At 45.9% G+C, this 56,594-nt stretch overlaps 1 protein-coding gene across 3 annotated transcripts; it reads right to left on the reverse strand.

Moving 5' to 3' along the window:
• Positions 1 to 441: 441 nt before the first annotated feature.
• ZC3H18 (zinc finger CCCH-type containing 18) lies at positions 442 to 54,370 on the reverse strand. Of its 3 annotated transcripts, none has more exons than XM_036274949.1 (18): positions 53,751 to 54,347; positions 44,096 to 44,180; positions 43,231 to 43,302; positions 34,524 to 34,672; positions 33,976 to 34,068; positions 32,867 to 33,024; positions 27,778 to 27,895; positions 26,131 to 26,399; positions 9,997 to 10,188; positions 8,891 to 9,016; positions 6,382 to 6,486; positions 5,533 to 5,676; positions 5,013 to 5,072; positions 3,780 to 3,940; positions 3,345 to 3,544; positions 2,644 to 2,740; positions 1,891 to 1,987; positions 443 to 1,315 (listed from the first exon to the last, which is right to left on the reverse strand). In XM_036274949.1, the coding sequence occupies exons 1-18, from the start codon at positions 54,330 to 54,332 to the stop codon at positions 1,108 to 1,110; spliced, it is 2,916 nt and encodes a 971-aa protein (XP_036130842.1). In that variant the 5' UTR covers positions 54,333 to 54,347; the 3' UTR covers positions 443 to 1,107. The 3 variants fall into 3 exon arrangements, with proteins under 3 accessions (XP_036130840.1, XP_036130842.1, XP_036130841.1); XM_036274948.1 differs by having other exon boundaries at positions 3,345 to 3,547; XM_036274947.1 differs by lacking the exon at positions 43,231 to 43,302 and having other exon boundaries at positions 442 to 1,315; positions 53,751 to 54,370.
• Between the last annotated feature and the right edge of the window lie 2,224 nt (positions 54,371 to 56,594).

Consider the following 56,594-nt stretch of genomic DNA (forward strand, 5'->3'; position numbering starts at 1 on the left):
ACCAGGACTACTTAAGCTTTGACGTGTGCACCACTGTGTGGGGACTGGAGGCACATCTAGGGCTCTGAGTGGGGAACTGGCTTTGGGGATGGCGGTTGGCCTGGCCTGAGCAGCATCCTTCCTGACCTCTCCAGCCCAGGACCCTCTGCTGGCATAGGTCCAGCCCTGCCAGGGACAGTTCCAACACACAGAAACTGAGGCACAGCACTCACTGGGGGCCAGGGCCCAAGGGCAGAGTGCAATTCCTTTCTGGGTTGGAGGGAACTGCACGAGGCCTGGGGGGGCGCTCCATGTCCTAGCCTCCACCATCTGGGGTCTCTAAATAGCAGGTGGGCCCAGCGGATGTCGAGAGGTGGCCGGGCCCGTGCTGTGGGGAGGGTGCAGGATGTGGGCCCAGGTACGTAGAAACAGCACCACCAGGGAAAGACAGCTGCTTATCAAAATATTTTATTTTAGGAGACCCCTCAAAAAAAGACCCTCCACATTAGACAGACGCCCAACAATACCCTTGGCCTTTTTTTTTTTGGTCTTTTCTTTTTTTTCATTTTCAAATCAACTAAAACAATTTGATGCTTAAAATAAAAGACAGGAAATATTTCCCAGTCAGACTTTAGTCAAGAATATATATATTTTGATCCTGGGGACGGGCAGGGCGGGGAGTTCTCAGTAGCACTGGTGTCCTGTCCGCAGCAGGAGCCGAGCGAGGCCCGGCACGCAGCAGGGTGCGAACTCGCCTGCTAGCAGAGGGAGGAAAAGACGACGGGGGAACGTAAGGGCCGGCTGATCCGGGCGTCTGGGACTTAAAATTTACATAAAACTGTGCCATGTCCTCGCTCGGTGCTATCTGCCTGCCTGCCTGCCTGTCTGTCTCTGCTCTGGGAAGGACTGGTCAGTGTGGTCGGGAGAAGGCTGAGGTTCAGCATCATCTTCATTACGTGTGTGTGGCTTCTTTTCCAGCTGAGAAACTTTTTTTTTCTTTTTTAATTTTTAAAAAGAATCACAGCCAAAATAAGACATTAACTGCAAAATCCAAAATGGCTGCGCTTACCCTATTTATAAAAACACAAGAGTCTTTGCCTCCGGTAGGAGCCGAGCCCGCGGGGCCCATTACACTTTCCCGGGAATCTTGGCCCGCTTGCGAGCAATGGCGTCCTCCACCGCCTTGAGCTGTTTTAGAAGCTCCTCCCGCCGCGACAGCGTGCTGGCCTTCCCTGATTTGGTGCCCACGGAGGCGGCGGTGCCAGCGTCTGAGGCTTTACCAGGCACACTTGTGACCTTGCTGGAGCTCTTGGACTGGGGTGACAGTTGACGCTTCCTGTGAGGAGGAAGGGGTGGTTAGAGGGGTCTAAGTGCTTCTCCCCTCCCCAGTGAATGGGGGCCCCCCACAGTGGATGAGCATCCAGGGCCCAGCCTGGCACCTGCTAACCTGTCACTCCCACTTCTGGTCCTGGTGCCCGGACTCTCTGTGGCAAGGTGAAACCCTGCACTGCTAACTCAGGAGGAGCCCTGAGGCCCCAGGGCCCCGGCGTGTGTGGGACTTTCCCATACCCCGCCTGACTCCACACTGCACAGTGCAGGTGCACAGGGACTCAGCCAATTTCCTGGGAAAAGGAAATTACTTTCTGTGCTTGAAATAGAAGGTATAAAAGAGCTGTGACCTCTTCCCACCCCACCCCCCAGCTCAGGCCGTGAGCTGAGTGAGCTGCGGGCCATGGCCATTCCTCATTCCAGGGCCCAGCGTGGGCAGAGTGGGACGTGTGGGCTGCCCTCTTGCCCACAGACCTAAGCCCGGCTCTAAGACACTCCCCAACTGCCTCCGAGCCTGCTGGCCCTCCCCGAGGCAAAGGAGCCGTGTGGTGTGGTGTGGCTGGGGCCCGGGCGGGCACTCACCTGTCTGGCAAGGCTACAGGAGCCTTGGAATTCTGGCCTCTCTGCCGCTCTGGCTTTGGGGAGCTGAGTCTCCCGCCTGACTTCCGGTCCCGAGAACCTGGGACAACGTAAGACCAGGGTCCAGTTACACATGTGGCTGGCAGCAAAGAGAGCACAGGCTATGGATGCTAGTGACCCTGCTCCGGAGAGCTGTGACAGCTCCGCACAGCTTCCTCATTTTTACAGGAAGAGGCAGAAGGGCAGAGCCGCGGAGAAAGGGGAAGGGGGGGCACTGATTATGTCAGGGAACAAGGGCCCAGGAAAACCCCGAAAATGAGCTCCAGTTTGGGCTCCAGGTTTCCCAAGCCAGCATCCAGACCACTGAGCCGTCAGACTGTGCTCCCCGAACACCAGGACCGGCCCTCCCTGCGTGCGCCCGTCCCCACGGCCTGGGCGGAGCTCCCAGCCGCATGCTCCTCGCGCGATCGCAGATGAGACCAGCATTCCATCAGCCAGCTTGTGACAAAACCCCCAAAACAAAAAGTCCAATGCCACGCCTGCTAACTGTTGCTTTGGGAAATAGTTATTTTTCATAAAAAACATTTGTGTTAAAATATAGTAGCATATCACTGTTATCTAAAAAGAAATATTGAACATTTTTCTAGTATTAACTTCCAATGCTATAAATATCGATAATTCAAAAGATCAGAGGAGTTCCTTGGGGTCCTCAATATTTTAAAATAATGGACAAGGCCCTGGCCCCTCCGCACTCACCTCGGTCTGGGGATAAGTTGGCCCGCTTGGCTGGAGGAGGGCTCGGCCTGTCCTTGTCGGAGGGCTCGTATCGCTTCCTGCTCCCTTTGTCAGTGGCCTGAAATAACGGGGGGAGCACAGTGAGGGCGCAGGGCCTGAGGTACTGGCCACTGGGTGGAACGTCCTCACAGCCAGACCTGCTCTCTGCTCCCCTCTTCTGGGCTCCCTCTTCACCATGTGGCCTGAGTGAAGCAGGGCCCGCGGCTTGGGGCCTTATTCTGTGTAGCGAAGGTGCCAGCAGAGATGCTGTGCTCCTTGTGGGGGCCATGAGCTGGGACAAGACTTCAGCAGACTCAGCCTCTCACCCTTCCAGCCCCATGGGGCCTTGGGCACATCAACTCACAGAAGCCAGGTTTGCTTTGCTGTCTGTCCCAGTGCTGCCCTATGGGAAGTGGCCGGCACAGGCACAGGGAGGAGGGCCAAGGGTGCAGGTTCTCACGGACAGGGAGCATCCACCCCAGGGATGCTGATGTCCCAGGACACACTATAGGAACCCACCTACCCTGTGCCCACAGGCCCTCCATTTCCCACAGGGCTGTCCATCAGGGCAGGTGGGGGAGCAAGGGTGCTATCCGGCAACCAAGTTCAAAAGGCCATTTGCTGCCCCGACCTGGTCTCAGTCCCAGGATGACCCTGAGGTGTGTGGTTCCCTGTGGCCTCACCTTGTTCAGCAGTGTCAACTTGATCTCCTTGTGTGCCACAAATGTGCCCTGCTGGGGCTGCCCAGGGGGCGCCTGCTGGGGGGTTGCGGGCTGTTGGGAGGATTTACTGCCTGTGGAAGATTTCGAGGATTTGGGTGGCTGTGTGGATGAATCCCTTTTCCGCTTATCCTCTTTAACACCATCTTCTTTTTTAGATTTTCCTGCTGACAAGAAAGGCTCAGTCACGGTCCCTGACACCTCAGTGGTTTCCCAGGGGCCACTCGGTGGAGCGGTGCAGCATCGAGCAGGCGATGTGTGTGCAGGGACGGCACCGGGAGGGCTCTGTGTTGTCTGACCAGCGGTGCGAGTGCTCAGCAAGGCGACGTGCACCCTCCCTTCCATGACCGCCTGCCTCTCCTCTGGAGACAGCACCCAGGACACAAGGAGCCCCCCTACCTTTCTCCTTCTTGGTCTGGGCTGGGGTGGGGGACCGTGAGCTGGCTGAGGACACAGGGCTGGCTAGGTCAGCGTACATGTCGTCCGAGTCCACGCTGTGCACTGAGCTGCTGCTCGACGTGGCGCTGGACACTGAGGAGACGCTGCTCACGCTCAGGGACCTAGACACATACACCCCTTTTGTGCCGCACGTCCCCGACCGGAAGACGGTTGATGAGGGGTTTCTAGGTCTACTTTCCCCATTTCCCGATTTTAAGGAATGTGTACCCACCAAACCTGAAATTTCAGAGGGAACTCTGGGTAGTTTAAGGTGCCACATAGCACAGAGATGTTCACACTGTTTGCTGGGCAAGGACATATGACTTAGTGTGACCCAAGAGTCAGTGATGACAGAATTGAGTGTCAGTTACTGAGGTACAACAAAGGGAGAGCCTCAACCTGCAGTGACAACAGACTAGATGGAAGACTGCTCCGACCCACGGCATGTCTCAGGAAAGCACGACCGTGACGCCAGTCTCACAGGTCCTTGTTGTCGGCGCTCACTACCAAGGACGGGAAATGCACGCAGCTACGTCGTCTCTGCTGAGTGCCATCTCCTTAGCCCCCAGAAAGCACCAGCCAGTTTCCTAAGGTTGTCAGATGCTGGCATGGGGATGGGGAAAGACAGCCCAAGATTTTTAAAAGTTAGGTCTTTACACTTCTTTAGAAAGACCTGGGCAAATGTATATAAACCACGCTGCCTAGAAATAAGAGAGAAAGTTGGACTAAAAAAAATCCAAGGACTGATCCAATACTGTCTTCTTTTTAAACACCTAAATAGAATTTTTTTTTCTACTATTTTTCTCAGATTTTAAAAAATTGGCTGTCCCCGGCTGCCCAGGCACAGCAGGCCGGGCAGGACCCACCCTCCATACAAACACAGGCAAGACGCCTGGGTGCCAGCCTCCCTGTCACACTGAACTGGAAGCGCCCTGGCTTCCCCCACATGCTTGGAGCCACTGGGCCAGGCTCCTACTACGTGAGCACCAGCCCACTCTCTTCCCTCGTCCAGGCGGGGAAGCCAGCCACCTGCTCCCCAACAGCACTGGTACGGCTGCCAGCTGTTAACCTCAGGCTGCCTGAGGGAGAAGGAACGCCCGAACTTGAGGTGACCGCTCCCAAGTTCCTGGACCCTGGCTGGAGGCCGGGGCAGAAGTTGATGGGGATGGGAGCCAGAGAGGTGTTGACAATGACCTGGATCTGGAACTTGAGCCGCTGTAGCTGCTGCCGCTGCCGCTGCCACTGATGGTTCGCCTGCAACACAACCAAAAGTCCCGCCACTCACACCTCTGCAGACCCACAGAGGGCACCGCCTCTCCTCGAAACACATGTTTGACCAGTAACTTGCCACAGACTTGGAAGTGGACAGGGCTCTATTTTCTTTCACATGTACGTTTTTCTCAAAAAAAAAACCCAACAAAACACACAGAAAACTTCTCTTTAGCATCCCCCTCCCCACCACTGCCTCTTTCCAGGGAAGATTCTGGGTGTTAAGGGAATGCCTTCCCTCCTCAGGTGGAGCAGTGAGAGGGGCTCATGCCTCCCACTCTCCTCATGGGGAAACAGGCTCAGTGAGGTGACATGACTCCACCAAAACCTCACAGGTCAGGGCAGGATGGGTCCCTGTCCTGGGCTGCTTTGCCCAGAGTGCCCCCTCTCCCAGCCCTGGCACCAAAGGAAGTCCCCACGAGTCTCCTGGAAGTTGTGTGCTCACCTCCTGGGGGGAGTCCTGGCTTGGCGCTCCCTCCTCCTGGCTTCCCGAGGGTCTCCTGGTTTGGCAGGCTCGGGGGCGGGGGCAGTGGTCTTGGGGGCCTGTGCTGGGGCTGGAGGTGGGGCTGGCTTCTTCACGGCCTTCTCTCTGTGTCATGAGATGGAAGGAGGTCAGCCCTGGTGGAGGGGCCCAGCCAACGACCGCAGAGGGTGTCACCGAGAAGCCAGGTAGGCTGTTGATCCTCTATCACATCAGGTTCCTGGAGTGTTTCTGAAGCTATAAAGCACCAGCCCTACTTCCCCTCACAGGTAGGAGCCGGAGGTTCATCGGCAGCAAGATGGCTCATCAGAGCTCTCGAGAATAGCTGACATTTGGCACTGAGCTTCCCGAGACCTCCTGCCCTGCGTGTGGGGGTGGCCCCTCAAGGGTGTTGGGGCATGCTCACATGCGATTGGTTGCCTCCCACAGGACCCTGACTGTGGTCGGGATGGAACCTGCAACCCAGGCACATACCCTTGACTGAGAATTGAACCCGTGACCCTTCGGTCTGTGGACCAACGCTCTAACCTCTGAGCCAAACCAGCCAGAGCCCAAAGTTTTTTTTACTGTCAGTGTGGAAAAACACTGCCAATTGTTTTAGTGATGCTAAGCACTCCTGACTCGGAGCACAGAGCATGTGCCTATCAGACACCTTGTCAACACAGTGACCTCAGCAGGAACCAAAGCAAGTGGGTCCACATGCCCACCTCTAGGGGTCCTGTCTAAAGTTCCCATGGAGCTTCTCCACATAAGCAACATGAGGGAGGGAAAAGGCTGGATGCTGCCAGCCTGGCCTGACCACTGGGCACTTACCCTGCTTTCCCAGGAGGCAGAGCTGGCTCCCCCTTGGTTCTGACAGAAGGTCTGTGCGGGGAAGGAGTTGGAGATGGGGACGGGGATGAGGAAAAGGACCGGGACCTAGGGAGGAAACAGGTGTGAGAAGGGAGCACCACAGTGCCCTTGTCCGAGTCTGAGCTTGCTGGGAATGCCACCTTACATTCACAGAGAAGGCCACCATGAGTTTCTCCTTATTGGCCTCAGACTTAAAAATGGGTTTCAGACAGTTCTTGGTCATTTCATAAAATACATCTCCAGAGGGGAAAGGAGAGTGCTGGGGGACAGCTGGTAACACCACCAGTGAGTCCTCCTGAGGCCGAGCCATGGGGCATGGGGCTGTGTGGGCAAGACGGGAGGGCACGTGTGTGAGCCTATGCAGTCCCAACTAGGAGACACACAGCTGACCAGGCCATGGCAGCAAGGAAGAAACGGAAGGTCAAGTGGGGCACCTGAGACCCAGGTGGCTGACAGGTGAGGGTGCTGAGGGTGGCCCCGAGAGTGGCCAGCAACACAGGCTCACGAACAGACGTGACATTGCTACGAGGCAGAGACTGGCCTGGCCCAGGGAGTGTTCCAGCTAAAAGAAATCGCGATGAATTCATTTGGACACAAGCTGCAGGGGTCGGAAGGATGGACAAAGCGCTGGGCTGGGTGGAGGTATGGAAGGCATGGCCTGGCCGGGCTGCTGGCGCCACCACTGCAGGATTCACACATCAAAGGAGGAAACCCTTTGAAAGGCTTATGGGTTTGCCCCCCCCCACTTAGAAAATCATGGAAGATTTTCTACCTTTTCAGGAAAGCAACACCAACAGCTAAGCTAAAAGCAAACTTTCGCAGTCACACATGCTGCAATGTACGAGGACAGAGCCGTTCAGGAAAAATGCTCATTTCTCCTCCCTCCTACTCGCTCCCTTGGCCAGGCAGCCTGCCATGAGACAGGAAGGAATGCCAGGCTCACTTCCAAGAAGCTCCTGTAACACTGTGTAGCCCCGAATCTGCAGCTGGGGTGGGGGTCGGCGCCGCAGAGAACTCCCTCCCTGCCCATTCCTCAGAAGGTGCTACGGAGCCAACGCCCTCACGGGTGCCGCAGGTGGCGCTCTGCTCTCGTTCTCGGGGGCCACGGGAACCAGGGAGTCTGCCGAGTGATGGACTCTGGAACGGGGTCCCAGCCAGATATCAGTGAGTACAAACACAAGCCAAAGGGAAGGTCAAGCAGCAAAGAAAGTACACCTAGTTTTGTGGAAATGGCTAAGAAGTCTATGTCTAAATCGAAAATATCCTGAAACTGGTTCAGAACACAGGGCTTTGTCCTGAGTGGAGTTTCTTCAGAACTGAGTGATGAGGAAGCCGAGCATCCTCCTTGGGGTCCACCTCCTGGAAGGGCAGCCAGGCTCCCACCACTCTCTCCGCTCGCTGCTGAGCCCTCCCCCGTGCTAACTCAGTGAGGAGCCTAGCAAGCCGGCCAGCTGCCGATTCTCTCTCCTGCTGTCTGCCGCCTCAGGCTTTGTCGCAGCTGTCCCAGCCCTGCCCCTGATCTGCCCCTGACCTTAGAGACTCAACATCATGGGCCTTCTTCCCCATCTCTCTGCGTCCACTGCATACATACAGGAAAACTGTAGGTAACTCCCACACACTGTGATTTCCAAAATTTCTAAATTTCCCAGCTTGGCCTCAGGTTTCTTCCCACAGCTCACCAGCTTGTTTCTTAAATGGAGCCACACAAAGTTTCTCCTCCGATCAGTGTCTTTTCTGTCTTCCCTCATCTCCGAGGGACAGCATTCCGACTGTCCCACGACCGGCAGCTGCTCTACAGCCCTGGGCACTGCTTCGACGTCCAGCAGGGAACCCGTGAGGCCCAGGGCTCAGAGCTGACGCTCTAGACACCCTTAGAAAAAGGTTTGCTTTTCTTTTTCAAGGCTGTTACTATGCACAAGATTCCACATTCATGAAAAACAGGCCCACACGTTATCTATCGTTTGTTCTACAGCCCACTTAAGATGTTACCTTGACCACCAGATTCAATAGCTCCAATGAGATAATGCTGTTCTGATCCTCTACACAACTGTCCTAGAGTAAGACTTGCTGCCCGGAAGGAGTGCCACTGTGGGACAGACCACCTCAAGACAAACTGGTCCCTGCATCTGGAGATATACTTCCCAAAGAAGTGCGTGTGTGCGTGTATGTGGGTGGAGCCTGATTTCTGGTATTAGCACACCTCCAAAACAGGCCCACATAGGTGCCGTTTCTGAACTGTCCCCTGACATGCACTGTGTGTTAAGATCTCCCAGTGCCTGCAGTTAGTTGGCACCTCACTGTGTATTCTGCAGAATTTACCACGATATACCTAACTTGGTGAGACAGTTCTGAAAACAAGAGTACCTGGAAGAACACTGTCAAGATAGAGACCTGCCAGCATATAGGCAACTTGGGCCACACCCAGAGGTATATCCAAGTTCAGGGCTCCCATTGAGCCCCAGGGACTTACCTGGACCGGCTGCCTGAGAAGGAGCTGTGTCTGGAAGACCGGCTAGAGTAGGAACTGTAGGATGAGGACCGGGACCGAGACCGGGACGAACCAGAGCCAGAGTAGGATGAGGACCGTGAAGATGACCTAGAGTATCCAAGGGGGACAAAGGAGAGGCCAGGTCTTCCTCCACCCCTGCCCTGCCCACAGGTGCCAGGACTGCTGTCCTTGAATGCAGGCCCGGACACATAACTATACTCACACCCAGATACACGCCCCCCACACCCATCCAGATACACCTCCCTCACATAGATACACCCACCCAGATACACACCCCTCAAGACACACCCACATAGAGCCCTCCCATACAGACACATCCAACCAGATGCACTCCCCACTCACACAGACACACACACACCTGTCCTTCGGACACACTGCAGTCCCATCCCTCTTCTGGGGGGAACAGTGTTTAGAGACCAGGACCTACCTGGATGCTGGGCATCTCCCTGTTGCTGTGAAACAGTTCCCAGGCCTTCAGTGCACAGAGCCAGGACACGTGTGCCTGTGTGTGCAGGGTCTGACTGTGCAGACCCATGTGTGTATTTCTCTAGCTGTCCATCTGGGCATGCAGTGAGCCCTGACTCCACACCGGTATCTTCAGTCCCTGCCTAGCACTACGGCTCCCCTGGACTCCCCCTTTCCGATCTGCAATGCCCACACTTCCTCACTTGTGTGCAAAGAGCTCGTGTCCACACAGATTTCAGAGCTGCTAACCCAACTCCCAGGAGAAACAGAGGACTGACGAGGGGACGGACCCAGGCTGTTCCGCTGGTTTCCCCTCAGGGTCTCCGGGAGTGACCCAGCAGGCGCTCTCCCCTCACACACACCCGGACCCCTGCCCCGCTCACTGGCCAGCTCCGAGCTGCCTGCATCCTGGCTGACCTCAGCATGTGAAGCTGTAACAAGGTTCTCAGTGCCAGTCTAGTTTGCTGCTGACGCTCCAGCACCCAGCTACTCAGGAAGTTGAGAACTATAGCCCGGTTAGTCCCACTGACTCTCCCAGGCCAGCCAGGTTTCACCCCTCCGGCGTTTATGAACTAGCTGTTCGCACCAGCCTGCCTCCTCACCTGGAGGAGTTAGAGGCAGAGGCTGATGAGGCTGATGTTTTTCGACGCCTTTGTGCACGGCTCGGGGAGACTGATACCCCAAGTTTCTTCTTGGGGGACTTGGACCGGCGCCAAGGGTCTTTCCACTCATCGGCTCGCTTCACCTGTGGCCCGGTGGAGGCTGCCTCCTTCTTTGGTGGCTCAGCTTGACGGCTGCAAACACAGAGGGGTCGGCAATTCTCAGGCCACCTCCCACTGGACAGGGCTGCTACTGTGTGAAAGAAACTGAGAAGTGAGAGTAGGACCTCATTGGCTTATTTGAGAAATGCCTGAAAAACAAAGGGTCATCCACAAGATGTAGTAGATGCTCCATCACAACAACACTTACCTCGGGCGAGACGAGCACAGCACACTCCGCACGTGGCTTCTGCTCACGCGTGCCTTGTTCAGGGCAGCACCCATCTTTCTCCTCCACCATACTCACCACGCCGGTGTTTCCTTTTTTGAGTATAATTACTTATTGAATTCCTATCTTCCCCACTATGCTGTAAGCTCTGGGAAGGACAGGGATGGAGTCACAGCCTTATCTAACACATATTTTCTAGAGCTGGTACACGGTGGGTACACAATAAATACTTCTAAAATTAAAGGGTAATAAAGTATTTTTTGTTTTCAAGTGCATTAGAAATTTTGTGAGTTATCAAACCCAACTCTTTTTTTTTTTTTTTTTTGATATTTTGTTCAGATAGAGTGAGAGGGATCAAACCCAACTCTTAAAAAAAGATTGGTTTGCCCTGGCTGGTTTGGCTCAGCGGTTAGAGCGTTGGCCTGCGGTCCTGAGAGACACGGGTTCGGTTCCCGCTAAGGGCATGTACCTTGGTTGCAGTTTGTCCCCAGCCCTGGTTGGTTGTGCGGGTGGCAGCCACTAGATGTGTCCCTTTCACATCGATGTTTCTCTCTCTCTCTCTCTCTCTCTCTTCCTCTCTCTCCCTCCCACTCTGTCTGTACAAAAATAGGAAAATTGTCCTCGGATGAGGATAAAATAAAAAATAAAAATAAGAAAAAGATTGGTTTAATCCACTCCTGATTAAAACCCAAGAGAGAGAGAAGAGATGGGAAAGCAGCCAGAGGAAGTCACAAGTGCTCCTATACAACAGCTATGAACTACAACTGTCCAGACTGAGGTCTGGTGGGTTAGCAAGAGGAGAATCTGCTGGGCTCAGTGGCAACTCTTCCCAATTCCTGGCCAAACTAAGTAAATACTGATTACAGGTGGAAACGAATCAAGGCCTCAACATGAAAGCCACACTCTGCACGGAGAACCTGGGAGTGGTGAGAGGCAGCAGTCACCGGTCCTGACTGTGGGAGCCCACCCACCGCTGTCCAGGAGCTCAGGGGAGAGAAAATGGGAGCGGAAGGCTCAGCAGCCCTTGGGAAGAAGCTCAGCACCCAACCAGAAACACCCACAAATCTAAACATCCTCACTTAAATACAAGTTGACGTGGAGTCCCAGAACCACTAACAGTGGTTTAATATGAAAGTATCTGCTGGCCCTGTGATTTTAATTAATGAAAAAATTATGAGTTCATTTAAAATTTAGAAAATACAGAAAGTACAGACAAGAAAATAAAAATCCTGTTATATCACTCCACCGGATAGCCAACATTCGGCATCTTGACATTTCCTTTCCACCTCTCTCTCATTTTCCAAGATGCACACTCACACGTGTGCCCACACTCACTCTAAACCAGCTGGGACCTGCCTGTGACTGCCTGGTCAGCAGCAGGACCATCTCTTCCCATGTCATCCACCTGTGGAGACAAGGTCTTCTTGACTGTGTGGTAATTCACTATCAGGTGTTATATAATCTGAACATTTCTACACTGTTAGCTGTTCTTTAACTTTAAAAAACACAAATAACATTAAAATTACCCTTTATATATAAATCTTACGAACATCTTGTTTTCTAAGGGCAAATTCCTAAGAAGTGAAACCAGTGGGGCAAAGGAAATGAGAATTATACAGGTTTGTGGTAAATTGTCAAACATTTCCCCCTAAAGTGAAACTGACTTGTAATAACCCCACCATCATGAGGTGCCCATTTTACCCGACTCTCAACAATGCGGGGTTCCAGTGAAATACCATAAGCACCACCAAATAAAAATAAACCCCAATCCTGACAACTGTGGGGTCTCAAGGTCTGGGTGGTGCATACTAAATGCTATTCTTGCTAAATGTTAAAATGTGTTTTGCATATGCAGCTGTAACCTGATGAGCCTAACTGGAACCCGACAATTGCTCACACAGAAATGGGCTCTCATCTGATCCCAGGGGCACCTCCAGGCTGGAGAGCTCTGTCTTCTGTGCTTTCTGGCACCTGTGAATTACAGTCGCCTGCCTTGTTCTTGGCCAATGTTCTAGTAAGCGCTTCATTTATGAGGAACTGAACACTTTCCCAGGCTATTTGCTTTTTATTGTGTTTGGTGGTAGTGTTTGACATATAACATTTTCACTGTCAAAGCATTCCTTTTCCTTTTCTTGGATGGCTTCTTTTAGGCTTACAGAGTCTTTCTCCATTCCAGGTCACATTCAATTGCATTTTTCTTCTAGTTGATCTAGAGTTTCTTCCTTTCAACTATTCCTGAAGCACTGGCTAACCAGCTTTTCTCCATTTGTGACATGATGCCATCTTTGATGTATAAATTCTTATTCTGAGGGGGGAGTGCTCATGGGCTGAGCTCTCCCTTTATCTATTCTCATTCTGGAATCATATCTGCAGACACGTCCACAATATACAGATGGTTCCCAACTTAAAATGGTTCAACTATGATTTTTCAACTTCACAGTGATGTAAAATACACACTCAATAGAAACTACACTTCACATTTTAATCTTTTCCCAGGCTAGTGATATTTGGTATGATAGTTTCAAGTAATGCTGGGCAGCAGCAGGTCCTAGTCAGCCACAAAATTGTCAACAACCAGTACTCTACAGTGCAGGCATAATTTTATTACATGATTTTGCCCAACTGCAGGCTTATGTGAGTGTTCTGAGCACATTTAAGGCAGGATAAGCTAAGCTATGATGTTTGGTAGGTTAGGTGTATTAAATTCAATTTTGACTTATGATATGTTCAATTTACTATTGGGTTTATTGGGATGTAACCCCATTGTAAGTTGAGGAGCATCTGTAGTTAAAATTCCCAATACTCTTACTTTTCAAAGATTTCTTGGTATGTCCTACCTATGTTTATCTACAGATCTTTAGCATCACAGCCAGACCCTGCTCCCCCAGTCCCACTGGGCTTTAGATTAGAATGTTATTAAATTTATTAATAGTATCTTGCCATTATTCATGTCTTCTTTTATGGGTATCAGCAAATGATAATAAGTTTTCTTTATAAAGGGTCCTGCCTTTTTAGAGTAGATTTTGTTATTATTATGAATTCTCCACCACCAGGATCTCAGCATCTTGGATTATACTTGGCCTTGCTATGACCATCATCCAGTTATCATAACACATAAAACTATTACCTGCTGATATTTTCAGAACTGTTTATTAAACCAATCCATCAATCCACCAACTCGCAAGTTCCATGCCTACTATTTGCAAAGAGTTCCACACCAGGAGAAACACCCAGCATTTAAAAATTGCCCTAAGGACACACTAAATTGAGGTATAAAATCTCTGTTACCTTGGTCCAAACCCTGAGAGCTATTATCACATAAGCTCATAAGCATGTCCTCCTGGAAAAGTGATCCAGGAAGGAAGCGAAACCTGTCTGGTGATTCCAGCCTGTCACAGGCCATCTGGGAGCTGCTTTCACCTTTATAGTTCCTGTGTTATTCTCACTCTAAAAATGCAACAGGAAATGGAGCACCGTGGTCACTAGGTTTTTCTGTAGCTACCGAAGTGGCCCAGATCTGTCAACTTGCAATCCTAACACAGGGAGAGAGGAACAGATGGAAAGCAAGGGATGATTCATGATGCAACCAGGCAGTACTGAAAGTTCTTGCTGTAGTGATGGGGAAGAAGGAATGCTAAACCCTGCCCCATCACAGCATGGAAAAGAAAATCTCTGAGGCCACAGAGAGGTGGCCACACAGGACCTCAGAACCGTTTAGAGGCAGCATTTCCTCGCCAGGAAGAATCTTTCATTCACTCTAGAAATAAGACTATGAGTTTCAAGCCAAGCTGGCTCCTTTAGTAGTGCTAGAACAAGGCCTGGAGGTGTCCCAAAGTCTCTCATTTTCTAGGCGGGTGCCATGGATAGGCCTGAACACTCATATCACCCCAGAGCAACCCTACACAGATCGAGCAAACAGCTGGTGCCACCTTCCCCGAAAACATTTTAATAATATAGGTGGTACTTGGATATCGAAAATCACGATTTGGCACAAAATGAAGTTCAGGGATCACTGTGTTTCTGAGTCACTCTTTAGACCATCAAAGTCAAATATTAATGAGCTGAGCCCCATTTGATTTCTCTTCCCACACTTGGGGGACACAAACTAAGGAAGTAATATTTTCAGACTTGGATGCAAAACTTAAATCATCTATTTTAATGGTAGATGTTTAAAAAAGAATGACTGAATTAACAATCGAAATGGTCATTAAAAATTCCATTTTGGGAAAATGTTCACATTATATTGAGGAAGGGCGGAGGGAAGAGGTGCATCAGGTACGCTCCCAAACTCTGAAACCGTCACTGTGGGGATGTGCCCAGGCTGCAACAGCTGCAGTCATTTCCAGGCCATCTTTCTCCTTTTTCTCCTTGTTCTTTATAAAGTTTTTCAAACTTTCTTATATCATCATGGTTTACATTTATTACAGAAAACTCCTCAAATGTTATTTAAATTTTTTTTTCCATATCTGCAAAGAAAATCTTTTTTGTTGTTGTTAATCCTCACCTGAGGATATTTTTACCACTGATTTTTAGACAGTGGAAGGGAAGGAGGGGGAGAGGGGAAAAGAAGGGGAGAGAGAAAAGGAGAGGTGAGAGGTGCATCAATTGGTTGCGTCCCTCATGTGCCCTGACGCAGCCCTGGATCAAACCTGCGACCCTACAATATGAGGGCAAATGCTCTAACCACTGGGCAACACTGGCTCTTTTAATATGGTTGACAAGTACATACTCTCAGGGATTTTACTAGTAATTGGTTTCAGTGATGTGTTCTCATCTCTTACAGGAACCTCAGAGGAGAAAGAAAGTGCACTGCCCATGGACCTAAGGCACTGCAGGGTAAAGTAGCTCATACAGAGCACAAGGCTCTGTCCTCAGCCATCTCTAAATGAAACACGATCAGGACCAGCAGAAGTCATCCTGCACAGAGCAGCAAATTAAACCACCTCGTCAGTAAGGGAACAATGACTAGAGAACAGGGCTCAGGCTGATATGCCCTGGAAATCCTGCTGAGGCTGGTACCTCTGACCACGGAGCCCACAGCCTGGGTCCCCAGGTGGCCAAACAGGTTTGCTCAGGCTGTGGGGTCTCTCTGGTGCCTCGAGCCAATGGCAGAGAAGTAGGGCTGCTTCTACTTCTGGAGAGAGTTCAAGATACCCAAAGTGGTAACCCTTCTCTCACTGAATGACAACACCCCAGAGGAGAGCCTGGAAAATTAGAGAGACAAACTACACCCACATGGAAAACAGCAGGCTTGCCACCATTTCCACATGTGTCACCCACCAAAGCTGAAGATGTGAACAGGAAGAAAACCCAGCTGAATGGAAACAGTTGACAAGGTAGGACCTCAGTCAGGAATACTGCATCAGGAGCTGGCAGAATAGACTTGGAATTTGCATAAACATCTCTAAACAGAGAGGGGGGAAAAACCCCTCCAGCAGTCTCTGATGGAGGAAGTGGCCTTACCCAGGCACAGCTACGACACAACCTTATCTCCTGGGCACCTGATCCTTTGTTCAAGGCCATGAAGAGAGACTCCAAGGAGCAGAGGTCAGCTGTTCTATGACTGTCAAACAAAATGTCACAACAAGACACAACAAAAGGGCCTTGAGTCACATCTTACATCAGTGACAGAGGTGTTGGTGCCAATGATGCAAGGTCACCATAGTGAGTGTGTCTGGAAACTCCGACCTGGGAAGCTGCCAGGTTTGGGGTCAAAGGTAAAAACAGATTAAAAGGATGAAAGTTCTCTTCTAAAATCAAAAGGGATAAACATCTAATAAAGATAGAGGAAATGGGAATTCAAAGCATGTGGATTTTCTCTTGACTGAACTCTCTCACACCCATGTTTAGAGAAGCTCAGATACTTTTCATAGTAGCTCCTCTCCTGCTATTGCATCCGGGAACCTTTGTGGAGCATTACATTGCTCAACTCCCTTAACACTGAGTGGAACTGCCCACAGGGGTTCCCAATGTGCTTGGGGCTGCCACGCCTCTTCCCTGGACTACCCTGGTGGCCTCTCCTGCCTGGCCTCCAGTAAGTACACACTGCCTCGGAATCCCTTCCTGCCCCATGTCACACAAAGCAGGAGGCTCCCATTCCCAAATCACCTGGGTGGATACCTGTCAGCAGAAGAAACTCAGAGCCCCAATCCCTCCCTCCCTCTGGAATGCCCACCTCATGTGAAGTCCCCGTGCAATCCCCACCCAGGACTATCATTACTTTTTATGATCCACCCAGCTGGTTGTAACCCTCTCTCACCTCCACCATGCGGTATGGCCCTCTCTTTGGGACCTACACACAAGTAAGAATGTGATCTAACTTGTATTTCCCATTCACATTTCTCAACCCTGCGTCCCTCACCGGACTGAGCAGAAGGCCTGCAGCACATGCCAATACATGCTGAACCAACGAGGCCCAGTGCAAATCCCTAAAACCTGGCTTGGTGGCCCTGATGGAGTAGGGCTTTCCAAGGTGACAGTGCTTCCAAGGGAGGCTTGAGAAGGTGGGGGCAGGACAGATAGGCTTTTCCCCATCGAGGGGGGCACCTGGGGATGAAAGACCTATCACTTTAAGCCTCAGATTTTGAAAACATATTTAAACTTAATCACAATTAGGTAAACCTGAGAGAATTGTAACTACTAACAACTTACATTTTAATTTTTGGGTGAACAGAAAAAAAAATTTGTACTGTTTCAAGTGGTAGGCAGGTGTCATTAATACTTCCTGTTCCCAGGGTGAGGACTTGCTATTTGAATACATTTTCTGAATTTCCAAGAGTATGAACATTAGCTTAGATTCTTTTTATCATTTTTCCAATTCCCACCCTTGGTCCCCACAGTGAATACACAGCTGTGACTATAAACAGAGTAAGGCTCACACAGGTTTAACAATGCTTCTTTCTAATTCAGGACTGTATTTTTATCCATCTGTACTTATCTAATTCCTACCCATATCAGATGTCTATACTTAAGTCTTTTTTTTTTTTTTTTATCCTCACCCGAGGATATTTTTCCATTTTTTTGTACAGATAGAGTGGGAGGGAGAGACAGACAGAAACATCGATGTGAAGGGACACATCGAGTGGCTGCCACCCGCACGACCAACCAGGGCCGGGGACAAACTGCAACTGAAGTACGTGCCCTTAGCGGGAACCGAACCCGGGTCTCTCCAGACCGCAGGCCGACGCTCTAACCGCTGAGCCAAACTGGCCAGGGCTATACTTAAGTCTTGAATGCACGAGACAACTATTTATCTTTTCATCTTTACAAACAGCCAGACAAGTTCTGGATAATTCAGTGTGTAAGGAGTCAAGAAATTAAACAGGATACACTTAAAAAAAAAAAAAAAAATGTCCTGGGCATAAGAACTTTCTCCAAGCCAAGCCCAGAACAGATGAGAATGAGAGATTAGAAAGGTAAACAGCCAGTATGGAAAACAACATGATGTTTCCTCAAAAAATTAAAAATGAAATTGCCATTTAACCCAGTGATCCCACTTCTAGGAATATATCCTAAGAAGCCTGAAACACCAATCAGAAAGAATATATGTACCCCTATGCTCATAGTAGCACCATTTATAATAGCTAAGATCTGGAAACAGCCCTAGAGTCCATCAGTAGATGAGTGGATAAAAAGCTGTGATACATATATACAATGGAATACTATGTAGCTGTAAAAAAAAGAAAGGTCTCTTGCCCTTTATGACAGAATGAATGGACCTGGAAGGTATTATGCTAAGTGAAATAAGCTAGTCAGAGAAAGACAAGTATCACAGGATCTCACTTATTTGTAGAATCTAATGAATAAAATAAGCTGACGAACAAAATAGATCCAGAGACATGGAAGTAGGGAACAGACTGACAAACCTCAGAGGGAAGGGAGATGGGGAGGGGAGTGGGAAGAAATAAACCAAAGAACTTATCTGCATATATGCATAACTAATGGACAGAGACAACAGTGTGGTGAAGGGGAGGTGGGTAGAAGGGTGTCAATAGAGGAAAAAAGGAGGGACATCTGTAATACCTTCAACAGTAAAGATAAATAAATAAAGGCAAAACAGGTTTATTAAATTCTCAGGGGGGTGTCTTTTGTGTTAACAGAACATCAGTTACTATTTATTTTTTTAATCCTTACCCGAGGATATTTTTCCATCTATCTTCAGAGAGAGTGAGAGGGAGGGAGGGAGAAAGAAACACTGATGTGAGAGGGACACATCAAGTGGTTGCCTCCTGCACGACCCCCCCAACCAGGGCTGGGAACGAACTGCAACCAAGGTATGTGCCCCTTACTGGAATCAAACCCATGACTCACTGGTCTACAGGCCGACACTCTAACCACTGAGCCAAACCAGCCAGGGCAGATCAGTGACTAAAGCTGAGCCTAAGTGCTGGGGAATCTAACTCTGAGCAGTCTGACCGCCTGGCTCATCAGACAGCAGTTAAGTATAATGAGAGATTGGGAGTGGAGTGGGAGGCCGGGTGACCTGCCCATCACAGGGCCTTAGGATAGTGCCATCCTGCTTCCTTGGGTTACGTACATCCTGTGTGGTTGCTGAAGGCAGTCCAGGTGTGGTCATCCGACACACTCAGGATCAGCAAATGCATGCAACGCCACCATGGGGGCCAAGGTACTATCAACCCCAACTCCTAATGTTCAAATTCAGGAAATCAATGAATTTCACATATAAGATATGCATATCAATGGGATGGCACTGAAAGGTGGTCATAACTGTCCAATGCTGGAGACAAAACAGAGAGGAAACAGAGAGGAAACTGAGAGGACCAGCCCCATGCTGGGCATGGCCAGAGGAGAGGCTGTCAAGCCTAAGAAAACAGGGAGGGAAAAGTTACCATTAGCTGAGGGAAACCCAACATATATTTTTTTTCTCCAAAAAAGACAGCAAAGTCTCACAGACCAAGTCAGAGCAGACTTGAGTGACCATCACCCTTCTCTCTAGAGCAGCAGAAGGCCACACAATCTCAGCCATAGCCATAAGGGCGATTCGGAGCTAGACAGAAACACACAAGGTAGTGATCCACACTTAACTGTTATTACCCTCTCTAACCTCAGCTATTCCCTGCTCTGCACGGTGACCCTAGAACTGTGGTTCTGAGCCTTTGTGGGGAAGTTACAAATTCCTTTGTAGAAGGATGTACATGTTCCCCAACCCACCCTGAGACCCCTGGTGTGCCTCAAACTGGAGACCTGCAGGTTAGCATGCTAATACCAGGGCAACTGTGAGAGTGAACTGACTGACGGTCCACCAAACATCTCACTGACAGGCCGTGCACAGGACACTGGCAGTCCGAGATGACCAGAAACTCATCTGGGAAATAACCAGGCTTCAGTGAGTGTGAAAAAATGAGTGGGAATGGGTGCTCCCTTATGAGGACTAAGCAAATCCCCTAGGAAATGAGAAACCTACCATTTCAACCCCAAGGGGCACCAAACTTCAAACACACATCGGAATGTTTAGTATAATCAGCTTTAAAGATGACAGGCAGTCTGAGAAATTCCTCCAGGAAAGTCACAGTTACTTTTTCTATCTAGAATAAAATTAATCTGACTGCCAAAGAACATCTTAGTTTCCTCCCTCGGAAGGAAACCAAAGGATCGCGGGTTCGATTCCTGGTCAAGGGCATGTACCTGGGTTGCAGGTTCGATCCCTGGCCCCAGATGGGGTCATGTGGGAGGCAACCAATAGATACGTCTTTCTCACATCGATGTTTCTCTCTCTCTCTCTCTCTCTCTCTCTCTCTCTCTCTCTCCCTCCCTCCCTCCCTCCCTCCCTCCCCTTTCACTCTATCTAAAAAAATATCAACGGAGCCCTGGCCAGTTTGGCTCAGTGGTTAGAGCGCCGGCCTGCGGACCAGACAGTCCTGGGTTCAGTTCCCGCAAAGGACAGTCCTGGGTTCAGTTCCCGCTAAGGACACGTACCTCAGCTGCAGTTTGTCCCCGGCCCCGGTTGAGGTGGTGTGGGTGGCAACCACTCAAGTGTCTCTCTCACATGGATGTCTCACTCTCTCTCTCTCTCTTGCCCACCTCTCCCTCCCGTTCTATCTGAAGATAAATGCAAAAATGTCCTCAGGTGAGGATTAAAAAAAAAAAAAAAATCAATGGAAAAATATCCTCAGGTGAAGATTAACAACAACAGAAAAAGTCAAAACTGGCACTAATCACAACTAAGTGTCCTGCTGCAGCCATAACTCTAAAATGAAAGACTACAGTCCTGACATTTCCTTTCAGAAACACAACTTTACCCAGGAGACTGTCTAATGAAAAGGTCAAGAAGAAGGGATGACAGCTGGTTTCATCCACCAAAAAGCTGTTAGAATAAACGAATTCAGTACAGCTGCAGGATACAAAATCAACATACAAAAATCAGCTGCATGTCTATACACTAACAACAAACTATCTGAAAATGAAACAACCCCATTTACAAGTGCACCCCAAAATGAAAAAATACTCAGAAATAAATTTAACCAAGGAGATGAAAGATCTGTACACTAAAACTTACCAGACATTGATGAAAGACACAAATAATTAGAAAGATATCCCACGCTCATGTAATGGAAGAATATTGTTAAAATGTTCATACTGCCCAAAGTGATCTACAGATTCAATGCAATTCCTATAAAAATTTCAATGGCATTTTTCATAGAAATAGAAAAAAATCCTAAAATTTGTATGGAAATAAAAGAACCCAAATAGCCAAGCAATCCTGAGAAAGCGGAACAGTTGGAGGAATCACACTTCCCTACAGAGCTTTAGTAAGCAAAACAGTATGGTATTGACATAAAAACAGACACAAAGGTCAGCCCTGGCGGGTATTCCTCAGTTGGTCAGAGCATCACCCTGTATACTAAAAGGCTGTGGATTTGATTTCTGGTCAGGGCATATACCTAGGGGCGGGTTCAATCCCTGGTTGGGACATGGGAAGGCAATCAATCAATGTTCTCTCTCACACTGATGTTTTTGTTCTTCTTTTTCTCTCTCTCTCTCTTCCCCTCTAAAAACAATAAGCATATCCTCAAGTGAAGATAAAAAATCAAATGAATTAAAAAAAAAAGGAACACAGATCTATGAAACAGAATCAAGAGCCCAGAAATAAATTTTTTTTTTTTCTTTATTGACTTTTTTAGAGAGAGAGAGAGGGAGAGAGAGACACACACACACATGGATGAGAGAGAATATTGACTGGTCGCCTCCGGCATGCCCCCCACTAGGGATTGGGCTCACAACCTGGGCATGTGCCCTGACCAGGAATTGAACCGACGACCTCTTGGTACATGGATCGATGCTCAACCACAGCGACACTGGCCGGGCCAGAAATAAATTCTTAAAAAAAAAAAAAAGATTTGTTTTTCTTTATTGAATTTTAGAGATAGAGGAAGGGAGAGGGAGAGATAGAAACACTGATGAAGGAGAACATTGACTGGCCTCCTTCTGCATGCCCCCCACTGGGGATCAGGCCCACAACCTGGGCATGTGCCCTGACCGAGAATCAAACTGGTGACCACTTGGTGCATGGGTCAATGCTCAACCACTGAGCCACATCAGTTGGGCCAGAAATAAATTCATGCATATAGGGCCAACTTATATTATACAAGGGAGCCATGAATACTCAATAAGTAAAGAACAGTCGTCAATAAATGGTGCTGGAAAACTAAATATTCATGTGCAAAAAAATAAAATTGGATACCTATCTTACACTACTCATAAGAATTAACTTGAAATGAATTAAGAACTTAAATGTAAGACCTGAAACTATAAACTCCTGTAATAAAACAAAGGGAAACTGCTTCTTGACCATAGGTCTTGGCAATTTTTATGACACCTAAAGTACAAGCAACAAAAGCAAAAATAAACAAGCATGACTACATCAAACTAAAAAGCTTCTGCACAGCAAAAGAAACAATCAACAAAATGAAAAGACAACCTATAGAATGGAAGAAAATAGTTATAAACCTTGTATACGATAAAGGTTTAATATAAAAAAATATAAGAAACTCCTACAACTCAATAGGAAAATACCAAATAATCTGATTAAAAAGTGGGCAAATTGCCCTGGACGGTTGCTTAGTTGTTAGAGCACTGGTCTGTGGACCAAAGGATCTCAGGTTTAATTCTCCGTCAAGGGCACATACCTGAGTTGCAGGTTCCATCCCTGGCCCCAGCTGGGGTTATGTGGGAGGCAACCAAATGATGTCTCTCTCTCTCATATCGATGTTTCTCTCTCTCTCTCCACCCCCCCCTCCTCCATCCCTTCCATTCTATCTAAAAATCAATGGAAAAATATCCTCAGGTGATTAACCAAAACAAAAACAAAAAACAAAACCCCAAGAAATAAGGGTTTGTGAGAATGTAGAAAATGGGAAACTCTGCATTGCTGGTGGGAATGTACATTGGTGCAGCCACTATGCAAAACAGTATGCAGATTCCTCAAGAAATTAAAAATAAAATTACCACATGATCCAGCATTCCAATTCCATTTCTGCGTATATATCCAAAGGAAATAAAATCACTCTTGAGATACTGAAATATCTGTACTCCCATGTTCACTATAGCATTATTCACAATAACCAAGACATGGAAACAACCTGAGTGTCCATCAACAGATGAATGGATAAAATAAAATATGTGGTATATATATTCAATGGAAATATTCTTCAGCCATGAAAAAGGACAACCTACCATTTGTGACAACATAGATGGAACTTGAGGGCATTATGCTAAGTGAAATAAGCCAGACAAAACACTCTGTTCTCACTGTATGTTATCATATTGGACTCTAAAAAAGCCAAACTCATTTTTTTTTTTATCCTCACCCGAGGACATTTTTCCATTTTTGGTTCAGGTAGAGTGGGAGGGAGAGAGAGAAACATCGATGTGAAAGGAACACATCGAGTGGCTGCCACCCGCACAACCGACCAGGGCCGGGGACAAACTGCAACCGAGGTACGTGCCCTTAGCGGAAACCGAACCCAGGTCTCTCAGGACCGCAGATAAAAAAGCCAAACTCACTCTGGCTGGTTTGGCTCAGTGGTTGAAGCATTGGCCTGCAGACCAGAGAGTCTTGGGTTTGGTTCCCGCTAGGGGCACATACCAAAAATAAATAAATAAATAAAATAAAAAAGCCAAACTCACAAAAACAAGAGTAGAATGGTGGTTGCCATGTGCTAGGGGGTGGTGAAGGAAATGGAGAGATGTTGGTCAAATAACAAAAATTTTCAGTTATAAAGTTAAGTTCTGGGATCTAATGTATAGCATGGTGACTAGGGTTAACAACACTCTATTGTATATGTAAGTTGCTAAGAGAGTAGACCTTAAATCTTATCACCACACACACAAGAAAGGTAATTATGAAGGCGATGCTGGTGTTAACTAACCTTAGTGTAGTTACTATTCACAACATAAATGTATCAAATTATCACATTATACACCTTAAAATTACACAATGTTATATGTCAACTGTATCTAAACAAAGCTGGAAAAAAATCAGAGGCCTCTCCTTTATAAAAAAAGAAAAAGAACATCATCATGAAATGACAACCCACAGAATGGGAGAATATATTTGCAAACTAGGTATCTGATAAGAGACTTGTACCTAGAATCTATAAAGAACTATTATTTACAACTCAATGATAAAGACTACCAAATTTAAAAATGGGCAAAGGATCTGAATAGGTATTTTCCTAAAGGAGATACATATATGGCCAACAAGCACATGAAAAGATGCTCAATATCCTTAGTTATCAGACCAAAGCAAATTAAATTGTAATGAGATAGCACTTCATAGCCACTAGATGCCTATAATAAAAAAGACAAATAACAAGTGTTGGCAAGGATGCGGAAGAAATTGGAACCCTCAGGCATTTCCGGTGGAAATGTAAAATGTTGTAGCTACTTTGGAAAAGTCTAGAGTTCCTCAAAGGTTAAACACAGTTAATACATGACCCAGCAATTTCACTCCTAGGTTTTCACCCAAGAGAAATGAAAACTATGTTCACACATAAACTTGTATGTGAATGTTCATATTCATGATAGCCAAAAGGGAGAAACAACCCAAATGTCCATCAGTGGACAGTTAAACAAAAGACCATATATTATGATTCCATTCATATGAAGTGTCCAAAATACGTAAATCCAAAGACAGAAAGTGGATTACTGACTGCCAGGAGCCAGACAGGTGTTTGGGAGAAATGGGGAGTGACTGCTAACGGGCTGCTTTTTGGGGGACAAAGGTGCTTTAAAAGCGTGGTGATGGCACCACAAGTCTATGAATACTCTATAACCAATAAATGTGTGCATTTTAAATGGGTGAATTGGCCTGCTGGTGTTGCTCAGTGGTTGAGCATCGACCCCTGTACCAAGAAGTCACTGGTTCGATTCCCGGTCAAGTCACATGCCCAGGTTGTGGGCCTGATCCCCAATGGGGGGCATGCAGGAGGGGGCCAATCCATGTTCTCTCTCATCGATGTTTCCATCTCTCTCTCCTCCCTTTCTTTCTCTCTCAAATCAATAAAGGAAAAATAAATAAATAAATGGGTGTATTGTACTGTCTATGAATATTTTAATAAAGCTGTAAAAAGCACACAAAAGTTCATCAAATTCTATGATTTTCTAAAGAGGACGACCTGTCCTGCTCCAGTATTTTATTTTATTTTTTTAAAGCAGTTTTGCAGCCCGGCCGTTGATCCCAGCTCTGTGGAATTGTTTTTTTTAATTTATTTTTTGTCCTCACCCGAGGACATTTTTGCATTCATCTTTAGATAGAGCAGAAGGGAGAGAGGGAGAAGAGAGAGAGAAACATTGATGTGAGAGAGACACATCGACTGGCTGCCACCCATACGACCCCAACTGGAGCTGGGGACAAACTGCAACTGAGGTATGTGCCCTTAGCGGGAACTGAACCCGGATCTCTCTGGACCGCGAGCCAACGCTTTAACTGCTGACCAAACTGGCCAGGGCTAAATGTGTTTAAAAAGAAAAAAAGAGCTGTACAAAGTCCCAGGGACTGCCACACCTTTTGGGGCTTTGCTGTGGGGCATGTCCTCACTGCCCACCAACTGGCAGCTCTCAGGGAGCAGCATGGAACCTGCCACACAGAGAACAAGCAAAGTGGAGAGACCAGCAGTCCACCTGGAGACTCAAGGTCCTGCATTCTAGCTGCTAGAGCACCACACTGTGGCCAGCAACATGCACATCCCGCAATTCTTTTCTTTTTAATCCTCAGCCGAGGACATTTTTCCATATTTTCTTCAGATAGCGTGGGAGGGAGAGAGAGAGAGAAACATCGACGTGAAAGGGACACATCGAGTGGCTGCCAACCGCACGACCCAACCAGGGCCGGGGACAAACTGCAACCGAAGCACGTACCCTTAGCGGGAACCGAACCTGGGTCTCTCTGGACCGCAGGCGGACGCTCTAACCGCTGAGCCAAACCGGCCAGGGCACATCCTGCAATTCTTAATTCCCTCCTCCAATCCCCAGGTAATCTGGGAATCCAGGACTTCCCTGACCCAGGGTGGTGCACACAGTGCATGTTTCACAACACACGTTACATGATGGAGCAGCAACTACTAATCAGAACACATTAACGTTTCTTCAGCAATTGATTTTGGGACTGTGGGCACAGGACTGTGGGAAGCAGGCAGGGCTAAGACAGTGGAGCTGCAGACCCTTTCTCTTGGGGACCCACAACCTGGCCTGGCAGACCCAAGCAGGGAGCCCAGTGGTGGGTGACCTACCTTGGTGGCTGGGGGGAGCGGGGTTTTGGCTTCTCCTTTTCCTTCTCCCGCTCTTTCTCTCTGTCTCGGTCTCTGTGCTGTCTGTCCTTCTCATCCCGCTTGGCTCGCTCTCGCTCCCACTCCTCTTTCCTCCGCTGCCGCTCCTTGTCCCGCTCGCGCTCGCGCTCACGCTCGCGTTCCCGCTGCCGGCGCTCCCGTTCTCGGTCTCGCTCCCGCTCGCGCTCGCGCTCTCGCTGTCTGTTCTCTCGCTCTCTCTCCCTTTCCCGTTCCTATGTTGAAAAGCCAAACACATACACACACACACATCAGTTGTGATTTAAACACTTCTAATAAAAAGTACAGAGAAAGCGCAAAAGAGTATGCGAAGGAAAATTAGGGAACAATCTCTGGTGGTAAATGTTTCAGATTCTCCTTAAACACAATGTTAAAGAATGGATTAGATGCTTAATTAGAGTGAAATACAACCTAAGAGTAAACTCTTCCAACCACTACTTCTAGACTAATTAGCATTCAAAGGCCGGTATGAGTTCTGGCTGCTAGCATATGAGCAGTGGCCTCCCTGGCTTCAGACCTTCACGTGCAGAATGGAAAGACAACCGAGACTTCGCAAAGGCTCAGGCCCAGGCACCTAAAACACTCTGCTTAGTAGTGTCTAAAGCAGAGCAGGCACCCCAAAATCGTGTCTCTTGTTTTTTTAAGCACACTCCTTGAACACCTTTTTAAACTATTTCTCTGTTCTCATTCATTCGTTTGCACTAATATTCAAAGTTAAAAGTGAACAAAGTGTAGATCACAGCACACTGGCAGGTTTAGAGCTTTAGGTGGCTTACAAGGCATTGTTGGTAAAGGCCTAAAAGAATGCATTTAATTGGTTAAGCAGGAGAATTATGATGCTACTAAGGAGCCTGAAAAGTAATACAGTTAAGAGGGTGGGACACACTCCCCTGCAAACTTGTATCAATAACCCAATCAGCCCTGGCCGGTTTGGCTCAGCGGTTAGAGTGTTGGCCCACGGACTGAAGGGTCTCAGGTTTGATCCCCAGCCCCGGTCTGGGTCATGCTGGAGGCAACCAAATAATGTGTCTCTCTCACATCGATGTTTCTCTCTCTCTTTTTATCCTCACCCGAGGGCATTTTTGCATCTATCTTCAGACACAGGAGGAGGGAGAGAGAGAAACATCGACGTGAGAGAGACACATCGACTGGTTGCCACCCACACGACCCCAACTGGGGCTGGAGACAAATTGCAACTGAGGCATGTGCCCTTGGCGGGAACCAAACCCGGGACTCTGGTCCGCAGGTTGACACTCTAACCGCTGAGCAGAACTGGCCAGGGCTCTCTCTCTTTCTACCTTTCCCTCCCTCCCACTCATCTCATCTAGAAAAGTCAGTGGAAAAAAAAAAATCCTCAGGTGAAGATTAACAAAAATAAAAGGCATAGTTAAGAACACAGATAAACCCAAGGATGTCTCTGTTCAAATCATCACAAATTTAATTTGTGGATCTGAATTACTTCTTCAATGAGCTAGAGTTAGTACACTGTGCCAACATAATTAAGTTCACATAAAGATCTATAAATAAAACACAGGGGTGATTTTAATGAATCAATCAGTCAAGCTCAGATCTGCAAATCTAAGCCCTACTTACCCGGTAATTGTGGTATGGTTCTGTTTCTGTATATTGCACCCTGAAATTCTCATATTGCCCTCCACGCCAGAACCGTTCTACTTCATAGTCATAATATGGATCTGCATAAGGCTCAAGTCTGAAAACAAAAACAAATAAAATCTTTTCACTTAAAAACAATATTGCAAACATACTACATAAAAATATTAGCAAACAGAATCCAAGACCACATTAAAAAAATAATATAGCATGACTAAGTGGAATTCATTCTAGGAGTGCAAGGTTGAGTCAATATCAGGAAATTTATGAATATACCTCATATGATAATAGACCTAAAGAGAAAAATTATAGAATTCCATCTAAAGAAAATGCCTGTGACAAAAATTCAATACCCTTTCCTGATTAAAATACTCAAGAAAATAGAAAATAATGCCTTCTCAATGTGATAAAACATACGTTCACACTTGAGAATGAAGCCAGCATCTCACTTCAGGGGAACAGGGGAGGCGTCTCCGTAAGACTGGGATGCGGCAGAGAGGCCTGCTGCCTCCCCAATGACCCACTGTTGTGCTGGAAGCACTGCCAGTGCTATCAGACTACAGGTGTCCAAGAAGCATAATGGGAAAAGGAGTGAAATGATTTCTATTTGCAAGTTGAATGATGTTATGCCTGAAAAGTCGAGACTCAATGATAAAACCAATTCAAACAGCCAGAAAAACCTCATAAGGCAGATGGAGAAAAATTAACATATAGAAACCAACATTTTCATATACACAAATAATAATCAGTTAGAGACAGAAGGTAGAGAAAAGTTCATTTCAGCAAGAAATAAGAAAAATACTTAGGAACAAAATACATTTAACCAGAAATATGCAGAACCTATTTAAGAAAAACTTGAAAATACTCTTGAAAGACAAAATGTCACCGCCATCTCCAGTCATCTTCATGGCTTTCTGGTGGCTGCTTTCTAGGAAATCTGTTCTCTGGTGTTTTCAGTGCCCCTGGCAGAGATAACCCAAGGCTGGCTCTGCCAAACGACACAGCTCTTTTTCATCCCAAACAGCCAGACATCTCTCTAACAATCTAACTCAGGAACCACTCAGATACTGATGACATGTGCAAGAAGCCTGCAGCGCTGCAACTGCTACACAGAAAAGGAAGAATACAGTCCCTGGGGCACAGCCTTTCCTGTGACCTTAAAAATACAAACCCAACACAATATATAGCCAATGAAGACCTCAGAAAAACACTTTCCCAAAAGGGTGTATGTGCTCTCTCAAAGGAGGGAGTGCGGCAAATTTGTTTTGGGGAAACTGAGTAAGCAAAATGAAAATGGCCTCTCTCCTGCAGCATTTCTCAGCCTCAGGATATAGTGGACTGAGAAGGGGCATGCAGCACTCCCTCAGCCCACTTCCTCAGAACCACGCCTGGGATGCCCACCAGCTCATAGGGCCTGGGTCTGCAGGAGTCCATAAAATGCTGTCATGAACTCAACCTGGCAATGACTGTCTCCTCAGACACAACCTTGAGGATGAAAGCTGGCAAGAGTGCATTCCTAGGCCCTGGGCGTGTGGCCCGACAGTCTGGCCCTCGTTTACTAAGAAGCACTATTCCACACAAAGACATTGCCGATGACCTTAGTCCTTGAAGCTGACACCCTGTGCATCTTGGGGACCCCTTTTATCTTCTGAATCACAGGCTCCTTCGGGACTCAGGGAGTATTCTCAGTACAGTGCCCCACAACCCCATGCAGAGATGACTTTTTTTTTTTATCCTCACCTGAGGACATTTTTCCATTTTTTGTTCATAGAGTGGGAGGGAGAGAGAGGAAGAGAGAGAGGGAGAGAGAGAGAAACATCAATGTGAAAGGGACACATTGAGTGGCCGCCACCCGCACAACCCAACCAGGGCCGGGGACAAACTGCAACAGAGGTATGCACCCTTAGTGGGAACCGAACTCAGGTCTGTCTGGACCACAGGCCGAGCCAAATTGACCAGGGCAGATAACATTTCTTAATGACTCCTACGCATGAGGTCTTACAAGTCAGGTGGTGCCTGAATACAGTGCCTGAGATGGTGGAAATGGAACTTCTTAAAAAGCTAATTGGGTTGTGTCTATATAGAAAAACATTATTTTTACTAAGTGATCCTGCCAGGTAAATTCTGTTTAATTCCAAATAAAAGTATAAAGGAAAAACCAATAATTTCCCATCCTCTATACCATCTCAGAACACCTCCTCAGGAGTTCTTGAATAGGCAACTTTCCCTTGGGTTCTACAACCAAGTACCTAGCTCCACACAGCCAGACCTAACCACATTAAGGAGGTTCTATGTGACAACTATTCAGAGTTTTTCTACCCCTAGAACTCAGCATCGGGCCTGATGGCCTATGCCTGTGGAACTGAAATCAGTGGTTTCATGCTTTGGTAGGCATCAGAATCACCTGGGGTGGGGGGGGGGGTTGTTAAAAACAGCCAGCAGGGCCCCACCCTCTCTAGAACTTCCGCTAGGCAGCTCTGGGAGAATGCATGCCTAAGCTCCCAGGTGATGCTGCTGCTGGTCCAGAGACCACTCCCGGAGAGCCACAGCTTTCAGTCCTTTTACTACCTATCCCCACTTGGGCTGTAATCTGATTACGACCTTGTGTGTCACTGGGTTAAGGAGCATCTGGGCACAAAGCAGTCACAAAGCAGGGTCCCAGTAAATAAGAACTGTTAAGGTTTGGTCTTTTCAGCCTGTTGTAAAATTCCAACTTAGTTTCTCAGTCACCCTTCCACGTACTCTGCAGAAGGCATCCTGCTTTGCCAGCTGTTACATATGAGGGCTGGCCGACTCGAGTGCTGAAGGGAGCTGGCCTTGTTTGGGTGGAGAAAGGGCCTGCTCTGCCCTGGTGCCCTTCTGCAGCCAACAGGGGCAATTTCTGCCCACTTCCCCAGGCCCAGCCTCATCACCCGCCTTGAAGATGCCAGTACAGCTGGCCCACAGCCCTCCTCAGAGGTCTGAGTTCTAAGCCCCTTCTCACAGTTTTTCAGTTTCAACAGTCCCCCCCACCCCCACCATGGCAGCTACTCCTGCAGTTGCTACCTCTTTCTGCTTCTGAAGCCACCTAGAAGGCATGTATTTATGTTAAATGCTCTCTATTAAAATAGCTGGCTGGTTTCTCCTGGCCAACACAGCCCTTGCACTGATTGCCATCAGAAAACAGCTGGGGCACCTTCCCACCTGACACACGCCAGGACCCTGTTCCCAGAGGTCTGGACCAGGTCTGGGTGGGGCCTGGCATGTGCATGTCACAAAAGCCTTGGTTAATTCTGATGCACAGCAGATGTTGAAAAAAAACAAATAAAACACAAGTAAAAACCTGGCTCCAAGGCCTGTTCTCAGAAGCTTCAGTGTCTGAGAGTCCTGCAGCCTCTATCCTCCCGTTAGAGAAGGCAGCAGACACAGGGCAGGGCGGCAGCACAGCTGTTTGTGCAGCTAAGGCCACCACAGAACCAGCCTCGCCAGACTGCTCCTCATCAGGCACACTTTCTGGGTCCATGCTCCAGCCAGGACAGGAAACTGTGTTAAGGATGGACCCTGGCCACTTTTCTCACCACTCACAAGAACCACACTCAGAGCAGGTTCTGTATAAACTAGCTCCTATGACTCACAAACACCCCCCTAGACAAGAACTGTGTCATCACCTTCACTTACACTACAAAGAGGTGAGGTCTCAAGACCGGTGGCGATATGCCCTCGGCAGCAGACCCAGTTCTCATTCAGACACTGTCTGTGATCTAACACTTTCCCCACCCACAGAAGTAAAAACAAAAGTTTTAACTACTCTTTAAATCTCTACCCCTTCGACCTCTGAGCTGTTAGCTACCGCAACAAGGTGTGGACACTAGAGCATCCTCCCTGCTCCTCTGCAAGCAGAAAGCCCAGGGAGTGTAACCTGCAAACAGAGGGCCTTGAGACAGCCTAATTAATGCAGCAGTTCTCAACCTGTGGATCGCAACCCCTTTGGGGGTTGAACGACCCTTTCACAGGGATCGCCTAAGACATAACAGTAGCAAAATTAGTTATGAAGTAGCAATGAAAATAATTTTATGGTTGGGGGTCACCACAACATGAGGAACTGTATTAAAGGGTTGTGGCATTAGGAAGGCTGAGAACCACTGGCCTAGTGGGTCCAAGTCAACATGACTGAATCCTGCAACACAAGCATTGTATGTATTCCTTTTTTCTGCACCTTTTACAGTCATTTCAGCCAGTGTCAGCAATGATAACTTTACAGTAGCCAATGTTAATGAATAAAAGCATTGTTATAAGACTAAGATGGTGCTAAAGCCAGTTTCAGATCTTTGGGGTGTGGGATCCGGTCATGTTGTCCCGTGACCTGAGCCCACACCACACTGGCTACTCAGGAGAAATATGACCTGTTTCTATTCCCTTAGAAGCAAGCACAACAAACCTGGGCTTTCCCCTGGGAGCAGAAGCACTGGGAGATAAGTGCTGTACTTATTACACAATTTCTAAAGACCTGATTTACATTTTTCAACCACATGCACTTCCGTTGTAATTACCTATATAAGACCAGTAATAAAATATCTGGCAGAAGAAACAATGACAGCATTTACAATGGGAAATCACACCTCCCATGCTCCTGGATTTTAGTCACAAATTTCATAGGTTTTCCTGGTTCCTGGGTAACTTGGGGAGAGGTGAGGAGAAGACTTATGGGGCTTCAAGAACATCTGTTAAAAACTCAGAACTCGCCCTGGCCAGTTTGGCTCAGCGGTTAAAGCATCAGCCTGCAAACCAGAGAAAAACTCTCAGAGCTCAAAGGATCCCAAATGGGCCGGATCCTTCCCCCCAGTCACATGGACCTGACACAAAACTAAAACATTGTCATCATGGAAGCAGAACACTGAGGAAAGTCAATTGCAAAATGTCTGAAATTATCTCAGGGATATCATTTTCAGTCCAGAGAGAGTGGGCCAGCATCTGCCCCCCATATGCCAGGGGGAACCCTATGTGCTGTTGCTCTCCAGGACCCAAGCCCCACATAGCTGGGGACAACTTAATTCTCTTTCAAAAGGGAATGAAGAGTCAAACCATTCCTTACGTTGTATCTCTGACATCTCTTGTGATCCGATAATTCCAATCTCGAAAAACTTCATTTTCTTTGTCAAACTCCCGCTCATCTTCACCAATAGTCACAGTAAACCTTTTCTCTTCAAAATCAGGCTCCTGTTCTTTTCGAATGGTTGCTTTTTTTAAAACCTACCATTGTGAGAAGAAGCCAACACCAGTTACTGTTAGGAAAACCAAAGGGAAGCCTGTCTTGAGTTGACCCACGGAGGCTGGCCAGTGTGGCTTGAGTGGCGTGGCTGAGTGCTCAGTGGGCGAGGCTACCTGAGCTCTATGCCCTGGTGGACACAGGGTGCCATGTGCCTTTGGTGGGAATGGAGAGCCCTACCCCTGTACACAGCTGCACCTGGCAGTCAGGTCAGGCCCATGAAGCAGCACCATGGAGCTCACTCACACTCCGGGAAGGGTGGCGAAGGTGGCTGCTTCCTAACAGCCCTGGCATTGAAACGGGGAGTCCCAGACATTCATTCAGCGTGAGGGCCAAGTGTGGAGAGGAAGGTAAGTCTGCTCATGGCAGAAAAGGCACCACTCAAGTCTCAGAGGAAAGAAAGCGTGAATTATGTACCATGGGAAGGAGAATTTTGTTTTAGTCATTTCACTGAAGAGAAACCAATGCAGGAGGCTCAGAAAATAGCCTGAACATCCAGGGCCAAAATGTGGACTGGAGTAAAGGAGGAGAAAGAGGGAAGGCCCATGTTCACATCGAGGCTCTCCAGAAGACTGGCCACTCAGGGGTAGCAGGGTGTGCTGACTCTGGGGAGTGGCTCTAAGTGACCGGGGGCTCTAGCATCAGCTGGGTGTGGTCCAATGATGCTAAGCCACGTGAAGACAGGAGCCCACATTCTAGGCTGGGAATCTCTAGCCTTCTGGGCTTGGTCATGACCTAGTATGCCTCAGACAGAAATCATTTTCCGTTTTCTAGCTCTTAAAAACAAAATAAAACAAACAAACAAGAAACCACACATAGAAATACAGCCCTCACTTCAGAGGCTTTACTCAGATTCTGATCACTGTCTTTGGATCAAGAAAATGCTGGTTTTGCGCAAGGATAACCACTAATAGTTTTCTGCAGAGTTCTGTTACCTCCTTTGCCTGCCGAAGTCCTCTTTCCCAGGCACTCTCTGTGGGGGGTTCTGGAGGGGGTGGAGGCAAAATTTCATCAACTACTGGTCCACCCTATTAAAAAATGAGCAGGGAAAGTTGAGAAAGCAAGCAAAACTTTATTATTTATTAAAAAAAATTTTTTTTCTTTATTAACTTTAGAGAGAGAGGGAGAGGGATAGAAACATCGATGAGAGAGAACATCAATTGGCCACCTCCTGCATGCCCCTCAATGGGGATTTGGCCCACAACCTGGTCATGTGCCCTTACCAGGAATCAAACCGGCGACCTCTTGGTGCATGGGTCAATGCTCAATCACTGAGCAACACCAGCTGGGTGGCAAGCAAAACTTTATAATCTATAAAGAAACTAGCAAAAATACCTGGAAGCATCTGGAAGGCAGCTCTGTGACTGACATCACAGAAATGCCTTTTATACAAGGCATATTAATGTACTTTAAGCTAGAGAGTCACAAACAGCTTAGATGTCTGATTTGCTAACAATTAAAAAAAAAAGAGGTATTCACGCACCCAAGGGTTGGCAGGCATCAGAGGGTGAGGTCCAAGAGGTGGGGCACCATTAGGCGGGAAAGGTTCAGCTTTGGTGATTAGGGAGTAGTTGCCCTTGTCGTTGACTCCAGGGTGTATAAACCTACAATTCATTCCCCAGGTACAGTTACCTAAGGAAACAAAAGTTAGGTCAGAATGTGTCTGCGAGAGCCTAAGTGCATGAGGCCAGCTTTCTGCCTGCTTTGCTTGGGCTTTCCTGAGAGCCTACGACATGTCAGACAGTGTACTAAGCACACTCACAGGTTATTGGTGTCACCCTCCACCCTGCAAGGTGCGTGAGCCTGAGTATGGACAGGCCAAAGCCAATCAGTTGCAGTGTAAATGTGTGTGGGCTCGCTCCTCACACCTGAGCCTCCCATCTCCACTTGCACACACAACCAGGTCCTTGGCAGGCAGGCTTGAACAGTCACAGGCCAGACCCTCAGCCTGGGAGTAAGCAATATTTCCTAAAGGGCTTCTGAAGGGGGCTGGATATGTGTTAGAGGAAATACAGCTTCTGTTCCAAGATCACCATATGAATAGTTAATTTTCCCTTCAAAACAGAAAAATCCAAGAGCTTCCCAGACAGTTAGAGGCGGACCCTGCTCTGTGGGTTTAATGCTCAGAGACACTATGCCCCCAGTGAGAGCCACAGGTGCACATACAGGAGCATGAGTCTGACTCAAAACCCACTCATACTGAAATAGAAATCGAGAAGCATAAAAATGAACAGAATTCTGCAAGCTTGTCCCATGGTGGTCTTTACCAGCTCTGTAAATGTGCATTTCTCCTATCAAAAGCCTCAGAAACCACTTCAGTATATTTCTGGTACTTAAAACACATTAACAATGATAATATATTAGGTGTTTATACTTTACAAAAAGAAACATCATCTTTTAGTATTATTCAATAATGAGAATGTCAGGGTTATTCAAGGAAACTACTTACCTTTCAGCACAGAAGGGAAGAAGTTAAAGTTTTAAATCTAATCAGTGAGTAAACCATTTCTAAAAAACTTAATTTTTAGAGTAATACGTACACAGGCTCAAAAATAAATATGGCACACAATATCTTAGTTTTAAAAATATTTTTCAATAGATTAACATGTAGTTAAATTTTAAACTATTTAGAAATAATATATCCATTTCTAAACATGACATTCCACTTGAACATTTCTGTCAACAAAACCATTTTCCTAGTGCAATGTAAATAAAGAAATAACCATTTGGTATCTGGGAAAAAGCTACATTTTACCTTTTAAACATTATGAATACATACACTTGTATTAAAACCAACTTAATATATTGATCTAAATTAAATATGAAATAAAGCATATTTATTTTATTTTTTTATCCTCATCCAAGGACATTTTTGTATGTATCTTCAGATAGAGCAGGAGGAAGTGAGGGAGGAAGAGAGAAAGAGAAACATCAATGTGAGAGAGACACACTGGTTGCCACCCACATGACCACAACCAGGGCTGGGACAGACTGCAACTGAGGTACGAGCCCTTAGCGGGAACTGAACCCAGGCCGACATTCTAACTGCTGAGCCAAAATGGCCAGGGCAAAATAAAGCATATTTAAAATTGCTTCTCTGGAAATGCAAAAATGAAAAACTAACTTTTAAATTCCTAGAAGTCTTTGAGTAATCACATATAAGCCAAAGGGAAATTATTGTACTAGAAGGGGTACAAAAATCCCAGTCTCAGGAGGTTTGAAGAAAAAGACTAGGCAGTCACATTTAAATAAAAAATTTCAAGGGGGTGGGAGGAATGGGAAGAGATAAACTAAAGAACTTACATGCATATATGCACAACCAGTGGATACAGACATTAGGTTGGGGAAAGTAGCATGGGGGTGGCAGCAGGGAGGAGGGGGGTCAAAGGGGGACATCTGCAATACTTTCAACAATAAAAAATAATTAAAAAAAAATTTCAATACACTATCAATTTCACCATTTCACTCTTACAAAACACATAATTGCCTTCCATGTTGCTTTTGTAGTTAAAAAAGTAAAAGCTGCCTGACCGTTGTGGCTCAGTGAATTATTGAATGTTGGCCCACGGACTGAGAGGTCTGGGTTCAATTCCAGGCCAGGGCACATGACCGGATTGTGGACTTGATTCCCCAGTAGGGGGCGTGCAGGAGGCAGTGATTGATGTCTCTCACATCGATGTTTCTATCTCTTTCTCTTGGTCTCTTTAAAAAAAAATAAAAACACATTTTTAAAAAAAGGTAAAAGCTTGCCCTGTCCAGTTTGGCTCAGCGGTTAGAGCATCAGCCTGTGGTCCAGAGAGACATGGGTTCGGTTCCCGCTAAAGGCATGTACCTCGGTTGCAGTTTGTCCCTGGCCCTGGTTGGGTCATGTGGGTGGCAGCTACTCGATGTGTCCCTCTCACGTCGATGTTTCTCTCTCTCTCTCTTCCTCTCTCTCCCTCCCACTCTATCTGAACAAAAAATGGAAAAATGTCCTTGGGTGAGGATTAAAAAAAAAAAAGGTAAAAGCTCATTGTAGATTTCTATCTCTTTCCCTTCCTCTCTAAAAAAAAATCAATAAAAACATATTTAAAAAGGTAAAAGCTTATTGTAGAAAATTTGCAAGTACAGGAAAATATTAACATTATAAACCACAACTTTCCTATAATTTTTTTTAACCTAATATATACTTGGATGGTAGATACACATGAGGAAAGTGGGGGCAAGAGCAGGGCATGTGCCCCTCTGAGACACTGGTGAGTGACAGAAGCCTGACCCCTTAGAGCCTCCTGCTCCTGGGTATGCGAAGATCCTTGCTGAGTGTATGCCTGGACCCCTGGCCACCAAAGAGGATAGATGTCCAGCAAATATAGCCAGAAATAGAGCAGTTGGAACAGTACAACCCCATTAGCCTTTTGAAAGTAAATTTTTATCTGAGTTAAAGAAAAAAAAGTCTAGAAGGATACACCCTGAACTGCTGGGGTTGTGGAAGGAGAAAGACTTTTTTATCTTTTATTGTCTTGACTCCTATTAGCACATATTACTTTCATAATTTAAAAAAGCAATTTAGCCCTGACCAGTTTGGCTCAGCGGTTAGAGCATCAGCCTGAGGACTGAAGAGTCTGGGCTTTGATTCACAGTCAAGGGCACATACCTGGGCTGCAGGTTCAATCACTGGCCCCAGTCTGGGCAATGCAGGAGGCAACCAATCAATGTCTTTCACATTGAAGTTTCTTTCTCTCTCTCTCTCCCTTCCTCCCTTTCACTCTGTCTAAAAATCAATGGAAAAATATCCTTGGGTGAAGATTAACAACAACAACAACAAAAGAAATTTATTTGGAAAAAAAATTATTTGGGAAATAGACCTTTCGGTTTTAAAATTGTATGGTGGTCTGCTTCTGAATAAAACTTCTCAAACACAAAAGTTATGTGGATCGTGCCTCTGACTGGATGAACAAATAGGCTCACAATTATATAAGGACATGGATATCAGCCAGAAGAGAACTGAAGAAATGGAAACAGCTGTGACAGGCGGTTCAGTGGGACAAGTTTCTTCATCTTGGCACACACAGGGCTTCAAAGGCAATGATACTGTTCTATTTCTTAACTTGGATGGTGGGCACATCAGTAATTGTTTTACTCATTTATTATTCTTTATGCTTGTGTAAACATTATATTTTATATATTAAATACTTCATAATGAAACTAAATAAAAGGAATACATGTAAACAAAGAATATCCAAATTTCTCTAAAAGGTATTCAGCACACTCTCTATGCCTCCAGGGCCCTCCACAGAGGTAGTTATCAATTTATGGAGGATTCAGTCAGTGTACCCATCCCTACTTTTCCCTGGTTTTATTATACACACTGTGCTGAATCTTGCTTTTCTTCACTGTATATATCTACAAAAAAGGAACCTGCAGGCTCAACAGCAAAAAACCCAAACTCTTATCAGTGAAACAGACAATATATGCAGGAAACCTAATGGGCCCCAGTAGAAATCAAGGAAACTAGACATAGAGACGACAGGAAATAAAATCCACATCCCCCACGCCAGCAACCCACTGGTCACAACTCACATACTACACTAGCCCAAAGACTCCATCTCTCCCATGGTGTGAAATGTCAGAAGAAGAAAGCACACTGTGGGCATATGTTTTGAGCATGAACACCAGGTTTTAACATTGCTGATTGTTGGTTCCACTGGTGATGAGCACAGTGCAGTGCTGATTATTGTGTTTTGGCTGTGCTGTCCGTGTCTGCAATGCATCTTACTAGAACAGCTGAAATAATTTACAGTATCTGTTTTCCATACAAAGTACTTGCTTCACACTAACATTTTAACTAAAGACTTCCTTATTTCTAAATAAGACATAGTGATCTTATTTAAATATATTATAATTTACTCCCATTTCTTGTTAGTCTAAATAACTCAGAATAGATCATAATCAGATTGTAAATATAAAATGTTTAAAGTACTTCATGACAGGAAGCCATAATATTCAAATCTAATAATTAAATACTAAGAACACACCTAAGCTCTACAAATGCATATTCTCACAGGCATAAGTCCAATGAACCATCACATACAAACTTGTAATGGCACTAACACCAAGAACTCACATGTCCTTCCATTTCCCATGCCACAGAGAACGGAGACAAACATGGTAGATAGCTACAGTCACATCCAGCAGTATTCTGGGATATTTTAACTTCTTTAAGGAATAAATTCATTATGTTAGCTGAAAAAAATTAAAATAATTTCTGGACTGCTTCTTTATAAGTAATGTAAACTTGAAACCACCAGTCAGTCCTCTAACTTTTCAGTCTCAGGACCCCAAAGAGCCTTTGTATGAATGGGTTAACCTGATATTTACTGTACAAATTAAAACTGAGAAAATTTAAAGACCTCATATATAGCATAATTTGTTAATGTTAGCATAAATGTTTTACGAAGAATAGCTATATTAAGAAAATACTTAGTGATATGAGTAGTATTGTTTTCTTTTTTGCAAATCTTTTTAATGCTGACACAGAATAGAAGATAGCTGGGTTCTCACGTCTGCTTCTGCATTCAATTTGCTGTGCCGGGTTTTTTAATTGAAAATCCAGCCGCAGGTAGAGATGAAGCTGGACAAGGAAGGGACATTTTAATAGCTTTTTCAGATACTCTTGGATGTTCTTTGATGTTACACCAAACTGGACAAGTGAAGTCTTCTTCAGTTAGCCACAACACAGGATCTGTAACTCTATCACTGAACTTTTCTGACTCTGCTCTACTAGTCTATCTTAAACTCTGAATAAATCTTCAACCCAGGAATAATTTTGTAACATCACCCAGTGGTCATTTGAAAAAGTTCAATGAACACTAAAAAGCTGTCAAGGAATTTTGGCTCTCCAAAATTCTAATTTTCACTTGAGAGCTCAAATTTCATTATTCACAATAGATATTATCAGATGTTCTTGAAGTGGAAGGCTTGCTTGATGAGTCTTTGAGATGACTTGGTTCTGCACCACCTTGGTGTGTCATGGTCCTTCCTACAAGTGAACGTGCGCCCCATGGGAAGAGCGGCTGGCTCAGCTCGCAGTGAAAACCTCGAACATGCCCTCCCTGGAGATGACCTTTGCACTTCAGTGTGCAGCAGAGGGGCTCCATGCGTATTTCCAATTTCATCATACTGAATATAAAAAAAAAAGATATATACTAAGGGCTCTTACTGGGGTGATGAAAATATTCTACAACTGGATTGTGTTGATGGCTACACAACTTGAGAGTCGCAGGTTCGATTCCGGTCAAGGCTGAGTACTTTGGTTGCGGTTCAGTCCCTGGCCCTTGTTGGGGTCGTGTGGGAGGCAACCAATTGATGTGTCTCTCTCACATCGATGTTTCTCTCTTCCTCCCTCCCACTCTATCTGAATGGAAAAATATCCTCGGGTGAGGATTGAAAAAAAATCACTAAATTGTATACTTAAAATAGGCAAATTTTATGGAATATAAATTATACCTCAATAAAGTTTTTTTTTTGTTTTTTTTTTAAAGACCGATACTCGCCCAGCCAGTGTGGCTTGATGGTTGAGCACTGACCCCCTGCACCAACAGGTTGACGGTTCAATTCCTGGTCAGGGTACATGCCCAGGTTGTGGGCCCTATCCCTTGTGGGGGGCAAGCAGGAGGCAGCCAATGGATGTTCTCTCTCATCAATGTTTCTGTCTCTCTCCCCCTTCCTCTTTCTTTAAAAAAAATCAATAAAAACAGAAAAAATAAAATGTTTCAATCTGTATTCCTAAGTACATTGTGCTGTCAGTGGTCACAAATATTAATGTCATTTAGGCAATTAAATGATTCAAATGATGATCACAACTTGTAATAGAAACATACTTAATGAACTTATAATTATTTTTCAAATTAAGATATAACTCATATACCACAAAATATCACCATTTAAAAGTATATAATTCAGCCCTGGCCGGTTTGGCTCAACAGTTAGAGTGTCGGCCTGCAGACCAAAGAGTCACGGGATTGATTCTGGACAAAGGCACGTACCTCAATTGTGGCTGGTCCCCGAAGTTGGTTGGGGTTGTGCGGGAGGCGGCCAGCCGATGTGTCTCTCTCACATTGATTCTCTCTCTCTCTCTCTGTCTCTCCCCCTCTCCCTTCTATCTGAAGATAAATGGAAAAATATCCTCGGGTGAGGATTAAAAAAAAAAAAAAGATGAGAAAAAAAAGTATATAATTCAAAGTTTGTAACTTTGAGTATATTCAAAGTTGCGCAATCACCACCACTAATTCCAGAACATTTCATCACCCCAAGAGGAAACCCTGTACTCATTAGACATCATCCCCTTGCTGTTCCCACTCCCTGGTCTATACAACTAATCTACTTCCAGCCTCTATGGATCTGCTCATTCTGGACAGTTCACTTAAATGAAAATGTACAGTATACGGCCATTTATGTCGTTTCTTTCTTTCACTTAGCACAGTGTCCTCAATGTTCATCCATGTTGTAGTATATCAGCACTTCATTCCTCATTATAGCTGAATAATACTCCATTGTATGAGTAAACCAAATTTCATTTATCCACCATCAGTTGATGGACATTTGGGTTGTTTCCACTTTTTGGATATTGCGAATAATGCTGTTATGTTCAGGTACAATTTCTGTGTGGATGTTTTCATTTCTTCTAGATGGATACTAAGAAATGGAACTGCTGGGTCATACGGTAGCTCTATCCTTCACTTTCTGAGTTGATACATCATTTTACATTCCCACCAGCAGTGTATGAGAGTTCCACTTCTCTGCTTCCTCACAAAACACAACAAACTTCCATTTTTAAAGTGACTTCTACCATCAGAGGAAACTTAAATGTATCTGTCTCAATTTAATACCAAGCTTAAATATTGCAGGTAAGCAAAAACATTTATATCCCAAAACTTTCTCACAACTAAGAAAAAGCAGGAATTATGTTCTAGAACACTGAAAAAACCCAACCATTTCCTTTTGTACTATGTCACAATTCTCTGTAGAATAAACAAGCAGTATAGGAGGAAAGTTAAATATATTTTTTAAATATTCCTGAAACAAGTTACTGATCATGCCCAATTAAGCTGCAAAATGGCCGCTTGCCACTAGCTTCAGATTCTTCTACTGTAGAAAGCCTTACCTACTTGTTTCACTCCCTGAAATCCAAACTTAGCACTTAGTTTGACCCTGGAGGCACCTCACTCCTATTGTGAGGTGACCCCATGACGTCCATGGAGATAGTGTTCTGTTCTTGTCCACTGGGAATCTCCTGATGATGCTGATCTGCAGTTCCAGCAACAACTTCACTTCATTTGCATACCTGCTTCTCTCACTAAATTCTAGACACTACATTCCAGCGATGTGGCTGCAGCACCTGGACCAGAGCCTGCGCTGCCCCCTGCCGTGGGAGCCTCTGGCTAGTTCTAACCAGCTGGCCAGGCTTCTGATCCCCCAGTTTGTGAAGAGTGCTAACTGGAAATGACTGCAAGTATATTTATGTTATATGTACATAATTGCTCCATTGCTTTAATCTAGAAATTTCAGAGATATATTAACATTCATTCTCAAATCATTATGGAAAGGTCTTCTGCTTTAGTTTTCTGAAATACCGATACTTCAAATACTTTCTAAAATGTATTGCCTGCTTATCTTAGGGTGGCTCTGCTACTCACAATGTAACATCCACTCTACAGCACACGACTATGCCAGCTGTCCTCCCTTGGGCACAGAAGAGCCCATGGCATGTAGTCGAATCAAACCGTTTTTGGCTCGGTAGAAACAATAAGCACGTCAACAGCACAGGCCAAGGGCACATGCCCTGAGGAGCAAGCTGACCTGGGTCCTGAGTGCACTGGTCCCTCAGGTCCCATGAACTCTTATCATCAGGTCATCCCTTGGTACAAGGAATAGGGTCATTCAAGGGCCACTCAAAGTACAGAGCTACCTCTCTGTGAGATGAGACTCTACTGTGCCCCTCAACCCTGCCCTCCCCATGCGGTCAGCACACAGCTCCCTAGAGCCTCATCAAGTGCCTCTAAGTACTCAGGCTCACACAACTCTCTGCCCCTCCAAGCCTCCCCTGCTTTCTGGCTTCAGAGTAGTACTTTGGGTCCAGGAGAAAGAATTCTGGCTTCTGGAGAAGGGGGACTTTGAGGGACTAAAGAGAGTGAATATTGTATATTTTGTACCTTTAACCTGGTCTCTGAATGGTATGGAATTTGATATTGGTGGAAGAAGAGTGGACAATGGTGTCACAACATCTGGAAAAGAAGTACAGGAAGGTCTTGTGAACTTTAGACGGTACACGCAGGCTGGGTCAGTGAGCAAAGTCATCAAGAGTCAGAGTAAAATTAAAAGAAAAGCATCTTCCTACCTATCCAAGGAAAATGCTGAATTACAAGACATACACCCAAACTACTGCTGCACATCAGAGAAACCTTAAGATTGGAAATTCTCATTTCTATTTCCAAATCTCCCAAGACTTTAGTCCGGATTTTTCAACAAGATTGTATCATACTGCCACCTGTTACTGCTTCTTGGCTCACACCATTAGTTATCAGGAGAGAGGAAGCCTTGATGCTTTCAGAGGCTGTCCCTTTGCTATTTAGAAATCCATTTCAAATGAAGGATATATTTCTAATACATCTTGCAGAAGAGTGGTAATTTTCCTTACAGACGTGGAAAAAGGTCAAAACTGGTGCCTGGGCATTTGGCCTTATTAAAAAAAACACAACACTTAGAAATATGATTGACACTGTCTATATTAAAGTCATGGGTCTGTTCTAGACAACTGGACCTGGAACCACAAGTGTAAAAATAACCAGGCTGGTCCACTCTGAGTTAGTCATTCAAGTGATAAATGGACCAATAAAAGAATCTACTGTTTCACATCACCACACCGCCATTGCCACCACAAACTGTCATACTCTGGCCTGAAAAATAGCCTAACACAGGCTCCAGGGCACTCGACAAGGCTGAATCACCACCACAGTCCCAGGAAAAGCCAAGGCCACACAAATGTGCCGTGCAGAGGCCCGTCACTCAGACAATTACCTTTCATGAAGAATCGGCAGGTGGGACGAGGCCTCACCTTCCTGTCACTGGGGTCCTTTACTTCGCCCTCTTCCAGATCATCATCCTGAAACAGAGGACAATGTGACTTGCAGAGGGAATCGTCTTAACAAGAGGGAAGAGGCAGGAGGGGGCATCTACCAGCGGACATGGTTTTCACCAAACCAGAAAGGATATGGTCATAAGACCCATGTCTGGGCCACTTGCCATTTTCCAAACCTCAGATTCCTCATTCGCATAACGGGGAATTCAAAGCTTACCTATAAAACTGAGAATTCCATGAAAGAACACTGAGTAAAAATACTGTGAAGCATGTAATGCATGGGACAAACCTGAGTTTCATTATATTTCCCTTCATTATCAATTCTGGGCAGAATATGGTTACATTTCAGGTTTTTAATATTTTGTACATTTAGAACAAATTATATTATGTCCTTCAAATTCAACACTAACTTCCTCTAATTTAAAAGTCTGGGTATGGGCCCTGGCCAGTGTTGCTCAGTGGTTAAGAGTGTTGGCCTTTGCACCAAAGGGTCATTGGTTCAATTCCCTGTCAAAGGCATGCACCTGGGTTGCAGGTTTGAACCCCGGCCCCAGTCAGAGCACATGTGGGAGGCAACCAATTAATGTGTCTTACACATTGATGTTTCTCTCTCTCTCCCCCCCCCTCCCTCCCTCCTTCCCTCCCACTCTTTCTAAAAATCAATGGAAAAAATATCCTTGGGTGAGAATTATAAACAAGGTCTGGGGGTGGGGAGGAGAGAATTTAGGTAACAAGTCAGCAATGCCACCTGGTCAGTTTTGTGGACCCACCTTTCGTTTCAGATCTAGGTCCTTCTCTTTCTTTCTTAGTCCAAAGTTCTTAATCTCCGTTTTAAAACTTTAGAATAACGTCGAAGCTTGAAAAAGACTGAAGCCCAGGATTCTAAAGAGCAGCCACAACCTGGACCACGGCCCAGTGCCCTCCCCAGCTCCCACTGCCCCAGGGCCTCAGTCCCCACCAATCTGTGCCCCTTGTTAACACTGACCTGCACACTCCCTCTCACCTGTGCCTCTCAGATGAGACCACCCCTACCCCTAGCCCAAGCAGGTATCCAGCTGCCCTGCTGACATCTCTGCTGGGTCTGTCCAGGATTACACTCCTCATTGCCCCACATCCCAAGAGTACCCTAGTGCAATCAATCCAAGGGGCCCCATAGGGAAGAGTTCTAAAAGTCAATGGACCCCTCTCAGCCTATCACCTGCAGCACCACCATCTTCCAGACCATGGCCCAGTCCCACCTGGTTAGGGGAAACACTCCCTCATCAGTGTGGCCCCCAATCTCTCCTGGGATCTCCCACAATACACAGTGATCTTTTCAAACCCCAGCCACACAATATTCTTCCCTCCTCCCTTAATACATTTTCAGATTGCATCTTGAGTCTCCCTTCACGATGGGTCCCCACAGCCCCCTCCCTTGTAGCACTGGTCACTGCCATCATGGCCTGCGCAATGGAGCTGGAGGCTCTACCAGTCAGGATTGTGTGTTGCTGGTCTAAGCGTAGTGCTGGGCTTGTAGCAAGTGGAAAGTATTTGTTGAATGCAGAAATGCTGAAGTCAAACCCTGGATTTATGAGGACTTATTTTTAAAGCTAAAATAATAGTTGTATAATTCCTGTCTTGAAAATCTGAATTATTAAAATGTATCTTGTAACAAAAAGAACAGATGCTTGAGTGATATCCCATAAGAGAGCCAACAGAATGACTTTTTAAAAATGTTAAAAAATTTATTCAAGTTCACTTTTTTAAGGTCCCTAGTATTCATCTCAGAACTGAAAGTTCATACCCTTTGAACAATATCTCCCAATGTTCTCCAATCCCAGAATGATTTCTTTAAGTCTTAGAGAAAATGTGCTTATTTGATGCTAAGTGACAGAACACCCCTCTCCCCTGGTCTTTTAGCCTGTATTTACTTTTTAGTACTTTTCTCATAGTAATAATTACTACACTAAAGCCTTAAAGTAGTATTTTACATGAGCTCAAATTTAAGTTTAGAGCAGATTCTCTCTGTTCTCATTAAAAAAACAAAACTCTTTTGAAAGGTTAGAATCCATTGAAATCTTCATGCTTCAGTTAGAAATTAATGCACAGAGTGAAATAATGAGTATAGAACAATAGTTTTTCAGAAGTCAGGATTCAGCATAGTGCACTTGCTCAGATTTATTTATTTATTTAATCCTCACCCGAGGACATTTTTTGCATTTATCTTCAGATAGAGCAGGATGGAGAGAGGGAGAAAGAGAGATAGAGAAACATCAATGAAAGAGAGACACATTGAGTGGCTGCCACCCACACGACCCCAACCGTACCCGGGAACAAACTCAACCAAGGTGCATGCCCTTAGCAGGAACCAAACCCGGGACTCTCTGGTCTGTGGGCCGATGCTCTAACCACTGAGCAAAACCAGCCAGGGCGACTTGATCAGATTTAAAGAGATACGTGTTTCTGCACAGGCGTTACTTTCAATATTCACGAGAACAAAAAGAAGAACCACCTACTCATCTTAAGATTGGTAAGCAGTCATGTGAACCATACAAAGGAGTATATGCAGTTCTAAAAACAATCAGTAAATAGACTTAGAAATACACAGTGAAGCACACAATATAATGTCAAATCAACAGAGAACACTGTCATCTAATCCCCACACCTGCCAGGATAGAGACAAAGGGCTGCACACACCTGTGTGCTGGGTCTATGGTCTCTCCTTTAATTAAAAAACAAACAACAATCAATAAATTACTTAGCAACAAAATTGCTTGAATTTTCAACCAAAATTGCTTGAATTCTCAGTTGTTTGAGGGCTGTTATACTGAGCAATGTATGGAAATTCTTTCAGGCCTCCTGATCATGTGACCTAGAGCAGAGACAGCGATATCAGAGGACAAGGAGAGCCCCTAGTGGTCTGGCCAGAAGCAAACTGGTGGGGCTATGAGAAGGGCAGTGCATGTGAAGCTCTCTGCAAACATTACCCCAAATGGTTAAAACAGCAGACACATAACTTGGGGAAGGTGTGCAAGGCCCTCTAGTTTACAAATCTAAGGGACAGCCATAGCTCATTGGCATACCTCTATCACCACTTCCTACAGGTCAATATGCATAAGGCACATTCAACTTTAATGCTTTTACAAAATACATATGGATGAAAGACCTGAGTTCAAATGCTGATGGTGTGACTGTGGGCACAACCCTCCACATTGAGCTGTGGTTTCCTCTAGAACAGGGCTGCATTCAGAGCGCTCACAAGCCTTGTATAAAATATGAACAGTACGCACTTAATGAGCGATCACTATTTTAATAGAAAAATACAACAGAGGCAATATGCCAAAATACAATTATCTCTAAGCAAAGGCAGCATAAGTGATTTTCTACTTTCTTCTTTGAGGTTATTTTCCTTTAAAAAAAGAAAAAAGCGCCTATTTATTACTCATATAGGTTGTTTCCAGTACAGCAGCTCCCATAGCAATGGCTGGTAAGGAGATGGTCACCACATGGTACTGCAGTATGGGGAAGAAGACGCGGCAATATGAACACGTGCACCAGAGCAGAGGCCTAGGCGTCACCTTGACATTGCCACCTGAGTCAACCACAACCTCCTTACACCCTGGATCCTGCATCTATAAAATGGGATAACGATACAGGTCTATAATCCCATACCCTAAAACCTGACAGCCAGATGTTCTGGGAACTCAGAAATGTGTTGGTTTTAGAAAGGTGATATAGCAGGGTCTGAAGCACACCCTGTAATGGTCACAGTAATCTTTCTGTGGGGAGATGTGTCACAAAGGGGTAAATACAAACTGACATCAGCTGTGAGGAAACCTTTCCACTATCAAAGCTTCTGGGCTCTCCTGGCCCAGAGGAAGGACTATGGCCTGTGCTTACTCAAGTGGCTGTGCTGACCAGTCCTTCGGCTGGCAGACACCGCATGGGCTCTTCTCAAATGTGGTACAGGCTTCTTAAGCTTTGGCCAGGGGACTGATGATACCCCTTACCTAAGTGATTTGGAGGAGAGTGACACAGGGAACGCACCACCTAACAGGAGTGAGCCTTGCAGACAATAAACCCTCAGCCATGAGGGTAAGCTGAAGAGGACCTTTTGAAAAGACAGTAATATGCAGATAAAAAAAAAAAAGGAACAGCTATAACTGAACAGGAGAAAATAAAAGATACCACCTGCAAAGAAAATGCTTCAAAGTATTTTTGTATGCTGGTGGGCTGAGAGCTACCACTTCTGACCAAGGAATCACATGGACTGCCCACTCAGGAAATGTCCTGCTGTCTCTAAGAGGCCACCCTACCAGTGTGAGAATCATGGATAAAAAAAATAGATTAAAACATATACCCCAAGGGGATGGTATACTCCAGGTGGTCAAAGTTCTGTTAACTGAAGGACAAATAAGATAAAAATAGAATCAAGTAAACCAGCCAAGTAGAGGATGAACAGAACAAAGACTGGGAGGACTCAAGTCTGTAAAGGTGATTCAAAGACCCAGGAAGGTCATTCGATCTGCTCATCAAACCCAAAAAGAAGGAATGGTTTTGGTGAGAGAATAACCAGAGGTGTAGAAGGAAAGGAAGACCTTTGCACAGTGAGAGCTGATTACGGTGTCTCAATTCACTTTTCTGAGAGAAGCACAGGTAGAAACAAAACCACAGATGTGTTTTATTTTTTAAAGTGTGGCTTCCTGAATATCTAAGAGACTGATGATTAAAAATAAGGCTCATACCAGGTTCAGCTGTTGGGAACCCTTGGCCCCCGCTCCACATAACCAGGGTGCTAGAAACAGCTGGCCCACAAATCCCACCCCTACCACCAGCAGGGAAGTGGCACTTCCAGAAAAGCATTTGTATCTGAAGGGTGTTCTGGCAGCATACCAAAAACATATAAAGGTACTTCAAGACCTTAGTTACAAATTGTGTGGTTTAGACTAAAGAATTTTAAGGGCTTATTGTACAAATTCACATCACTATCAAGGAAGCATCCAAGAGAATGGAAAAGTTGGAAAGGGTAGAGATGACTCCCCCCAAATCAGTTCACCTGTCTCAGTGACCCAAAATGTAAAGGGAGAAAAGCAGGACGATGCACCTGAGAAGGGAAGAGCTCCTCAGTTACAGAAGCGTATGTTGCACGGTGTTCCAGACTCTTCAAACCTAGCTGTTCCCAGTAATGCAGGGCCAGACACTGAGGGAAGAAACAGAGCAGCCGTGTGTGCAGGTGGGGCCCTCTGAACTGCGAGCCTCTTGATTCAGCCAGGCTGGCAGGACCCCTTGCTGTGCACAGAACCACCCAGGGGCCTCATTTCCTTCCCATAATAATATCCAGGTGGTTCACCCTGATATCAGAGCTGTGCTTGAAAGCCAGAGGAAAAGCCCTCTGTGTTGTGTAGTTTCCATTAGGACCAGAAGCTACTTTGCAGGGATTTAAACTAAAGGTGACCAGACCAAAAGTCTGCCGAAGTAGGCTGTTCACGGACCCAAGTACACACCTCTGGTTCCTACTCTACCAGAGAAATGTGGCTGGGGAGAGGGCATCTTGGGAAAGAAAGAAATAGGAGAGTGTACTTGGTGGGGACATAGGGCGCACACTCTAACAGAGCTCTGACAGGAAACAAACGGTTAGAATTGGCACAGAGAGAACAGGAAAAATAAACCAGCAGTAGTCACTCATATACAAGCTGATAGGGGTCTAACACTGGGTTCTTCCCATGGTGGTTAGGTTAGGGCTGGTGCTGGTTACTCACAACCAATGCTTAAACTACCCTCTCTATGGGAATGGCTCTTCCACCCACTGCCACCCCAAATCTCAATGGCACTCAAATTAAATGTGCCCCAAAGCAATGAGTTTCTCTATTTGCTCAGAGGCAGTTACTGATTGCCTACAATATGCCAGGTCCTGAATAAACTGAGGGAGCCAGCCTAGTAGGTCACAGAAGCAGGAAACTTGTGTTACTGGAGGTGGGAAGAGGGAAGCTAGAAGCGACAGGAAGTAGAACCTAAGTAAAGGAGGTGACTTTTATTCTAACACTTAAAGAATGGGGAGGAGCCCAGAAAGAAACTGAGCAACCAGAGGAGCTCCTGCAGGGCAGGTGTGCTGATGTGAGGGCCCAAGGCACCATTTACAGTGCCTCCCCCCATGGTGAGGTCTGCTTGTCCTTCAGGTGGGGATAGATTCTGCTCTATCCTGTCACATCCTCAGCAAATTGCAATGAGCCTGGCACACTGTAGGGTCCACTGATGCTGTGTCCAAGAAAACAGACCTGCAGGGGTGATTTGAGTAGGAGGCACAGTCTGGGCTGTGGGAAAGAAAATGCCTCCCTCAACTGAAAGAAATAGCAGCAGGCTGTTTCCAACTGTGGGGCTCCTTATAAGAGGGTGCCATGCAGGGCTAAACAAACCAAACCAGCCCACCAACCATGGCATCTGAGTGGGTAAGAAATCAAACTGAGTTTTTATTTCATATACTGTTTCCAGGGGAAACTCAAGCAAATCTCCAGAGGATGGGTGTTTTTCAGGGACAGCTCAATTCAACTCAATGTACCACATCTAAGCGCAGTGGAAAAGGCCATCGGTGCAATGATGCCAAGGTCCTCTGGGACTGGCAGAGAGACACCTGACCCCATATGATCATATAAAGGCAGAAGAGTAGATGAATTACTTCTTAAGACTTATTCAACAAATGAAGCAAGGAGAGTTCGCAACTGGTCCTCTCTTAATGAGAAATGAACTGTCCAGAACGTAGGCCACAATCAGAAGCCCCTTAACATTCCCTGATGGCTAAAAGAAAACCAAATTCACAAGCAATCTCAACCAATGACCATTTCTGGTAAAAATTTCATCCAAATTGATTAACTTGAGTGTCATGGTACCATGTTCCCCTTTGCCACCACTGTGGCAGAACTGAACTTTCCCAAAGTGGAAGGGAAGCATAGTTGGCAAAACCTAAAGGAACTTGCATGATAATGTTCTAACAACATCCTTTCATTTTTTAAAAAATTATTTATTTATTTTGATCCTCACCCGAGGACATTTTTGCATTTATCTTCAGATAGAGCGGGAGAGAGAGAGGGAGGAAGAGAGGGAAACATCGACATGAGAGAGACACATCGAGTGGATGCCACCCACACGACCCCAACCAGGGCTGGGGACAAACCGCAACCAAGGTACATGCCCTAAGCGGAAACCGAACCCAGGACTCTCTGGTCTGTGGGCCAACGCTTTAACCACTGAGCCAAACCAGCCAGGGCTCATTTATTTTTAAAATTTAATTTAATTTTATTTTTGGTTAATCCTTACCCAAGGATATTTTTCCATTGAATTTTTTAGATAGAATGGAAGGGAAGGAGGGAGGAAGGGAGAGAGAGAAACACTGACGTGAGAGCGACACATTGATTGGCTGCCTCCTGCTCAAACACAACTGGGGCCAGGGATCAAAACTGCAACCCAGGTATGTGACCTTGACTGGGAATCAAACCTGCAACCCTTTGGTCTGTGGGCCGACACTCTAACCACTGAGCCAAAATGGCCAGGGCCCAACAACACCCTTTTGAATAAGATAATAGCCCTGGCCGGGTGGCTCAGTTGGTTGGAGTGCCATCCTGTACACCAAAGGGTTGCAGGTTTGATTCCTGATCAAGGGTATATACCTGGGTTGCGTGTTTCCTAGTCAGGGCGTGTGAGGGAGGCAGCTGAATTGATGTTTCTCTCTCTCTCCCTCTCTCTAAAAATCAGTAAGCATGTCCTCAGGTGAGGATTAAAAAAAGAAATATTTAACAAAGGTTATTAACTCAGGAGTTATCTCCTACACTTAGTTATAAGAAGATCAAAAATTCTAAAATTCTAAGCTTATAACCATACACATGCCTCATAAAGTTCTGTTCTTATGAACCAAAGCAATGTCTAAAACACTACAAACTCACTGGGCACACCATGGCCACCACCACATTTTGGAATGGACGGAGCACATATGCACCAACACATTATTAGAGAAGTGTGATACTTATGATAAACCTGTGGTAAGTATTTAACTAGTAACCTTTTCCCTCCCAAGCCAAAACATCTGAGAGATATTCTACACACCTTTCACTGTGATGACTTTCAGAAAAACAGAATCTCCTTCCCTGGGGTACTTAAATAAAAAACCCAGGCTATTTCAAACTGCTCTGTCCCTTTATCAACTCCTTTGAGTACAATCATTACTCAGTAGGACTTTAGGCTCTTTGCCCCCAAAACTTAACTTGTTTTTAATCTTCACCCAAGGATATTTTTCTATTTATTTTCAGATAGAGTGAGAAGGAGAGGGAGAGAGAGAGAAATGTCGATGTGAGAGGGATACATCGACTTATTGCCTCCCACACACCACCAACCAGGGCCAGGGACAAAACGCAACCAAGGTACGTGCACTTGACCGGAATCGAACCCATGACTCACTGATCCACGGGCCAACACTGTACTGCTGAGCCAAACTAGCCAGGGCTATAATTTATTTAAATAATCTGGCCTTCAGCCCTGGCTGGTTTGGCTCAGCAGTAGAGTGTCGGCCAGGGGACTGGAGAGTCCTGGGTGTTGGTTGGGGTCGTGTGGGTGGCAACAACTAGACATGTCTCTCTCATGTCGATGTTTCTCTCTCTCTTTCTTCCTCCCTCTCTCTCTTCCGCTCTATCTGAAGATAAATGTAAAAAAAAACTGTCCTCGGGTGAGAATAAAAAGAAATAAATTATAAAGAAATTATGTTAGTCGGATCAAAAGCTAAGTTGTTCTGATATAGAACTCCATTTTATCCAGTCCTGAGGGTCTTATTTAGCCCAGGTGGGACTCTCACCAGAGGACAGGCTGTGGGACAAAGATAAAAATGCCTAAATAGACAAAACTGGAAGGAAGCCTCTCGAGCCTTTTCATCAATCTCAAGAACCTGACAAGGACTGAAGATCCGTGATGGCTCTCGTTGAATGCCAACTCAAATAGGATTTAAAAATAGCAAAGACAAAAGGAGAAAGTGCTTCTTCACTTGCGTAAACTAAACTAAACTAAAATCCAGCCCTGGCTGGTTTGGCTCAGTAGTTAGAGCATTGGCCCTTGGACCAAAGAGTCGTGGGTTCGATTCCTGGTCAAGGGTATGATCCTCAGCCCCAGTCAGAGTTGTTTGGAAGGCAACGAGTCAATGTGTCTCTCTCACACTGATGTTTCCCTCCCTTCCTTCCCCCACCTCTCCCTCCCTCCCTATCTAAAAATCAATGGAAAAATATCCTGATCAGGATTAACAACAATAAAAAATTGGGGCCAGGCATTCTAATACAATCCAACCAATAGCACCAGACTGATGAGTGAGGCTCCATAAAAATTCTGCCAACTACCTACTGGCAGACAGAAGTTTTCTGAATCTAGACTACTTCTCTTTGATTTTTAGCACTTCCTAATTACCATGGCGACCGCTCCCAGACAATCCTCTCATTTTCCTGCACTCCTCCATCCCACCTCATTCTGAGATGAGGATAAGTTAACCCCATGAAGAGCCCTCCTCCTGGTACCAGGCCGAGATGTGGCTGGTGGCAGGAAGTCCTGGGCTCTGTCTACATTCACTTGCAGCTCAGGCATACTCACATCGATCTCCCCATCATCAATCTCTCCGTCATCATCCTCTTTTTTTTTCTCCTTGGCAGCTTCCACAGGCTCCTTTTCTTCCACACTGTGGACACCGGCCTTTCCTTCCTCCCCGGGGGCTCCTTCTCCCTTCTCCTCGTCATCCTCGGCCCCAGCCTTCTCGGCTTCGTCCTCCTGCCCAGCGGGGGCTGGCTCTTCAGGCACCTCCTCATCATAGTCTAACTCATGTTCATCCAGTTCCCTGGTGACTGAGGAGGCCTCATCCCTCAGGTCACTTGTGGGGTCCTCCTCCCTCCCATTCCCCTCCTCTGCCCTCGGGGGGCTCGTAGGGCCCCTGTTCAGCTCCTGAGGCTCAGAGTCCTGGTCCTGATCCTCCTCATCGGAGCGACTCTCCTCTTCCTCCTGGCTCAGTCCCAGGGTAGCATTTTCCTCATCTTCCAAATCAGAAGCTCTCCCTGCAGCTCTGTCCAAATCCTGATCAGACCCACTTTCTCTCAGAATGTCATCATCTGAGAGCCCCTGCTGCTCTTCTTCGTCCTCTGGAGAGTGAGGGTCCCGTTCAGGGCTCTCGGCCACATCCATCGGTACCCACAGTTCTGCAAAAGAAAGAGAACACAGACTCTCAACATTTATCAAAATGGAAAGTGACCCTTGCCCTGGTTTTCCTGTCCCCACACTCACTCCTGACCTGCAGGAGGGACCAGGATCTGCATTTTGCTTGGTCCTGCACAGCTACTCCAAACCTCTCCCCACTCCACAGGCCACTACTGCTAGCTGTTCTACCATGGAGGATGGCAGGCTGTCCTTGCACATAGCACTTTCGCGAGGATGGACTGCGCTTGCTAAGCTGTGTGTTAAGTACCTCATATCTGCAGCAACCTGGCAAGAAGACACCTGGCACACCCCTTCTCACCAGTACATCCCAAACGGTTTACAAAAAGTGAGTGATAAGACATGCATTACAAGGGATAGCCTTTTGGATTCTTAGGTCAGACTGCTGATGAAATTCAAGAAAATGTGCATTATGGATTAAGGCAGCAAAGTTGAAGGCATACATCTAAACATTTTTTCTGAAGTCATCCTGAAGGGTCTGGAATAGAAACCTGGCCTATCTTTAGGCATCCCAAGGTTGTAGGCTATCTCCTGTTTCTAAGTGCACCTCTCTAAGTATGGTGTAGACATGATCTTGGGACTCACCACAGACCTGTATGTTGGAGCTGCCAACGGAGGCCCAGAAGGCCTTCATGTATCCTGTGATTCTCACAGGTAAGTACAAACCCACTGTTCTAATATAGGTATGTTGTGGAAAAGAACTCCGGCAGAAAATTTTACATATTTAAGTACAGTTGACCCTTGAATAACACGACTTTGTACTGCACGGGTCTACTTATATGTGTTTTTTTCAGTTGGCCCATGGAGTTCAAACCCACATTGTTCAAGGGGTCTGTGCTTGGGAATCTGAACATATAAAGGGCCGACTGTAGTTATCCTCGGCTCTTCTGCTCAACAGGTCAGCACCCTCAACGATTCTGGGGTTGTTCACTTTGTAATTTCACTCTGGGGTTTACTTTATAATCTTATTTCTGTTTTTACCAATCTAAATTTAATTATAAAGTGAATATTTTCAGATTTTCCCATCTCAATGCGCAAAGACAGCATATTGTTCCATTTGTTTGTTTGTTTTTATCCTCACCCGAGGACATTTTTCCATTTTTTGTACAGATAGAGTGGGAGGGAGAGAGAGGAAGAAAGAGAGAGAGAGAAACATCGATGTGAAAGGGACACATCGAGTGGCTGCCACCCGCACGACCAACCAGGGCCGGGGACAAACTGCAACCGAGGTACATGCCCTTAGTGGGAACCGAACCCAGGTCTCTCCGGACCGCAGGCCAATGCTCTAACCGCTGAGCCAAACTGGCCAGGGCTGTTCCATTTGTTTTATACATAGATTGCACAAGGTGGGGTAAGATTGCAAGTACATAAAACCAACACCAAACTTTCTATAAGCAAACACCATTTACCAATAAAAAGGTGTAGTAAGTCACCACTATTGAGTTAGTTTTAAATAATAGTAAAATTGGCCCTGGCCAGTTTGGCTCAGCGGTTAGAGCGTCAGCCTACGGTCCGGAGAGACCCGGGTTCGGTTCCCGCTAAGGGCACGTACTTTGGTTGCAGTTTGTCCCCGGCCCTGGTTGGTCGTGCGGGTAGCAGTCACTCGCAGTCACTCGATGTGTCCCTTCATGTCGATGTTTCTCTCTCTCTCTCCCTCCCACTCTATCTGTACAAAAAATGGAAAAATATCCTCGGGTGAGGATTAAAAAAAAAAAAAAAAAAAAGTAAAATTGAAGGGTTCAATGATCACTTGAGTCTTCAAAGCTTTTTATTTAAAAGAATGTATGTCAGCCCTGGTTTAGCTCAACGGTTACAGCATCAGTTCGCGGACCAAAGGGTCCCGGGCTCAATTCTCAGTCAAGGGCTGCAAGTTCAATTCCTAGCCCTGGTCGAGACTGTGCAGGAGGCAGGAGGCGGCCAGTCTATGTGTCTCTCTCTCTCATTGATGTTTGTCTCTCTCTCTCCCTCCCTCTTAGTCTATTGAAAATTCAACAGAAAAAAGTATCCTTGGGTGAGGATTAACAAAATAAAACAAACAAAAAAATAACGTATGTCACAGCCATGCTGTTTGGTATCTCAGCAAGATCTGGAAACATACATACATGTATTTACAAACCTTAACTATATATAACTATTTTATGTATTTATATAACTAGAGATTAAAAAAATATATTTTTAAAATTTAAACTTTCAAAAGGAGAATCTGTGTTTAAAGATACACACACCAAGAGT

Source organism: Molossus molossus, unplaced genomic scaffold (assembly GCF_014108415.1).
Source record: "Molossus molossus isolate mMolMol1 unplaced genomic scaffold, mMolMol1.p scaffold_m16_p_21, whole genome shotgun sequence".
NCBI classification, from domain to species: domain Eukaryota; kingdom Metazoa; phylum Chordata; class Mammalia; order Chiroptera; family Molossidae; genus Molossus; species Molossus molossus.

What these genes read in the sequence shown, in the direction of transcription:
- ZC3H18 (XM_036274948.1), bottom strand. Translation starts at nt 54,332, where the DNA reads ATGGATGTGGCCGAGAGCCCTGAACGGGACCCTCACTCTCCAGAGGAC. An exon ending in CTGCCGATTCTTCATGAAAG is followed by an intron (nt 43,303 to 44,095) that starts GTAATTGTCTGA and finishes CTTCTTTTCCAG; the next exon opens with ATGTTGTGACACCATTGTCC. An exon ending in GACTTCGGCAGGCAAAGGAG is followed by an intron (nt 33,025 to 33,975) that starts GTAACAGAACTC and finishes TCACAATGGTAG; the next exon opens with GTTTTAAAAAAAGCAACCAT.